We start from the raw sequence: 72,089 nt of genomic DNA on the forward strand, positions 1-72,089 counted from the left end.
GGTTCTGATGAGCAGCTGATGTTTATATGGACAGCCAATTGAGAGAAATAGGTCAGGCATGTGCAGTACATGACTCGTGTGCTTCCATTGAGAAAGCTGCGTGTGAAGCTCACACTCATAAACAAACTCATAAACTGTTGTTCATATTCAAGTGTGTAGCTAAAAAGCTTAAAAAAAATATCCGTGTTTCTTTGAGCAGATATCACGGTCCGACAGCTTGTTTACGCACACAGCAGACTGTTCAGCCACATTTACTGTACATGCTTATATTCACATCTGTGCTAGACCGAGGATTACACATGCATTTGTTGATTTAAAAAATATCAAATTGTTTTAAAACTATGTATATTTCTAGGTATCCCAGGTATGTGTGCTATAGCCATGCCCTGGAGCCATTGTATGATCATTGAAGATACATTATAACAATCATAAAAGGTGCCCTGTGGAGCTCAGACGTGGTTTTTAATACCCCACCGAATTGCATTGTCTGTATCCCTAATGTCTTGCCAACATACTGAATTCATTTGGTACCCTGTGAAACACTTGCAAAATTTGTATGTTTTTAAACTTGCGTTGCTCTTGCTTTTACTGGTGCACGGCACTGACTCTCATTGTGTATGATTATACTGTGACATCAGCGTCCTCATACTTGCGAGACTGAAATACAGGTGGAAACATAGACTGTATATAAAAGTGGACGAAAAATGAGATGCAGCTTAAACTGTATTGTCACCGCGTGCTACTAGGGGTTGGCTTCAAAAAGCCTCTGGCTCCATAGACTCCCATTCAACTTTTCTCATGAAATACACAGCCAATAAAATGTTTTCAAAATGTATTATGGTGTTGGCTAGCTAAAGTCACTCTTATTTATAAGTTTTACTAGTGGTACATCTGAAAATAATCCTGTCATTAATTAGAAAACAGACCTCAAAAAGCAAATTTTTTTTTTTTTTTTTTTTTGGGGGGGGGGGGGCTGGGGGGGGGCGTGTCTATTTGATTGACAGGAATGTGGTGCAGGCAGGATTCTGCTATCAGTGGGTGGGGCGTAATGTCATTGGGTTTCCCAATCAGATTGAGTCAGATCCACCACTTGTTACCCCCCCAGATCATCCAAATATGGTCACTTCTGGCAGCAAACTTGAGGAATCATAACGTCAGGTCACAAACCAATAGGTGACGTCACTGTTGTTTGCCACTTGGGTGAACTCCTTATAAAACATCGATCAACAGGGCAGTTTGTGGTGAAAGATGTCCACAACGTGCCTTGTCCTTAACCTTTTAAATGGCTTCACACTCAACCGTATGTGGCCGCCACTTGGTAAAATTACTTTCTGAGAGGAGACTCTGTGCATCCTCCAACAAAGCTGCTTTGTTTCATTTTCTGACAACACCGGGACAGTCAGCAGAATGGAGGGGCGAACGTCAGATTTTAGGGGACAAAGGAAAGAATTTAGTGCAGGGAGAAGGAGACGCGCACTGTGACGTGACACTAACCCATCCGTCTTTTGCTCTTGCTCTGCTGCGTTGTGCAATAAGTTAGTGTAACCTGTTTTCAATGAGTGCTGTAACAGTTTTTGTAAGAACGCAGAGACATGCCTAAATTTCCCTGCTGGGACAATAAAACATGGCTCTCCTCTCCTCTGTAACTTGATCTGAAAAGGTGCAGCTGCAGTACAACAGCCTCAAACATAAAAGCCTAATTTTACAGCTCATATGCAACGGTGACAGATTTTTGATCAAACTATTACTTTTATCCCAGTTTCTATTTCTATGTTTTAATTTCTTCCTGTGTGTGTGCGCGTGTGAAATTCACAAACACTTCAGCAGGCAAAAAGAAGGCTCAAGGCTAAGAGGACATAAAAAAAAAAAAAACAGTAACCGAGCTGAAATAATCATGGCATTTTAAGAGTGTGACTAATTAATGGATGGCCTTGTGTATGTGTGTAAGTAAATACATGAGCTTACGTGCTACATGTGAGTGTGGGTTAAGACAACAAATATCTTTGGGCACGTTGATATAACAGCACAAGCAACAAAAGATCATTTTTACACATTAACTCCACTCTTGACAGCCTTTACTCTCCAATCCCCCATTTAATATAAACTTTCCCCCTTTTTGCTTTAAAATCCTTATTTAACAGAAGGTTGCAAAATGCTCACCACCTCCTGAGGTTGTGTGTTTGAGAATGTGGTCTGCGGCATTGTCGCTGACTGCCTCCTGCAAAGATAATCTGGCGAAATAACGGAGCTTTAGACATGTGGTGCATCTGCAATTAGCCATGTTCCTCTGGGAGAGAGATTTATGAGTTTGAAGCTGCATTGTTTTATTCCTCGTCAGACACAAAGGATTGAAAGCTCCGTAGCTGAGAAAACAGGTCCTCTCATGCTGGCCTTTTCAAAAGCCCCCTTTGTTGTTATTTTTTCCATGAATCTTGCTGTAAAGGGCGTTTGAATGCTTAATTGAATATTAAACTACCCAGAAACCTTTGAGAAGAGCCTCCCAATAACACCGCATTGATGTACCTGTGCTGAGTCACCTGACACACACGCACAGAAGAACAAACAAGGGAAAGAGCTTGCACACCTTGCCCCCCAGCTTCACCGAGTTCAGTATGTATTGCGTACCCGACGTGTAACTTCTCACAGGGGTGTAATTACGAAGGTGGTGTAAACTGGGTAATTATCCGTGTCTCCTCTTAGTGCTCAGCTGGAAACATGGAGGAGAGCGGGAAAAGCAGCAGACAGAAACATCACCACATCTGCTGACTCCAATCCCACAGCAAGATGATACAATTCCTGAACAAATCATTAGAAACCGCATGCTCTCAATGAAAATTATCCATATGCTGCATATACAATCTCCACTGTTCCCGGTTATGTTTTGCCTTCCCCCCCTGGAGCACACTTTATGAGAGAACAAATGTACTGCACACTGATTACGAGTCTCCACATGTATATGCATGTGGAGATAGATAGTATCCTGGTATTTGAATTCTTTATTAACTTCATGACTCATGGCCTGAAGCTGCACTTATTTTGATGGTCTTAACAATTTAATAAAAACATTTTCATGTGACTGTAAATATATATTTGTTTTACTATCAGATGAAACCTGATTGAAGTTTAAAAAATGAAGCCTAGAAACACCCAGATCATTCATGAATTTATGATCAACTAAATGACAGCCATTTGTCAGAACTTCTCTGAAGAGGCCCCCCTCCTCTTTTCCTGTCTCCACCTAGTAATATACAAGTAGAGTAGCGCTATCCCACTGGGTTTATCTAATCCTTCAGATAAGCAAAACAAACAAGAGGGAATAATCACAGTCATGTCTCTGTGATCAGATTCAAGGTTACAGAGGCTTAAGACAGTTCTTTACTGGCTCATCCTAAAAAGACACTACAGGTGCACAGATATGGCATTGTATTGAATGACTGAACAACATTGAGCCACTATAGGGGCACAGCATTAAGAATTAATAGAAACACTTGTCCTCATATTCTGCAGAGTTGTCCCACTGCTTTTAGGATCAAATTTAGATTTCTTTTCCAAGTAAACACAGAAACAAGGTTGGAGTCTGAGGTACCGCAGCAAACTCTAAAGCCAAACTGACAGTAGAAACATACATGAAAAGGGCAGGTAGGATGTGGTGGATGGTTGGTCAAAAAATAGACAAGGTAGTGTGGACAATCACAAAAGCCAGCAGGTTGGCAAAATGTCAGCTATATATATACCCAGAGCTACTAATGGTGGAATGAGGTGCAGCTGGTGAGGCAGGCAGCTGGGGCTGATGAGGGAATGGGAAACAGGTGTACAGAGGTGGGGAGGCACAGACGCAGCCCCGTGGACAGGGCAGGAATTACATTAGGACCTCCGGTCACGTATGTTCCACCAAAAATATCACATAAAAAAAGGAAAAAGAAACATAAGCTGTGTTCTGAATCGCATGCCTTTTCTTTTTACTTTTAGTATGTACTGCAGCTACCCTTATAAAGTATGTACTGTTGCATGTAGTATGTATGCAATTGGGACATACTACTTCATCATAAAATTGCACCTTGAACTTTGACCTTCTTGCTTATCCATCGCAATCTGTAGCGTGACATTTAAAGTAAAAGGAAAGGATGCGATTTTGCCACGAACTATCTCAGAGGCTCAGTCGATGTGACGTGCAGGGAATTGTGGGTCAGAACAGCTCGAGTAGCATGCTGGCCTGACTACTGCAAAAATACTAACAGATGTAGAAGGACATCCTGGTATTTTTGGCATCCTACATTTCACATACTATGTATTGGGACACACTAAATCTTTTTCTGGCATACTATATAGTATGATAGTATTGGAATGCACAGATATCCTCACACTTAGCAGACATACAGATAGCTTTTGATTCATTTTTTGGGGGGGATTTGTTCCCCCCCACCAACTAAGTACAATTGAGGTGGGAGGATTTTCATTTCGCACTGGACAATGTGTATTATTTGTGACAGCTTTGGTATTCACCACATTACATCTGCTGAACATCAATGTGTTCACATTGTAATTGCGAGCATGTCCGCATATTGATGTTAGCATTAAGCTCAAAGCGACAATGTGCCAAAGTACAGACACAGAGCCCCCAGCAATTCTGTAGACTCTCACCCTCATTTACATTCACTTAGGTCCCTGTTGAAAATAAGGCCTCAGTTTCAGTGGGACTTACCTTATTAAATAAAGATGATTATTTGTGGTGTGTATGTGTATGTGTGTGCAACTTTAGAAAATTAAAGCCATTCTGAATAATTTGTTTTCAACGGGGCACTAGTTTCTCGTGAGGAAATAGTCCCTTACCTGTTGTTGATTATCCAGAGCGACAGGGACACTGTCTATGCATTTTGTAAATCACTGTATTAATTGGTATCTTTGTCTTTGTGGATTTACATTGCAGTCTATTACTGGACTGTACATCAATGAACAGTAGTCATTTAGCTTAGTTGAGGTGCAGTTTGTTTGTAGTTCAGGAAAACGGCACAAACGGCATTCTTAGAGGAAAAATCGATCCAAAAACAGTTTCAGTCATAACAGCATTTATATGTTTGAGTCGGTTTTGTTCTGTTTTCTAAAATATCAGTAAACAGCACATTTCTGTCTCTTCATCTGAATTAAACATATCAGCAGCATCCCAGACTGGCCATTCCTTATGCATATGTTCAACAAATACAGAGAGAAACATCCATCACAAAAAAGACAGCGTGTACTTTGTGCCAGTAAGGTAAGATTTTCTTCAGCGGCAGACAGGTTGTTTTCCCACCCACTGATAATTTGTCAAATTACTTTGAACTTGAGTGTGGCTTAAGCTGGGAGAGGTGGATGAATAGCCATTGCAGTGGCAATCATGAGAGACAGTGGAATTTGGATGCCATGGATAATTAGTACTTGTGCCACCTACCTGTCACAGACCAAAGGTATTTTTTGCGGTTTTACCAAGTAATATATGCAGATAGGTGATGAATTAAATAAACATTTAAGGGAAAAACCAACATACAACCACCAGGACAGTCTTCATCCCAACTCTTTAAAGTATTTAGAGGATATCTCTGCATTAGTGTTTTGATGGTGGTGGAGTGCAGTCTAACACCTGAGCGGCTGAGCCTCAAATCTCCCAGAGGTGTTCAGCCGGGTGGAGAGATTAAGATTCCCCTCATTTTCATATTCATCTGTTCCTATTCAGTTAGACAACCCAAGAGCCACTGACTTCAAACTTTTAGCCAAACTGCTAAAAGCCTCGGTGAGCATACTTCTGACAAACCAGGACCTATCAGAGGTGTAAGGTGTGGTCACGGGCGGGGTGTAGCCTATCACAGTTCGCTTTGGGCGAAGGCAGGGTACACCCTGGACAGGTCGCCAGTCTATCACAGGGCCAACACATATAGACAGATGGAAACAAAGACCATTCACACCGAAGGGCAATTTGTAGAATCACCAATTAACCTGAGATGCATGTTTTTGGATGGTGGGAGGAAGCCGGAGTACCCGGAGAGAACCAGTTGGAAGTGTACAGTTTCCTATGGCTATTTTCACATCAAACTTAAAAGTGGGAGCAGAATGTGGTATTCCATTCACAAAAGTGTGATGTGGAAACTTCACAGCCTACGTGCACTAATAACCAACTTTTCTGTAAAGTAGTAGAAATCTTCCATCGAACAGTTTTGAAACTAAATATTTGCATGTTCACTAATGGTAGATTTTATCAGAAAATATATTGATGTACGTATTAAATAAACATAAAGCAATTTGTTATTCAAAGAAAAAGTATTTGAATATGTCTTAAAACTAACCCTGAAGGGGATCTTTGATATTTCCAAAGAGAAACTCAATGGACTGACAAAAAGAACACATTTTCTGCTAGAGAGACATAACCTATTTGCTGAAGTAAATTGCTCTCTGGTAATATCGTGAAGAGAGCCAGTAAATTCCAGCATGGTACCAATGCTTTTACAGAAATGTCAAATGTCTTTTACAATGATACATTAAACATAGACTGTGGATTAGCCTGGTTTTGCCAGTAATACTGCGTTGATATATGGGTCTTGCTATACTTTATTGGGGATTGTTTCCAGTCGTTTCATCCTAATGAGTGTTCGGCTGTCACCACCTGGCTATTTTGGAGCCAGAAGTGACCACAATTTGGACGAGCTGGGGAGGAGCACGGGATATATCTGACTCGATCTGATTGGAAACCCGACAACACTGAACCCCACCCACCTATAACGGAAACCTGACTGCACAGGTCAGTTAATTAAACAGACCTGCTCCCAAAAAAGAACTTTTTCAGACCTATTATCGAATTAATGATGCGATTATTTTCAGATGGACCACCGGAAAACTCATAAGAAAGAGTGACTTTAGTGAATGACATCATAATGACTTGTGTAAAAAAAAAATGCATTGACTTTGTATTTCATTGAGAGGAGTTGAATGAAAGTCTATGGAGCCAGAACTTTTTTGGAGCCAACCTCTTGTGGTCCCCGGTGATATTGCAGTTGGTCAAAAGTGTCAACAGTTTGTTGTTGTCTGCCATGTGCTTTATGTTTCGGTCTGTGTCTGGAAGGTGTGGATTTCTCCACCGCCCCCCTCCAGACACCTCCCACTTCTACTCGCCTGATCGGCCGGCACAGCTGCTGTCAATCCAGTTAATCACCTCCCGGGAGTATTCTAATCCTGCACTCCAGCGTCGTCAGTTCGTTCCGTCTTCTCACCCGCAACCTGTCAGCGTGCCTGCAGCCTGCCTCACCTGTCCCTAACTAATTATATATTATCGCAATCAGTCTGGTGAATCGGTCACTCACTGCCCTTGTCTATTTGTTTGTTCCCAGGGAGAACAAAAGCACCAACCCAGTGTCCCAGACGTGCACATGGTTCCCAGCATCTACACCTTAACAATGAATACATTTAATAAAATTGCGTGCGTTCTCTATTTGGCAACTTTGTTATCACACCACATCCAATGAATACTGTCCGCAGCATAGGTAAAGGCGGTGCGTCGTTACATTGTCACTTGGCTGAAACTCCACCACCACCATTGTTTGAACTACTTCAACGTCGTCGCATTAGTGTCTTCCAACACTTTTCCAAGAACAGTACATTTATTTAATATCTAGGCTAATTTAATTTCATTAAAGTACCACATATTCACTCCCACACAAGCACACCATAGAGTAGCTTTTACAGGGAATCCTCTCCCAACTGTTCTCTGTATCACAGACTAAGCACCATGAAGCAGAGACTAATCCTCTAGAAATGAAGGGGAAAAAGAAAACGTGATTGATAATGATTTACACAAACACCCTACCACACCCTGATAATATATTTCTCATAATCGCACCCTGTTTCCAAATGCACTCCAATTGTGCCACATGCCTCGAGCAATGAAATATCTAAAAGTCAGCTGCCACGGCGTAAGCGCCCCACTCTGCACCACTGATTCTTTAGAACAGAGCCCAGAGACACCAATTTGTCTGTCAACAGCAGCCACAATAGACCAAAATTGAATATAGTGTTTTGAGTAATGCCTGCTATTCACACATTTTTCTTATTCTGTTGCACTTAAATTTAGGATTGCCATTGATCTTCATCAACACCACGAGTGCACCAAGTTCTCATCCTATCTCTGAGTGCAGCTGAAATTCCAGGAAATCATTAACCAAAAAGGAAGTCGTCTACACTGAGACAAATCAGTGATATAAATAAAATACTAATGCACTAATACAGTCCAGGATATTAGCAATTATTTGGGTATGAAAGATATTATTGCATTTGACCATGTACTACTCTGACTGTACCACTGTGCAAAACTGTGATGGTAAAGAGCACGACAAGTCCTCCAAATTGAATGACAAAACCTGTTGTTGGTCCGCCTGTCAGAACGGCACAAACGTGTTTTCTGACAAGAAGAAAGTGTTCACTGATATGACACATGGTTAAGGTTTGTTTAGCGTTAGACACTAAAACACTGTGGTTTGATTTAGAGAAAAAGTTTGGATAAAATGACTATGTTGTCAAGCTTTGGGAATCTTTGTGATCATGGTTACAATAACACTTAGTTACTGTGAGGCCCATTTTGGACCAAAGATTCGAGACGAGACGATTTGAAAGTTTGCAACTGCTAGAAAATCACCAGTCTGCCAGTTCACCCCAAACCGATGAAAAGAGATGGTGTAACCACAGATTGTATATTATAAATAAACATTAGCTTCTGGTTCTGAAAAGCGAAGCCTATGTAGAAGTGTACTGTCTAATTTCTTTGCAAAGAAAGTCAGAGAGATTCAAGTCACATAAAACATGCGCACAGAAATGCTTTAATGAATACTTGAATCAATTCATATTCCATTTCAATGTTCATATATGTGATAAATATTTCACCTGTTATACATCGACAAAATGCTGAATAAATGCATTATAAATGTGTAAACACGCTTGGTGTATCTAATAATGTCGGTGTAATGTCTCATTTCTAGTGAAGTCTGTGCCACTGTGATGTTTAATGTAAAGCTCCAACTCTGTCTGATGCCGCTCTGAGCCTTCTTTAAATTCATCCTTAATGTAATAGGTGTACATCGCATATAAACCTACCAGTTTAATTTCAATCTGCCTCTACCTGCTGGGATTGTCCACTGATGGGCAGCTAAAATTTGATGTCATTACTGCACCCAATAATCTGAGTTAGGATCCATCACGTGCCTCGTTTCATGTTGTTTACGGCGTTGTAAACTGGCTCACATTGGCAATTTTAAATCTTTCCGTCTCAAAGGAGTTACCATGTATAAGTGAGGGCATACAGCGTGCACAGTGCATGCTGGCCTTGGTGTTGGCATGGCCTCTGGCTCTCTGAGAGAAGCAAAAAAAATAATATACACAAATGCCCTCGGGCCAAATCTGTTTATGATGGAGCGAGCGGGAGAGAGAGGGCAGTAGGAGAGGTTTATTTAACTGGTGGTGGGTTGGAGAGAAACAAAGACAGGAGAAGATGAGAGGCTGCACAGAGTGGAAGAAGAAATCGATGAGGAGCTCAGAGAGAAATGATGATGATTCTGTGGAAACAGTATGAAAAAACAACAGATACTGGAGGTGGACAGGAAGACAGAGGAAAAGACAGATGAGGAGAATAATGGAGTGAGTGGGGAGCTGAAAGGGGATTGGGTAATTTATGCAAGGAGTGGAAGGAGGCGAGAGGGGAGGGCTGAACAAGAGAAAGAATGGCCTCCTACAGGAGAGGAAAGTTAAGAGCGTCAGAGAGAAATCTGCACATACAGTTCCCTGCCACGAACGCACAACATGAAAGAATGTTGCAGAGTACCTGCGCTTCTGCCTCCGGAGCTCCTCATGACTGGTTTAACTGAGATCATACATACATTCATGCACCAGCGCACACACACTCATACAGAAAATAACAGAGCCTATAAATACCCTCGTGAGCATCAAGTGTCCTTGATAACGCTGTGAAATCCTTGAACAGAAACAGGCAGTCAAACTGTCTATTAAAATGTTCTGTAAGATCAGCAGAGACTAAGTTGGCAAACCAGCGAGTTGCAGTCCTCGCTGAGCTTTGAGTGGTGGTGGTGGTGGTGGTGGGGGGCGGGGGGGACGTGTTCTTCCTGCCAGTGGATGCATGTTGCGGATTAAACAGGACTTTTTAAGTTATGCACATCAAAGCACAACATGTAGATAGTCGATGGGGCTCTGCGTGCTGGCTGAGTTCACTTTTTCTGTTTTACAACAAACTTGAAACTGACCCCCTGTAGCGCTTTTATGCTTACATATTTAATTGAGTCTTTTCAGATATAACAACAAAATATTCAGCGACTGACTGTGTGATATTTGAAGTTTGGTTCGATCCCCTCATCTTAATTCAGTCTTTTGTCTTTGCAGTGCCGTACTGCACCAGAACGGCCTTTAGGTTAGACTGCCCGGTCGATTTAAACTTTCAGTGTAGAGATATAAATGTGTTGATTATTAACTTGAAAACAACTTTTTTTTTTTTCTCATTTTGTTTCTATATTTTGCGAACGCACTTCAGAGTGTTTTGTCCCGACAATCACATTTTAGTCAAATAACAGTCATCCCCGCTCAGATCCGCAGCGCCCCTCAGCGTCCAGCCGCAGGCAGCTGTTTGCCACCGTTGGCGACGAGGTCGGACGCATCTCAGACCACCACGCTAAGTGGATAAAGTGAGGGATTGAAAAGGTGTAAATGCATCTACCATATCTCTCCAACTACGTTGACACCTCCCAAATGTTGTCTGTGGAAGTAGCCTCGACAGAGACTTTTACTGTGAGCACAGCAGCTGAAGTTACTTGAAATGACGCTAATTATCTTATTATTACGCTGTCTTATAATTGACATAATTATCTTCAGGACATCATTATAACAACCAGTTTGACAGTGCTAATGTACACTTTTGGTATTCAGAGATGTCCCTGGTGTCTCCCACCTCCTCCACCCTTTTCTCTCTCCTCTCACCCCATCCGGTCGCGGCGGCAGACGGCCTCACACCTCCGAGTCTGATTCTGTCGAAGCTTTCCCTCTGTTAAAAGGGAATTTGTCCTCCTTACTCTCACCAAGTGCTTGCTCAAGGGGGAATTGTTGGGTTTCTCTCTATTAGACGGCAAACTCTAAAGTGTCCTGAGATGATATGTGTTTTAGCACTATATAAATGAAATTGAATTAAAGTGAATAACCTAGCTGCGGAAGTCAGGAATTATTTTTTCGTTGGATGACATTGGCATGTAGCAAAGATTTTCAGGAGCATCAGGTCCACACATTAAAAGACAACTGTTAAAAAAAAAAAAAAAAAAAAAAAAAGCCACACCGAGTTTAAACATTTGTGACATTTGTAATACTCTAAAAAATAAAAAATAAAAAATCCAGACATCTTTTACATTTCAAACAAAACCTGAATGCCACATACACAAATGGAAGGCATGTTTTTCAGTGTTACACCTATAATAAGCCAACATGTGTCGGAGGTGGTATGTAGGTGTTGCATAAACTGGTTCTTGGAAACTTTGGTCCTTGCATAGTAAACTACACACACACACACGCACACACAGGCACACACACAGGAGGGCTTGACAGAACCACAGCGTGTTGTAAGATAGGGCTGCGGACAGATAGATAGACCGTGATCGGGGCTACGACCTCTGTGATAACCGCAGCTCATTTCCATTTACTGCCCTTGTAGCCTCGCACACATTCTGCAGATAGTGACAAACTGCATATTCACCAGACTGAAGCTCCCACGTTCCCAAAAAGAAGATATGCCAACCTCACCAGCAAATCAGTTCACTACTGTGCCACACGTCACATTCAGATAAAGTTCTTGAAGGATAATAATAAAAAAAAAAAAGAAAAAAAGAAAAATGAATTCTCCTAATCTCTTCACTGTGTCCTCCTCTGTCCCACAATGCCTCTGGGCTGGCTAGGGCTGCAGAATGATGTGTCTCCATCTTAAGTCTCAATCACCAGCAAGTCTTTAAGTTGGAAATGACTTTCTGATCTTATGGCCTCCTTTTTGGATTTGCTGAGCAGAATAGAGAGTTACACTCACAGCACCTACTTACTGCAGCAAATTACAAAAAAAAAAAAAAAAAAAAAAGTCCCGATTTGATTTCTGACCAAAGAGGTTTTGGAATAAAGTGAACCTTAAAGCTAGTGTCTTCACATGTAAGTGGTTTGAATTGCGTGGGACTATTGGCTCATCAAGTGGCACGTGTCAAAAGCAACCTCTAATCATTCACTTAATTCCTTTCACACTTTGGCTTTAAAATGCTTTCAATATCGGTAAATGTTAGGCCATTACATTTAATGCATTAATTTTGTTGTGTTTAAAAGGTGATAATTAAAGGGGGAAAAAAAAAAACAGGCAGACAGAGATAATGGAAGAAGTTGAGGGAAAGGTGATACAGGGATAAAAAGATAAGCGTGTGCATGTTTAATCTCTAAAAACCTCCACACACAGAACGGCAGGCAGCAGGCAAGAGATGGTACTGATGGTGCTCAGAGTGCGGGGAGCAGGCAGCTTGCTGCCAACATAAATCAGTGTCATGCCCTTGAGCCACACCTTAGTGGAGGCATCCCACTGAAGCACTGTGACATGTCTTATTTACCGGTGAAACATGGTGAAAGCATGATTTATTTATTTTTTTAAACACGGGGTTCAACAAGACTATTTAAGACCATACAAAATGCGACTTGGTACATTTTTCATGGTCGTACAAGTCAAAACATGAAAGTACAACAAAGAAAACACACGTCCTTATGACTATATCGGATTATTCCGAGTACGTTACAGCAGCGTATTGCAGTAATTCCTCGTGATGTATTTATTCAAATATATATGGCCCGCATCAGGATTCAGAAAATGTCTGCATGGACCAATGAAACATAATGTACCCATTTATGTTTTGCAAAAAAAAAGTCAAAAGCTGTCCTTCACAACTCCATGCAGTAATAAATGTTTGCTACAGGTCTGATGGAGGTGAAGGAAACGGCACATAAAGAACTGCCTTGTGTGCACACAATTCTGCACATCCTCCCACGGGTCTTATGGTTAAAAAAAAAGAAGTCTTAGGTGAAAATCAAGTGTATAGATAAATAAACTCTGCGGAGTGTTGGAACCAACATCTGAGGAAAGAAAGTAGTAAAGAAATGTAATCACTTTTCCTGTGAGTAGCATGTGTTGAGTATTTGATATCAGTTTTCAAATAACGATCTTAAAACTGTTTATCGGTGAAAACTGTCTCCCATTGGTCTTCAGTTGAATGCAAAAAATGTTTCTCAACCTGCTGATGCCTCATTAATACAACAGCAATAAAGACCGAGACACCGCTTTTATCTTAATGTCCTTTTAATCGCTTCTTTTGTTGTTTGACTTTTTTTTTTGACAACTTAGAGAGCAAACTAAGCAAATAAATAAAGTATTATTTAGAGAAGCAGACACCAAGTACAGTTTAAACTTGTGCATTTCCCATACACTTCTGCCACGCCCTCATTTAGAAATAAATGAAAACGAATCTACATCTCACCCAACTAACACTGAGCATCATCAACACACACTTAAAACCAAAGACATGAATCACTACCATAAAGAAAATCTTCATGTGTGCATGATAAACGAGACATGAAAACGCGAGCAGGTCTAAAACAGTTGTGTGAATCAACAGTCTAAAATGTCAAAATGTTAAAAATTAAAGCTGAAAGTCGTTCCTATCATGCGTCTAGTGTTTCACAGCTGGCCTACTGGTCTTTTGTTTGGCTGCCATTTAAGCAGCTGAATCACTGGACGCCCTTCTGCTGCCTCTGTCAGATATGCCGTTATCTCAGGTGGGAAAAGTCGGACACAAGTTAATTATCAAGCAGCCATTTGGACGCTTGGGACAATGTTCAGCTTGCCCATCTGTGGATGTTCCTGAGGAGTCTCCTGCTGTATTCCCTGTGGTCGACCGGTTGGATTTCCATTACAGTTACCTTCACTCGACTCTCGTCCTGAGGAGGGAAGGAAAACAAATCTGGAGTTAAGTGCAGAAACATCTGGTACAGAGACATCTCTAAACAGAGGTGGGTTTACAAACCTGTGTGATGTCTGTCCTTTGATAGTGGAAGCTGCTTTTGGTGGAGTACTGAACTACCTGTCTGCTATTGGCCACCATTTGGTGACAGCTGACATGACTTTCTGTAGATCAGTAGTCCCAAAATCTTTGGGACACCTTCATAGGTGAGAGCAAAACCAGGGCAAGTCCTAGTTTTGTTTTGTCACCTATAGCAACAACCATCTCCCCAAATCAGTGGGGAAAAAAAAAAAAAAAAAAAAAAAAAAAATCAGTAAACCGAGTAGATGTCACTGCTCAGTTTAATTTCATCTCTTAAGGTGAACATGAGCCTTCATATCATTGGCTCAAGAAGGGCAGCATGTTTAATATGTTGGTTTTGTTTTGAATAGTTCGTTCCTTTTGTTTAAGATAAATGTAGTTGATGGACGTGTGAAATGTTATTAGAAACATAATATGTTAACAATGGAATGGAGAGATCTTGGAAACACCCGTTGCTCGTCATAAAACACATTCTGGGAACCACAACAGGTTCCTCTGCAGGTAAAGATGATGAATTTAAGAATTTCTCATCAAACAGTGAAAAGCCAACTACAGGAGCGATAAGACCATGACACCACATGATCAGAGCTTTCAGCAAAACTTGATGGATTTCAGCATTATAAATATAGACATGTGATTACCCAAACCAAACAGACGGAATATGATTTGGAAGTAACCCATGTTCGGTCTAAGATGGTTTCAAACTCTTCAACTGTAAACTTCTATGATAAAATATTATTTGTAGCGGAAACATAACATCAAAGGTGAGATGTAGTAAAGAAAGATATATAAAAAAAAAAAAAATAAAAAAAAAGCAGAAATGATGTCTTGTGTTTTTCTCTTTAATACACCAGTCGTAAAAATAATTTCTAATTTGACTTATTACACATTATTCTGGGATTTTTAAGGATACAAAGTATAATACCACAAAGAAATTCTCGCACAATTCAGTGCCATTTAGTCTCAACAATTTGTATTAACAACCACCATCAGCGACATATTTCACATAACATAGTATCAAATAATGGAGAGGTTTTCTCACGAAGACATAAAGCCAGAAACTAATTTCCATTATAATCGCAGTCACTCTCAGGGAGGATTAAACCTGAGACAATTAATTAATCAATTAGCCATTCAGCCAGCATAACCTGCATCAAGGATTTTACGTTAGCCCATTATCATATGTGATTCCACACCTCCATTAGTATTTTCAATTTGCATCTACCTGAGGACTGCGGGCAAATTAAACAGTACGGGGGGCTTTCAGGAGGGAGGTTCCACTAGACAAAAGGTGACAACTTATTTAAAAATAACGGCCCTCCAAATGACGGGGGTACAGTGAGAAAGAGGGCTTGTTTATTTAATGTGTGTCGCCTCATATTCTGATCACATCTGGAGAAACAATTACTACAATTGCCGAACAGTCACCCTTCCTGAGCCTTCGTCCCTGTAGAAGTAAACAACAACTTCTGGATGCCAGCACACTGAAAAAACACGGAGAGGCTCACCTCCGCACAGATACAGCCGGCGACGAGCCAACACGCACCTCTGACTGCTGCCACGGCCTCAAAGAGAATTAATGAGATGCTGTACTGTACCGGACAGGAAGGCTACATTAAAATGAGGATCCCTGTGGAGAAATTTTGGATCATGAAACTGTAAATAATACTTCACAGCAATGGGTGAGAATTATATCAAATTTACAAATGTGCCTTTAGGCTCATAGCAAAGGCAGTGGTGCAGATGCTGCAAAAGAACTGGCGTTCACGTTTTCCAGAGGATGAACCCTAATGCCCACTGATCATAAAGGTTTAACAGTTCAATGCTGTGAGTCCACATGCCGAAGTGTCCCTGGGCAAGACAGTGAACAACAAGTTTCTCCTGATGGCAAGTGTGCACCTTGTATGGCATTGATGTTTGAAATGGGAGGCAAATGGTAAAGTGCTTTGAGGCTGCTTCAGTAAAAAAAGGTGCTCTAAAAGTGCAGAGCATTAACCTTCGGTGGTTCCTTTTTGATTTTATTTTCACTTATTCAGGAAAAAAAAAAAAATCTGCTGGATAGACTGCCTCAAAGTTTTGTACAAATATTCATGATTATGTGTCCCGATGATTTTGGTGACACCTTAACATGAAATTGACTTCTGTGGTTTTGCATGAAACATCTTGACAACTGCTGTACACCTATGACAACACAGCAGTCCTATTCACCTTATATGTACTTTTATAATCAAGTTGAATTAACTTCCCTGTCGCAATACTGCAGGGCTACTGCATTTGTTAAGTGTCTTTGTTAATTGTTCATCCGCCCCATCATAAGCCAGACAAACATTTAAGAAAGATGCATACGGGTAATGTGAATTACCCCTTGAGACTTTTGAATGGCTGGATTGGGATATTTCCATTGCGTCATCTACACAGGAAGTGAAGTTCGGCCATAGAAGAATACGAATATGCTCAAACACTGAGATGGAGAAAAGACTTGAAGGTGATGCTGCCACGGCCTGCTAAGAGTGTGATTTGTTAATGATGTAAAATGACTGTGCTAAGCGTGTACTTGGCTTTCAACGGCCTGTCTGTTAACAGAAGGGGAAAAAAGCAAGTCCCATTTGACGCTAATGCATTCAATGAGACAAAATCAATTAATTTACTTCAGACAGATGCACTTACACTCACACATGAGCACAGATACAGACATGCGGGGATTTGTTGGTACCCTTAACAGCTCATTGAAAAATGCTTTAATTCCTTCTGAAAAGGGATGGAATTAAAAGCAGTTGTCTCGTGTGTAGCTGCAGCTTTTAGTATGTCAAGTGTGGAAAAAAGATAAATTATTGCTTCTTTCCACAAAGATAATTTGAAATGGCTTAGACAGATTTGTTGTTATCCACAGAAAAGAAATTACACAAATAATCAGGTAATTGGGATATTTGTAACATATTTCTTTCACTGGTATCAAACAATTTTTCAGTCTTGTAATCAGTCGTTCAGCCTATTCAAACCGAAAAGTGGTCACTCTGCAGTTTGGTATCATCGTGTGCACCGGACTGAACATGGACCAGAGAAAGTGGAAAGTTGTCTGAATCGATTTGAAAGGACATTATAGACAAGCACGTCAAAGGTGAATGCTGTAAGACCATCTCCACGCAGCTTGTGTGACCACTGTTGCAATTATTATCAACAAAATGTATGGACTTTAGTTAAACTGCCTGGACGCGGCCGCAAGAGGAAAATCAACCTCAGACTGGACAGAAGAATGCTGGTAACCGTAGGCAAAGAACCAACGAAAACTTTCAAGAAAATAAAAGCTGAATTCAAAGATCTAAGTGTCGTCGTATCTGATCCCAGCACGAGTTGTTGTTTTTTTTTAGCGCAATGCGCTCCGTGGAAGATGACCCAGTAGGTCTCCACTGTTGAAAGAAAAACTGTACAAAACGGAGCCGCAATGCTTTTGGGAGAACGTCCTTTGGACAGATGAGACAAAACATCAACTCCGTGTTCACAGACAAGAAAACAATGAAGCTCTCCAAACAAAACAAAAAGAACAGCGTACCTGCTGTGAAACATGGAGGAGATCCAGTTCCGATTGAAATCTTAAGAATTTCAAGGTTTTCTGCAGCGAAACGTGCTTAGTCACAAAACTCCGTCTCAGTCACAGGTCAAGATATTTATTAAAAATGGAATAAACAATTATGGATGCCGATTACTTCGGTCAGTTACAAGTTATTTCAGTGAAAATTTTGGAGTTTGTATACGAGCACACATTTGAGTCCTCCTGCAGACCACAGGTGCACTAACACATCTGCTTATAACTCGTCATGCATAACCAATACAGCATCACAGATATATAAAACTCGGGTAGGCAGCTTTCTGAATTAAAAAAAAGAAAAGAACACAGACCGCAGAATAGGGCCCTGGGACTTATAACCATCGGCCCCCGGATTTAAAACGAACAGCCAGGCTGTAACAGATTCAAAGGCTGAGCAAGACTCGGAATCAATTATTGCATCCAGCGGTTAGAAATCAGAAACAATTTCCTTTGCATTGTCTGTCTAACAAATGCAAATTAGATGTGGAAACGGCACTAATCTGTGCTCAGTAAATCCAATTCGCCATCATCTCAATTCAGTTACCGCCACCTGTAGGAGAGGGAGAAGGCTCTCTACCACACCGGGGAGTGCATCACAAGTTCCTGATTCGCTGTAAATGCTGCTTCCACTGTGCAGCTCCACCTTAAATGAAACGTGACAAGACCGGATTTTTTATTCCAAATCAATATTTACATATTTGTTCATTTTGTACAGTTCTTCTGTTTCCTACCGCTTTAAACTGGGTTTTGTGTATTTGTACCATGAGTTTTCCCTTCGGTCCCCTCTGCATACAGGTATAGAGTAGAACAAAAAATGAACCCCTTCAGAGGAGGAAGAGTGACTGACCACTGAGAACACCAACGCTTGCGCGGTTCAATATTTATAGTTGGTGGCAGAAAAAAACAACTTTGAGGGATCTTGAGTGCATTGTGCTTTTTATGTCTGGAATCTAGTAGTTTGTCATCTGTTCTGCCCCAAAATAAAAAAAATAACGTCAGTTCATGTGCAAGAAAAGTTCAAACAGAAACTTTAAAATATGAACCTCAGCATGGTTCTTCTCTGTTTGTCCTTGTTATGAAAAATGACAAAGCGCAAATTTTGTAACTTCATTAATCTTGTTAAGCTCTGACATTTCATTAAATTGTTCTATTTTTTTTTTAAAATACCGTGGTAGATGACTGATCTTTTTGTCTTGTCACACTCACAAGTCTGTGGAAAAGAACTGAGGCTGAGGTAGAAAGGAAGAACTGAACAAGTGAATCACAGAGTCTTGCTCTCTATTCTTTGAATTACAAGCTTTGAAAGAAAAACAGAAACAAACCAGTAAACTTTGACTAACACCCACGCAAAACTAATTCTGAATACAGTAAAAAGCCTCATGGCGAACACACAACTGCTCTGAGCTCATTATCTCTACTTTATGGAATACTGAAATGATCAATTTGACATTGTTCCGAATTGGCTTTAGAAAATTCTCGCACTTCCGGAAATACAAAAAGATTTACGATTATTTATGTACGTAAAAAGTACAAGTGAAACCTGCAGTTGCGATTTGTAAAGTGTACTGTGTCGGTGATACTGACATTAATGTCTACAAATATCATCTGCAACTGTTCTGCGGCTCTGTTGGCCTTTATATTGGCACAGTTTTAGCTTTGATTTGAAATGAACAGATACGATTTTTCCCACACGGGGTGTTAACAGGAAGTAACATTGATTTATTACTGTTAAAATTACTTGGAAAACTAGGATACTAAATGAAATCAATACATCTGTATTACGTTACAAATAACTCAAATTCAGGCAGTCGGTGCAAAAACATACGCTTGAAATGTACACTGTGCCAGATTCGCCTGCGTAACATCTGCAGAATGGGAAGATATAACAGTTTTAACGTTATGTTAAAGACGTCTATGCACTGGCATGTAGAGATATCTCCCCAGGTTAGCAAGTGAACCAACTATCCCCGTCCAGTCTACTAAACCAACACGTCAAGACGGGATAGTGACAGTACAACGGTGGCTGAAACCCTTTGCAAAACACAAATAAAACAAGTTGATGCTGAACTCGATATTTCTTCTCGACTGGTAAGTAAACAGCTGTTGAAGCTAACGCAGGCTGTGTAGCAATAGCTGATGAAGGTTGCTAACTGGATGACGTAACTGACACTGCTAATATGTCAAGTTAGTTTTTTTTTTGTTGATGTCTGGTTCAGAAGAGTTAGAATCGCGAATAACCCAACTAGCAGTCGTCTCGCCATCTACCACACAGAGGCAATTTTAAAAACGGACTTACTGACCTTGTTTGGACAATTCAAAAGGATGTTTTCTGCAGCCGATGACAAAACAAACCGTACAGAAAAACATACTAAATAGTGTCAATATATGTTTTTGCGAAAACTGTCTTGCCCAAAAACAGAGCTAAGAAGCTATGACTTAAATAATAAGCTTAACTGACGGCCACTTTCCCACTACTGGGTCCATGAATTCAAACTTTACAATCATGAGTTATAGAAAAAAGACAACTCCTAAAGAATAGCAGGGCAAAAATAGGCAAACGTCAACCAAACTGCTAAAACTCAAGAGAGACATACCGGGGGTAGATTGGACACTACAGTGACTCACCGTCGCCTCTTAACATACAAAGTGGCATTACAACACGGGACTTATATATTGCATTATACTGTGGTTATTACATTGTCAAATATTTTCTAGTTTTCATTTCTGTTTTGAAAAATTTCTATCTGGACTCTGATGACTCTCTCTTTTTTTTTGTGTGTGTGTGTGTCTCACAATTTGAGCCCAGATAGCCATGAAATCGGCTCTGGATATTCATAATCCTCAGAGGATGAATTCCAGACAAAATTCCTGCTCCCCCGGTGAAGTATTTGTTTTGATTCACCGTGACTCTTCCTGTAACGCAGCCCTGAGGAGGATTGTATTTCAAGTTCCAACACCGGTACGGCAGTAAAATAAAAAATAAAAAAAATGAAGAAAAATCATCAGAAGGTTGTTTGTTCTGTCCGACACTTCTGCATTGTGCAATGTAATGGAAATTACAGCCTCCAGCATCTGCTAGTGGGGCCTCAGACATTTTCCTCCTTGATGGTAAGTAGCAGTGGTATGCTGACATTTACTGTGAACAGCCAGTCGGGCTCACTCCACTTCGAATGCGAACATCCCCCTTCATTGCAATAAACATCACTGTATGTCAAATTGGACCGCAGCTGCAGGAAATGAGCATTTCCGTGTGCCGACACTGAACGGCAGCATTTTCCCTCAACTCTGTAATTACTCACAGAAAAGGTTTCACGTAATTTTGTGGAACGGTTTATGAACCCGGCGCTGTGTTCCTGGTCGGTTTCCTTGAGGTCAGGACGCAAGGACTGTTCCGAGCTCATCCTACATCTCAATCATTCCACTCAGACTCTCAGCATGTGCCCCAAGTAGCAATTTAGACCCTGAATAATAAAGCTAATTAGGCTTAGACAGACAATAGATAAATGCTAATTAGCGCCTAATTAAGAGAAATGACTACACAGCTGTATTTGTTTTCTGTTACCCAAAGTGCATTGGCTATACAGTACAACAGCTCCCTTGTCACAGTCACACTAATTGAAATGATGCTGAATTTATGTTGTGTGACTGACAGTGTGCTGTCATTATGTTGCATTTGCGTTTTGTGGCTTTACAAGTTTGGGACTTGCTTGGTGGAAGATATTAAAAAAAAAAAAAAAAAAAAAAAAAAGTGACAATGAGTGTGGCTTTATAAATTTATGGAAGGCATGCAGCTCATTAATTAAAACAACACGCTGCAATGTATGAAGCTTTAACACCGAGGGATGCTTCGCACAAAACAACTGATGCTCACTTCATCTCTGCAGAATTGACTTCAGCATCCTGAACACATCTGCCCGTGACTAACTCATCATAAAGCTTGCTGCTCATTAGTAAATACTTTAATAAAGATGTTAAAACTGAAAGCTCATCATGTTGTTACTATTATACTTCATGTGTCAGTGGAAAACATGACAGAGGAAAACAAGGCAACCTGGTTCTGAGAGAAACAGAACGATGTGTGGCTGACAAGACATAATGGTGCAATTTCCAATTAAAATTTCATAATTTATAATGTAGTCACTATCCTATGAAAGAAACGGCTTGCACACGCGCACGCACACGCGCACGCACATGCACATGCACAGTAGCCAGTACTTTTGGTTTGAGTGTGTAATTCACCCTAAATGAGACCATTCACTGTTTTTCTGACAATGCAACTTGTTTGCAACGCTGGTAAATTTGAAAGCTTATTTTTCCAGAACCATTATTGGTGTATGGGAGAAATAAAATGCCTGCTGTTGTATTTGTTCAGAACGCCGATAAGACAGCTGTTTGTGACAGACAAGCACGAGTCAAACGGAGTTGAATATTTCTACAAGATCACTGAAAAAAAAATTATTGTAGGGCCCAAGATGAGCACCATTGTGCATCATCATATTTATCTCTTTTATTCCTGGGAAACTAAATTGCTTTGCTGTGTCAAATTCTATTGTGCTCCTGTTTATAGGTACTTACGTTGTACGTCTCCAGCTTGACTCGGTTTTTAAAGATGTGAGTTGTGAAGTTAGCTTTCTGGAAGACTTCATCGAATGCAGCTTCATCCTTTGGAACGCGCACACACACGCACACGCACACACGCGCACGCACGCACGCACGGACGCGCACACACACACACACACACACACACACACACACACACAAAGCAAGGTAAACACAAAGTCAGGGGCAAGCGGTTTACAAGAAGTCGTCTGTTACTGTTGGACCTCCAGGCAAAATTGTAAAGGCAATTTTCTTGTCAGATGTGACCGAACTAGTTTAAGGAGAGCTGTGTGTGGTCGCGTATGTGTGTCTCTTACTGTGTCTCTGAGCTGTCCCAGCGTTTCTGCACTGTGACCCAACAGGACCTCGGCTGTCTCCTGGAAGCATGTCACCCACTGGTTATCCCCGGAGTCCGCCAAGTTGGCCTGAAAGTCAGACGGACAGATAAGACAGAGATGATGAAGGGGGGGAGGGGGGGGGGGGGATTATTTATTTGTATGTGTGATTGCAGAGGTTACAATATTGCTCATCACCGCGTGTGTGACAGGCATTAATGATGCGGTGTGACAGACTTACAGAAAGTAGGAGTCTGTATTTGAAGTTGGGGAACTCTCGGTTACACTTCTCGCAGCGGTACTGTCCGTTCTGTTGGTCTATGACCTTTTTGTTGCAGTCTGCAGATGGACAGGCCTGATACAGACAATTCTCCCTCCGTATGTACAGCACTGTCGCCACGCAGCTGAAATAATCTGCCTGAAAAGAGACACCAAACCTTGATGAGGAAGAGATCTAATTGTGGGAAAGAGCTTCATCAACAAAACGACTAAATCACATCCAACTGCTGCAGTTTGAACGTCTCAAAGACTTCATGTAATTTGCAGGTGATGCCCTCTTACACAATGTTGTGCTGAGGAGTCATTTAAGATGCAAATGGAGTTACACACTAAAAAAAAAAAAAAAAAAGAAATCATTTTAAACCAACCAAACACTTTCATGTCATCACTAAAAACATTTGTACTGCGTGTTGTATATTTTATTTTTCACCCCGTTGCTCCTGCACAAGAAAAAAATTGAAAGAAGCAGTTTGTTCCAATGTCATGCCAACTTCACCAGTTCCACATTTAACGCAGTACTTCTGTTCCAGAAATACTGCGTTAAATGTGGAACTGCTCTACTCCTGCATGGAGCAGGGGGGTAAAGACAATGTAGAGGTTTGATTCACAGGATACTCATCACTGGCTGTCAAAAGCATAATTAAAGTCATGTGGTAGATTGACAGAAGGCAGGACAACAGAGAAGCAGTGTTATAGATCATCTCATTTCCCTGTTTATCTGGCAGCTTTCTCCTTTGAATGTGTTGGTGTTTGCTTGTAGCGCTGGCAGATGTTAAAACATCAATATTACTGTAGCTGTCCTTGTGACTGCCTGACAGTTCCCTCGTTTCATTAAAATTTCAGAACATACCCATCTGATTCCTTTTTTTGGAGTCTCAGATTTGAATAAAACTGTGTTACCAAGATGTTTTCGGGTGCATTTTCGATGGGGCAAAAATAAATACATGTTGTAGACGGAAAACAGCTTCTAGTTTCAGGCTGTTCGTGTGTGGTATGTACGCATGTAATCTAAATACAGCTGGGAAAATTACATATTTTGTTGATTGTTATTAAACAGTAAAGTAGTAAATACATCCACTGCAGTAGACAGACATTACAAGTGACCGTTCTTCAAATGTTAATGCAAAGTTTGGTCACCCTTTAACTTTCAAAGTTTTAGGACTTGTTGAACCTCAACAGACTCAAAATTGTCATCAGACATTGTCAGCTGATGACATTTCCAGAGCTGATCAATTTCGGGAGTCCTCAAAGCAGCTACCTGAGGATCTGAAAATGAAGTGATACCAACTAAAGATAAAACAAACCCCCAGTGATGCACTGTTCCATTGTACAAACAAGAGTCCCGTCTATTGATGGAGCCATCAGTACAAAATCTTATCAGAGACCTCATCAGAAAACTGAACATCTGACGTTTAGAGAGAAAAAAGGGAGTGCCATTTGATAAAAGTACACGTTGCCAACTGTTTGGGAGAGAGGGAAGAATATATAAATAAATATTGTTCAATTATGGATGCAAATGTCATGCAATCAGTCCAAAAAGTGCAAAGAGGCTGGCTTCTACAGCAGGACAATGATTTCAACAACTGCTGCTTAATCGCTTTTGATTTGATAAATTTATAGAATAAAACATAAGAGTGCATTCATGTTTCCATTTGAAGAAATGCTCATTATTTTTAAACGTCTGTTCGCTGCACGGGGTGTATTTCTTTCTTTCACTTCAACAATCAACCAAATATGTAATTTGCTCAAATGTTTGCACGCAACTCAAACACAGCCAGATACACGAGTGACCGCGACACTAATGCACTTGCAACAGATAACTGCGGACTTTTAAGCTCTAAAAGTCTCTTCTTGTGTCATCTAAACTGACATATTGTATATATGGCAGCTCCTTGACAGTTTACATTACACCAATCATTTTCTGTTGAGCACATCTACTAAGAACCAGGCACATTTAAAATGCAGTTTCCTGTTAACAATAGAGATTCAGTAGGTACCATCCTTATTTAATTTTGAGGCTGGATGATAAAAAAAAAAAAAAAAAAAGAAGGAAATCCTGTCCCTGTAGAAAAATTGGATCAACTCTTTCTATCTGTACTTTTCATTGCATTACCAGGATTTAAGTAAAAACGTCAAAGATCTCTGTTTCGTTCTCTTCGGCGTCACCTCTGTGACATCGGTCTACTGGCAGTCACGTTGCTTCACACGAGTTGAGGAGCGAGCCTGTTGCGTGAGCTCCACCCGCCCTCTGCTTGGTTATCTGCCGTGTGCAATTTGTGATTTTTCCCGGGAATGTCGTCACAAACAGCCAACATGTTCAGTTTGTAATCCTGCAACCGTAAGGGCTTCCATCAGTGGACTACAGGCTCAGTCATCATTGCGTTACCTAATTCAACAATAGGTGGTGACGTGCAAGATATTTATTTTTATGAAAATCGAGATTATGACTTTAAATGTCATCACAATTTTCACACTTCAGATCTTAGAAATCACATATTGGAACATCAGATGGGAATAACTTCAAACATGACTGGATAACGGGCTCATTCACCTTTATGTTACCTCATTTGGAGAAAGATAGTGATGTAACAGACTAAACTTTTCACAAGCAGCAATCCTAAAGACGATGAATGGGCCGGAACGAGATATCTCATCAAAGCATTTGTTATGTAGGAAGAAACATCTTGGGCGATGAAATAGATGCCAGGTGGCGCAGGCCGCAAGACCACAGTGAGTAATCACAATCCCACAGTACGAGAGTTTACATCACAAAAGAGTGGCACGGTACAACAACGATTTCAGAGCAATCACTACTTTAAACTCTTTTCTTGTTTGGCTCAACAGAAAATGACCACAAAAGGTTAGCTCTCCTATCTGCCGTTACCGCATTGGATGCATGATAGCAACTGTGAAGGCGAAGTTCATTCACTCATGACCATTAAAGGACTTCAGTTGAAGGGATATGGTGATAATTAAAATTGTACCATCTGCACAGAAAGTGTGCAGGAAAAGTTCATAACAATGGTCTGATAGAAGTTCCAGGAAACAGACAAACATGACAACATTAGAAAGACACTCATCAGCGCTCTGGATGAATGATCTTGGATGGTAGCTTTTCCACATCCAAATGCTCTGAATATTATTCTGGTATTTTCTTGTCTAAACTTATTATTTTCAAATCATTCCCCAAATGTTATGAAACTAAAGCACACGTGAGAAGGGGAAAAAAAAGGAAGATGAAGAGGAGCAAAAGTGCTGCTTCTCATCCAGGCAGTTTTAAGAAAAGGCAGCTCAGGGTGAGAAGGAGAAATATTTAATAAAAATAGAAATAAAAACTCAGATCAAACTTTGGCATCAACTGTAAAACTGGTGCCAACGAGTCAGTCCAGCTGGTAGATGCACGCTGTTTACACATCTCTATTTGACTTCCAAACAATCTTGGAACACTTTAAAAAGGGAGCAGAGGGAGTTTGAGAATTCTTTGCATAATAGATGCAAGATGAGACGAATCTCTCTCTCGTCCTCCCTCTAATACAGAAATTGTGCTAATGTACACACACAGACACACGCACACGCACGCACACACACATGTACACGCACACAGGAATACCGTGCAAGGTTGTAGGCAAAGATCCAAAACTTGCGCATTTGCAATACAGATACAATGAGCTAAACTTCTTTCTCTTATGAATTTAAATTAAAGTGTACACAGTCAAACAGAATTAAATTAAAATGCAGCGATGTTGCTGTAATTTAAACTGATATTAGCACCTTAGGCGGCAGAACTCACACTGGTAAAATCAACAACTAAAAAGGAAAGAAATGCTAATTCTGGGGGGAAAAGGCTATTCTCTCATCCTGTGGAGAAGCGCGGCATTCGATTTCCATAAATATAAATATAAAGAATGCACACAGCAGATGAACTAGGTCTCATTGGGAAGAGGCGCACACGTGTATGCGCATGCATGCAAGCAGACGCGCTCAAGCACAAGGTGATAAATGTGATATACATGTACATGTGAGGAAGCACAGGTTTTTCTTCTACCAGGAGAACGGGCCTTAAATAAGATGTTGGAATTACAGCCAGAATTTAAAATGAACTGCTTTAAAAATGCATTGTAAACCACAACTACAAGCTCTGGCTGGGCCAGACTCATTACTAATGTTGGCCTAAATGAGTCTATCAAAGGCTCTTTCTAGGATGCTGGCCAAATTCTTACACACTGACGGAGCAATGGTGCTCCTTTGTTATACAACCCACACTTTCTGTAAAGTGTTTAGTAAGAGCACTGAATGTGAAAAGGCCATTGTGTTCTCAGCAATCCTTAGGAGAGGGTAGATGCTGCCCTGTGTCCCCACGACCTCCACGGATGCTGTCAGTCAGACTTAGAGCCCTCTGACACTTTTGTCCCGCAAGCTACCACTGACTCACAGCCTCATAATCTGTCCATCCATCCATCTACCCAGTACCCATGCCAAACAGCAAGAACCCTTCTGAAACACTTAGTAAGAAGTTTTTTTTTTAATTAGGAGAATTTCTCCCGTTAGCAACAGCCCTTTCCCCCTCAACACTCCACTCCCATGTTTCCGCCCCGTGTGCCTGCCTCATCACATTTTGCAGACTTGGGCAGATTGGAGCGCTGGAAGGCTGAAGAGGTGGGAAGGCGATGGGTGGGGACGGTGGTAGGAGGGTGGATGTCGCAGAAAGAAGAGAGCAGGATGCTTTTTTTCTTCTTCTTTTTTTTAGATGGAAGGAGGGAGGGAGGGCTCGTTGAGGGTTTCTGATGTTGGCAGGTGCTATAGACAATCGGAGGCTAGAGGTCAGTGGGATCTGTACCATAGTGATTCCATCAAAACTGACCACTCAAAATAAATCCCAGCGCATTTCTCATCGTCTCTCCCCTTCTCCCTCTGCATTCTAGTATGTACACGGAAGCCTTGGGGCAAAGTCTTAACCTTAAGCGCCGAACAGAACCTAGAGGAGCAGCATAACTAACACCGCGCACAAACACAGTCGCAGACACAAAAATATGCAGGCAGACTCACCTAAAGATTCACACACTGAAAATAGTTTTCATTCTTATCACACCAAAACCCTGTGTCACCTCCTGGCACCTAAATGCAATTAAAATTTGTATGTGGAAGGGCAACCAAGTGAAAATCTACTTCACATAATTGACGTGACTGCACATGCCAACTTTAATGCTTGTCCCAAAACCCCAACACACACACACACACACACACACACACAAACATGTTGCTACATTAATTAGAAATGGCTTGTCCCCTTACATACACACACACAGATACACAAACAGTCAGTCATGCACATGCATGGAGGCAAACAGGTAGAACGTCAAATTAGATTCCTTCAAAGTACCAACTAATGATTTGGATTCCATTATTATAACCAAAGCTGCAGCCTCAGAGTGTGTGATGGACAACCTTCTTAAAGCCTTGCAATTACAGAAACAGTTGGGGGGTACACAGGGCAGAGAGAGAAGAAGCGAGACGAGAGGAAAAGACAAAGAGAATAAGAGAAAGGGAAAAAAGAGCCACAATCTTCACTCCTTTTTTTTTTTTTTTTTCCATTTTCACAGCCTTACTCCCTCCCTTTCCTCAACACCGGTTTGTAAGTGACATGAAGTTTAAGTGGCTCTGCCTGACTTTCCTACTCGTCTCTCACTCTCCCACATTTTCCGTCTGCACCACTTCCCTTCTGGTAATGTTATGCCTTATAGGCATCCTCCACCTCCAACACATAATTAGAAATCTTTATTAGAAACGACATTGATCTTGAAGCTACTCGTAAGTTGCTTCCAATTAAACGGGATGAAGGAGGGAGAGGAGGCTGATATAAACCTAATTAATTAGATAGCGAGTTTTAGGAGTGGCATATACCACTTAAATGCACTCCACTTTTAGTTGAAAGCATGATAATTCTGTGCAATGACACTTCTTAAAATGGCACGCAGTTTAGTTCGAGAGTTCTTACGTGCTCCTCCGATGGCGTCCGGCACTGCTGCTAATATGTGAGCGTCACTATCTCCCTCCCACAGCTAAAACAAGAGAAGCATGACTCTAATGTCTAATCCATGAAGTCATAGCAAGGCACAGCTGCTCTGTTTACAGTGAATTGAAGACTGACTGTGGATTTGTGTTCGTCTAAATGCTAACATTCAAAGGAGAATGAGCAGCAGTTAAAAATGACAAAATCCATGTCTGCTTACAGGAAATCTTCTTTGATAGTTGTTACTGAGACGCTGTGTGACAAGCACATTATGACCCTGTGACGTTTAGTGACAGGGGGGTGTTTTTGGCATGCCTGTTGTTAATTCAGTTCAATTCAAATGGTTTTTAGTGGCATGACCATATTCAGATAGAGAATTGCTCAAGCCTTGCATGAATTCTAACATGAATTTACAAGACATCCAGAACCTTTTAAAAAAAACACAAAAAAAACAGACAGGAAAACCGTGAAAAAATAAAAACACAGAACTTTCTGTTTGTACAATATAAAAAGTATGATTCAGGAACCTGAGCAGTGTGTTTGAAAGCTCACTTCAAAAGTAGCAGATTTAAGCCTGTTGACACTCCCGGCATAAAGAGGTGGGTAAGTTGTTTTCAGCTGTATGTATAACTCACAAAGCACTGGCCATAATGATAGGGTATTAAGAGCAAGCAAGTGAAGGAAGTCAAGACAATGCAAGAGTTGCACTCTTCATTGAAATTCAATCAACATGATGGATCTGTTTCTGTGTGACTGCAAACTTTGGTGCAGAACAGTGACGCTCTACCTCCTTGATTCCCTGCGACTGACACCAAAACCCGATGTTAACCGTGCCAGTCTTACAACGCCGAAAAGATTTTCTGCTAGAAAACGCCGCTGTACTGTCGCCATGCTGTTACATCATCTGCAAAGGGTTTCCTTCACTCCTCTTCAAACAGTAGTCAGCTGTCCGAGCGAGAGAAGGATTTTCTGATGCACATTTCAACCTGCTTCAAGCCAATGTTTTCACAAAGAACTGACTCAAGAGATTCAACTAAAACTGACACACAAATGACAAGATTTACTTTTTGCTCTCTCTCGTGATTTAGTTTTTCCTTCCGATCTGCTGTAGATTCCCAGTTGTGTGACTCAAGACACAGTAAATAAACCAATCTGCAACTAAAAAATAAATCTAAACTTGACTTACACAGTGTTATAGCAACATTTCAAATTAAATAATCAGTATCAGAGTTGCTTGTCGTTAACATAATGCTTCCTACATTCAGCCCTTTACAGTAGACTGCACTGGATCAAGTGATAAATCAATTTACAACCAAAGCCAATTAAACAGAAACATTTAAAGGACCACTTAACCCCAATTATTGTCCAGTAATGGTCCCTAGCCATGGCAATAACTGTAGTTTCATCTGTCTTTATCTTTAGATTTCTGTCTCTGATATTTATTGGAATTTGGGTGAACAAACCCTTTAAAAAGACACTTTTCTTTCGTTCTTTTAGAGTAATGCCCTCCTATGTGCATGAATGTGTGCACTGCACCTTCTCTCCTTGTCCCATGGCTTCATTCTTAATGTCGCTCAGCATTTTCCAGTTCATCTGTGATCTGCCGCCTGTTGCCCTGGTCTCTGTCAGCGATTGGCTGTCGACTGCGAAGCCTTCCCGGTCATACCTGTAATGTGGACATTAAGGCGCACGGCACGCATGCACAAATAAATGTATGCGCAATCACACTTGTACTCTGACGCAAACACACAGTACACATGTCAAATTGAATGTAGATTATCAAGGAAGTAGGGAAAAGAAAAGGAGGGTTTGATGAGTCAAATGAAAAATACAGTGTGGTTGAGAACAAACTAATGATCCCAGGATACTGAGGTGATTAGACTGAACTAGATGCACATTAGTCACGTAGTGGATCTATCAATCCCTTTGTGAAAGGATATTGTGGAAGGAAAGTGTGTGTGTAAGTGTGTGTAAGTGTGTGTGTGTGTGTGTGTGTGTGTGTGTGTGTGTGTGTGTGTGTGTGTGTGTGTGTGTGTGTGTGTTTACATGTTTGAATGCGTGTTACATTAACACACTTAGCTTTTCCCTGGAAAGGCGATACCATCGAATTACTTACTACACTGGATCAATTATTATCTACAGAAAGCATCTTCAGTCATGACTGAATTGCTCCCTTAATCCCTTAACTGATTTAAAACCGAGGCATCTGTATCTAGCAGTACATTTGAGCTGACATATGGACAGATGCACTCATGGATCAATCAGCGTTTAACATTTATAAACATCACAGCTCATATATTATTAGTTCACTGAGCAAAAAGAGAAACAAAAAAACGTGTCTATCTCTCATCTCATTGTCTATCCACTCCATCTATTTATTTATGTACCTTTTTAATATTCTCTTTAAAATCTTTTGCATCAGCGCGGCTCCTGCTCTGTATTCAAGCTGAGGGGAGCAATCTAATCAAGGCATCATCCAAATTCATCAGTTTTCCTTGAATTATGCAAGCAAGCGTGGTCCAAACAATCCCACATAGCACCTCATCGCCACAGGGACTCGAGTCAGACAGAAACTCTTTTGTCTTTGCAAAGTGCAGATCTAAATGTTAAAAAGAGGTGAAAAACCGTCTGTCTGCTCCTTAAATAACTTCATTGTCATTCATTCGCCGCTGTCAGCATGTAAACTGGAGAGAGGACCAAACAGCAGCAGAGATCAGGGGGATTAGAGGAGCATGGAAGGAGTGATGAAAGGAGGCAGGGCACCGTTTCTTAGTTATTTAGTCTTTTGAATACCAGGATGAAATGCTGTATTGACCAGAGACTAAGAAGACCAAGACTAAAGCTGGAGAAATGGAGCCTCAACCTCCTCTTTCTCCAACACATACAAGTTGCTGCTGTAACTAATACAACGCACAAAAACGGCCATACTTATGGTTCATAGTTGAATTACCAAAATTTATAAACCAGATATTAACAACTGAAAGTGTTAAGAGAACAATGCCCACAGGTACCACAGAAACACCTCCCCTCATTTACTGTACTCACACTTTGAAGCTGTGCGTTTGCAGTTTGATGTAATTTAACGCCGAAGAATAGCTTTCAAGCGCAACACACAGGCAATCATATGCACACTGAAGCATTGTTGTGTACACACATAGGGGTGGGGTGTGTGTGTGTGTGTGGGGGGGGACAACAGAAAATCCCATTTATATTTCAGCGGTGGCCAGACTCGGGAACAGCCTTAATGAGAGAATGAGTCATAATTCAAAATCCCTCCACAGGAGCTGCTAATAGGAATCCAGTTTGATGCGGTTTACCGTGTCACCATGTTTCTAGCACGTACAGTAGCAGTTCAGAGCTGGAATCCAGAAATATCTGTGTGCTGCTTCTCTGTTCCTCCCTCCATCCAGTACTGTCTACATCCTGTCTGGAGTCCCGCTGGGACTGAGGGGGCACATGCCACCAGTCTCCTGACATGTGCTCATCGGAGCTTCATCAGTGTGTGTGTGTGTGTGTGTGTGTGTGTGTGTGTGTGTGTGTGTGTGTGTGTGTGTGTGTGTGTGTGCGCGCACTGTTGCATTTATCATAGTTTATTTCATGTACACAAGCAATAAGAGTGACAACAATCTGTATTAGTACAGAGTGATTTATCTGTGGGTTTACACATGCTGTGTTGTGTGCTGTGTTTGTGATGAAGTGCCAGCATGACCACAACATGTGGACAATTCTGAATGTGATTATCGATGTTTGTGTGCATGTGCGTGTGTGTGTGTGTGATTGTTGATGACTCACCAGGCCCTCAGTCTAAAGGCCTCCGGTATGTCTGGGTTGACCATGACTGTTGAGCTGAACAAAGCAGAGAGAGATCTGCCCCCAAAATCAGACAAGCGAGCGCCTTTGATGGCAACCACAGGCTGCCCGGAGCCGTCAAACTTCTCCGCCTGAAGACGGAGAAAAAAAAAAAAATAGCGTCAAAGGCAATAACAGAGGAGAGAATATGAGACGGCAAAAGCAGTTGTGTTTTTGTCTCTTACATGTTTAGTCTGTGAGTGCAGCTTGGAGACAGCAGAAAGTAATATGTGGTATCGTCTGCTCTTATAATTGGACAACCTACAAGTTAATTTGAAAGTCATTTCTGGATTTGGGCAAAGAGGAGGGATTAGCTCTTGCAGATCGAATGGGCTTAGAGAAGAATAGTGCCATTCCATGCACATTCGAGAGTTATTTAGCCTTCTGTCTCAAATCAGAGACTCCGGTCCAAAACAGTCCTGAAGGTCACAGGAATGATTTGACTGATCCAAATTTTACAGCCCAGAAAACCCAATCAAAGTGTTCTGAACGCAAGAGCACCCTCAGAGATGTGATACGTGTGCTTGCACATGTGCGTTGACACGGATGCATACGCGCATACACGCATGGGCACCTTCATAAACACACTATTAATTACAGTCTGCTCACCATGTTTTTGTGAGAAACCACACATCCACCCTTGGATAGGGGGGGGAGGGAGAGAGAGAGAGAGAGATTATAGTTATTACCGCCTCTGCCCACAGTGTGACTGTGACCTCTTTGCCACTCGTGTCCATTAGGTGGAGGGCCCTCTTGGAGACTTCTCTGCTGGTCTTAGTGACGATACGGGTGACATCCTCTGCACTCTTACACACTCCAATCACATCTACAGGTAGAGAAAATCCATTCACGTCTCCATCCAAAGATGTCTCATGAACACAGGTAGACAAACATGCTCACAGTGTGGTAGGAAAAAGGGTGTTATGTGAAGAACCTTTTGAAATGTCTCCACACGGTGAAGAGTGTAAAAACGCCTCGTGCATATAATCTACATAATGCGAAGTGTTACCACATCATGAGCAGTGACGATCCAACACAGCAGTGAGCTGACACCCCTCTGATATTGCCAAGTCAGAGCAGACTAACATGAGTGTCATAACAGCTGGCTAACACCCAGGCCCCCCATTCCAAATAACAACAAACACACTCATTCCTCATTCATGTTTCCTGTCATGTTCGAGGCCTTAACACTTCCTTCAGGATTACTACACTGAAGAGCAGTCACTGCTGAGCTCTAAGAAGGTGGAGAGTCTGACCTACCATGACTAATATTAAAAAATAAATCAAAACGTGTCAAATTAATTTACAGTGAGCTTATTGTACAGCAAATAGGAATGTCACAAAAATAACAGATCTTAATGCTGTGATAAATTAAATCAAATAAATGCAACTTAAACAACGTAGAAAAAGAAATGGGCATCATTTGGTGGTGAGAGACTAAATAGTGTTAGAACCCATTTCTAATCATGAGACGAGGGAAAAAGACAACTTTCAGCAGCTGCGAGGATCAAAGATTTATTTTTCTTTGATTACTGACTTACTGAGACAGTGACGTTTTTTTTTTGTAAACAACAAAGTTTACATTCAGAAGTTACTTGCCAAAATTGTGTGAATCCTGTGTGAATTGTGTGAATCCTGTATATAGGAATAAGACAATGTATTCAACACCAATGTGTTGAATACATTGTCTTATTCCTATATACACTCACAAACTCAGTATTGGAAATTGTGCATTGTTTACATTCATGGTTTCAATCTTCTTCTTCGTATTTGTTCACATATTACTAAGCCTCTGCTTGTTACTACTGCTGTTTGCAATCACAAGAAATGTGTAAAACAGACAGCAGGCCTGCATTGCGTTGTGCGTCTTCTTGTCCGGAGGAAAGGGGAACAAAGCCCCATGGTGTTACTAGTAATGGTCGGGATCTCCACACGCCTGTGTTGGTTCATTTTCTGTCAGTCATGTCATGGTGTCAGAACTGGTGCCCCTGCATTAAACAAACTGACTGGACTGAATTATAACAGTGATTTTGCAAATCAGTCATTCTCTGAACTTCACCGCTCTGTCTGCTTGCTGTGCTAACCTTTTTCAAAAGTCTCCCCTTCCTCACTTGCTCTCTGTCAATGCTCTCTCAGCCCTCCTTAATTCCATTATGATTGAGACGATGTCATCCACCTCTGAACTCCATTATCACCACAGGAACAGACTGACAGTTCTCATTACCATGTTATAATCCCCCTATTTAACAAAGGAGAAGAGTGAGCGGGAGCGAGTCAACAGATGACTCACAGGACATGTCGCACTGCCCCTCTGTGACCAATGCAAAGACACTCCTCCAGCTAAGCCGCTCAGTGCACCTCTAAACTGTATAATGTGCTGCTGTGCTGGTTCGCAATGATGTAGTAATGCAATATTACTGCTCAGAATGTAAACCCGCACGGATCTTCAATCTTGAATTTTCAGGAATCAAAAACAGGGGAGGGGTCAAAAAGGTGAGAACATTGTGTTGCTTGAGAAAACCTGCAGAGGTACGAGGGGCAATCAAGAAGTTCTTAGACTGCTCCTGTAGCACGTGAATGGAGAGCAGCACCGTGACAATAGTACCCGTTTTACACGTGTTTTTATGACCACTGGTGGGTTCGCTTTGCATTGACCGAAGAACGTGTATCAGGTCAGGAGCACAACCAGGTGGGTTTTGTTGGCTCGTTTGTGCAACGTGAAGTCTTTCCCCACGGTCTGACCGTCAACACCCTTTTCTACTGCGATGTTCTGAAGCGACCCGAGATGTGGTGCGATGGCACTTCACCAACATGACAACACACCGACTCACAGCACATTGAAAACACACAAGTTTCACGCCTGTAACAACACAGTTATCGCTCCACACCACTTCGACTCACCAGATTCGGCTCCCTGCGACTCCTTTCTGTTCCACAAATTTTGACATAAACAGCTCAGGTTTCGGGTCTATCATGAAATCGCAGATGTACACGTACCACTGGTCACAAAAGGAAGGTGTAACTCGGGTGCTCATTTTGATCAAGCGATGAAATGCAATGAAAGCCATAGCTTCCGTCTGCTTCTTGCACGTCATGAAGAATTTAAGGTTTTTAAAAGGACACCTATGGGTTGGGTTCTGTTTAAGAGCATCAATTTATTCTCTATTATAGTGCGTCCAAAGAATGACTAGCCCTGCTTCTAAGTTGTGCTTATATCTAGCATTTTCCTTAAATACTCTGCTGAGACTGTGCAATACAGTGCTGTAATACTGAGCAATGCAAAATCACATCTCAGAGTGTGATAATAAGCACGCGACACTAGAGAGATCTGCGATAATGCATATGGTGAGAAATGCAATGTGCTTGAAGGTTTCAACCGAAAGTGGTCAGAATAATAGACTGTTACATTACATTACATTTCATTTAGCTGACGCTTTTATCCAAAGCGACTTACAATAAGTGCATTTCAACCATGAGGGTACAAAACCCAGAACAACAAGGATCAAGAAAATACAATTTCTTTATATATACTGTATATATGTTACATCCAAAAAGGATATAGTTTGAATTTCACTTCATTCCAGTCGAGCTATGCTGCATTGTTTTGAAAAGGTGTTCATTTTTTGGTACAAAAGTATCCAAGATAGAAATCATGAATAACAAAAGCAATTCCCCATCTGTGAGTGTGATGATCAGCTACAAAAGTAACTGTAAGATAAAAATGTGTTGAACAAACCCTATAACTAGCAGACAGTCTACAAACAGTCTTTAAATAACTAAATCCTCATTACCACACCACTGTCTCACCTGAGCATCATCTCACCAACATTACCGAGCACTGCCAAGCGCACCCTGATGAATCACTGATTTCAAATCTACATTTGGACCATAACAATGTACTTGTTGCAGAGACAAGACTCTCCAATCATGTACAGATTGCAGACACCGCAGCTAACCGTCATAAAAACAGTGGCATGAGCGTTATCCTATATTTTTTTTTTTTAATCTCTCATCTTTACTACGTGTCTGAATTAACCTTCATTCTGATCTCGTCGTATAATATATTCTTCCAAAACATCTGGCTCACAACTGACTGGCTAGTGCCTGAACATTAGATGATTTTGTTTTCTTCTTTCAACATATTTGATTGGCTGAGTTTGGGTCAGCAGTAACAGAGACAATAATCCACGTGTTCAAATATTGGTCCTACGGGTCCTTACATGACAACAACTACTGCTCAGTGTTTGTTTACTCAATGGGCTTCATGTAATGGCCAGATGTACAAGCACATTTGTTCTGAAGTGACATGTAGAAGCAATTTAAAAGGAATTTGTGGCATTAACACATTTTCTTGTACTTTTGTTTTAAAAAACTAAAAACACAGATTTTCTGTGATATTATAATGCCTTCCTCGACGAGAATATGGAGTTTAAAAAGGATGCTTTTCTACAAGTTTGTCATGTTAAGAGATTTCGGTAAATCCGACTTGGAATAAAAGGAAATGTCACAGAAGAAAGCAAGAGATGTTTCTGATTTTAAAAAAAATTAAAAAAACTGAAAATGTACTTGCATGAGGCCCAGTGTGTGTCTCAGTAATATGTACTGACAGTTCTCTTCTTCACACAGATGTCAGCATGCATCTCTTCCTCACCTTAATGGACTCGTGCGCCACACGCTGGCCCGCTTTTGGTCTTTACTTCAGATTCAGATAAAGCAGACATACCCGAACCGAAGTACCACAAAGCTGCTGAATCCCACTTAATTTTCTATCTTTGACAACTTGTTTCAGTGGTTGTTCACAAAGTTTGTAGAGGCAGTGAGTCACATCATTTTCAGAGCAGTCACCAAACATTTCTGATTGGTTTGACACCTACCTGTCTGGCTTATTTTATTATCAACATTTCTGAGTTTTGACTGCTAAAACTGAGCTCATCATTTTTGGTTTGGGTTTGTGAGGCTACAAAATACAAGCAGCAACATCTCCTGCCTTTCCCCTTTTTGCCAGCTGCCCTTCTCACTGCAGCGCTACCTGCTCTTTCATTGTTAAATTGTTCTTTTATCGGTTAAAATCTCATTGATGAGCTTTGTCTCTTACCAATGATGGCGTCTTTGTCTCGGTTTTCCAGCTCCGCGATGGGTACAAAGTCGCAGTGCGCTGTGGGGATACTCTCACTGTCATTACATGGCACAATGCTTGAGTGAGTGTTGAGGGTGATCTCGTAGTCGTTCTTCAGCGTGGTGTACTGTTTGTTGGCAACCTTCAGTGTAGCTTTGGAGATGTAGTACACCTACAGAGAACGGAAGGCATTACAAAATTAGATCTCATCAAACGAAGTTATTCCCTGTGAATTTGAGGCTGCAATGATTGAATTGTTGACCACCTTATTGATCCCGCAAAGGACATTATTATTACAATACAGTTTATGTTCAACCAAAACCTATTCATAAAAATAGACAAAGCTTCAAATCCAAGTAAGATGTCATATCAGCCTCATCACTTCTCTAATTCACCAGAAAATAAGAAGCAGCTGAGAGCGAGTCTGCTAAACAGCATAATTTAAACTCAATCTACGAGGCACACTTTTCCATTTACTCCCCCAGTCTCCGATATCCCCCCTCTCTCTCTCCACCTCTGAGTTTGTCTCTGAATCTTTCCTTTCCTTCCTTCCTCTGTCTCCGATTTACCCCACAGAGATAGGAGCATGAAATTAATGTGATAAGCATTCTGGCTGCTGAGATCCAGTCACAGCCACTCACTGTTCTGTCAATACTCAGATCACGAAGGGAGGACGGATTCATTCCTTTATCTATCTTCAGAGGGCAGAGGGCACAAATTGGATCTGCGCCCGTGTTGGGTGTCACTGCCAGTGGCTGATACCTGAGCCGGTGTGACTAGCAAAATGATGGCCAGGGTTAATTGAGTTATTAAGCTCTGAGGGCCGGACTAAGTTGAGGAAGAGCTTTAACATGTGTTGTACCTGTCTGTAATTGCACAGGTATACAGGGATGTATAAAGGATGCGAAAGGCATTATCTGGATGTTCAGACTGAGCACAACCCATTTCAGCACAAACACACATTAATAAGTTGCGAGTTTCATTTGAGGACAGAACTTACTCACTGTCCCCTCTAACATTAATATGGAATTTTTAAACATAAATTGGACACCTCTAAGGATATCGGATTTCAGTGCATCCTCAGTGCTTCTTGGCTGCATCCGCAGTTGTACTTAGAGCTGCCACTTGTGGCCTCATCACCCAAGACACATTCTAATGCCAGGTGTGAACAGAGCCACAGACGCCAGCATTTCTTCCAATCTGAACTACAGACACAGTAAGTAAATATGAACCTTCAGTAGTCTAAATAAAGTGGATATCTTCCAAAGGTATAGTCTTTCAGCTGAAAATTCTTACAATATAATAGTTACATTCCTGGGACACAACACTGACAAAACTTCATGCAATTACCACAAGACACTGACTTAATTAGACAAACTCTTACCGCTGAATCCTCTTATTAGCTTTCTTTAAACAAATTTTTGTGCACACAGTAAAGACTGCAGGTACTGTCAACCCCATTTCTTACGGTGTAGTATCGCTATGAAAGGATAGCTTGGGGGAGGAATCCAACCAATAACTCTATTAACGGCATATGAGAATTGTAGAAAGGATTGATAATAATCTAAAGCTATTCTTTTATAATACATACTTCCCTCAGGTTAATAATCTTAAATTACTTCAGCCCTGGAGCCTGAAATGTCAGGAGAGAAACTGTATAGATGCATCCTCAATTATGAAATTATGAACACAGACAGCAAGACCAGCAGTTATTTCTGATACCATTAGGATAACCAGAAACTTAAAAAAAAAAAAAAACAACAACAGCAAAACAATATAAAAATGGTCCATTTTAAGTGTTTTCTTAAAGCACAGTCAGTTATATATTCCCAGCCCCCCAAATACTACATTTTTCACAAATTGTCACAGTATTTCAGTAAAAAATAACTTCATAAATCTCTTCCACAAAATCCTCTAATACTTTGCCTCTGGCTCATTCAATGGCCACAAGTCCTGCAGGCATGGGAGGATTTAGTAGAAGGATTATATTAGGCACTATCTTACCAATGATACACTTGTTTGAGGTTGATGTGCATACAAAATAGGTACCCGAGACTAAAGCGTACTTTGCAAGTAGTTTGTGACGGTACTGGGGAAGGTTTCTACTGTTCTGTCTTCGTATTCTTTACCTTCCTTTTTAATGTCTTAACACGTCATGTTTTAATGCTATAGTCTTTAAATATTGTCTTTTTTTTTGTCAAAATGGGTCTTCAGTCAGCTTCTTCGAAGAAATGCTATGTCAACGACAACATTTGGAAGCTCCTTTTAAAAAGAACACAACTCCAGACATTTCTTGGCACAGTTCAGTTATCCTGGGCAATGGGCAACACATGCAAAAGTTCTCAATTTTGTCTAAAATTTCCAAGAAGCTCTTATCACTTCAAGAAGTGTGGCTGGACATGGATGAGTGGGATCTGCTCACCTTGCCTTGCTCCACTAGAGAGAAAAACTTGTCCACTTCATTGTTGAAGGCTGTGATCTTGATCTCTCCCTATTGACCAGCACATTTCAATTTAACAACATTTCATTGCAGGGATAGAGCAAGAAAAAAAAAAAACAGTCATGTGTGACATGTGCTGACATGTAGCAGAAAGATATTCAGGCCTCTCTACTCCTCTACTCACACTCTCATCCACTATCTCAAAGGAGAAGAGCTTGCCGCTTCCTCTGGAGTTACTCCAGGTACGGATACTAGCCTTGTTGGTCACTCTGGCTCTGATAGTCCACCTTGGGATATAAAAAGAAATGTGTGATTTTGGTTGAAAAACATCCAAATTGACCCCAAGATTTCTGAAAACTAACATGCTGATAACGAAAACATACCCAAATTCTAACTGACTGACATCTAAGGTTTACAAATACATCAATGAACTTTTCACCATGTTTTCATTTATTTCTATCAACAAATTTCCTTTATGTAAATACATACACAACATTTAATACACATCTCTTGTTAAAAAAATATCTCACAAAAGTTTTGTAAAGTTAAGTAAAGGAGTCGCCATCTAAAGGTCAGTACAAACAGTGAGGGATTCTACAGAGACACTTTAAAAAGCTTCCTTCTTTGTTAATGAGCATCCCAACTCAGCTCACATAAGTCACCAATGTGAAACACAACCGCACAAAAGAACAATTCCCAAGGAAATTGGATGAGTGTCTTTTCAGTCTTTTTAAAGTTCCATGAAAGAAGACACGGCAACATCCAGCAACTTTCTTTTCAAAGAGCGAACTAGGTGTTGTACATCTGCCAGCTCCAGGATGCATTTAAAATGTGCTTTTTGTTCTGTTTTTAACAACAGCCAGCCAAGCTCGACACTTTGTGCAGCAGTGAGCTTTTTGACTGCATTGATAATAGTGCAGTGGAGGATATTCATACCATAACTTTGCCTGCAATTAAATCCCCTATCATGAGAGCAGCTGTTGGCCCAGAGTGAACTCCATTGCCTGCTCAGTATGGATAAGACTGTTACACCAACGTTTATGGCAGTCAAAAGGCAATTAGATTCTGCTCTAGATGCTTTTACTTAATACTGGCAGAATGTGATGGAGAAGCCATGCAAACGGCCATAAAAGACCACGTGCAGATTCAATGCATTCCTATATGATGTACTGTGTCACACACGGATGCACACCTTCACTTTTCATTTCACCCAAACATTTGTAGAGGAGCCACAGCTGCTGAAGTCATCTGTTTTACTCACCGTAGGTACTCCTCAACTTCAAAGTTGGAACAGTCATCAGTTTATTTCAACACCTACAGGCACAGTTATCTTTACAGCTTGCAGTTTCAATAAAGACTACGTTATCAGAGCCCAAACATGAAGTGAGTTGACAAGGTACCTTTCTTCCAATCTGGACATGTATAACTTGCTATTCTGTGCTTTTGTCTTTTGGAAGCCAACTTTAAAAAGGTCAGAGACGGAGACTTAAGCCTAATGAAACAATAAGAAATGAGAGGGGAAAAACAGCAGCAATGTGGAGGTGAAGAAATTGTATGAGGGAAGAAAGGGTGGGAGAAACCGAGGTTGGCCAAATCCCCACCGGGCCAAATAACAGAATCAAAACCTCAGCAGCAGACCATAAAGACCCAGCAGTACCTGCCGTAAAAGTGTCCGTTGCTGAGACAAGATGAATCCATTTCATTTCATTTCCATGCAAATGGGGCTGACTAACATGCACACACTCAAATCCACAGAGCCTCACGCTGTCATATATATATATATATATTTTTTTTTAAAAAGAATGCCCGCATGCATGCACCAACACATACGCACAAGCATTTACAAAAGATGACCCAAAGTGCTACCCGGAAATTGAAGGAAACAGGCAGTCAGAGCATGAGAGAAAATGGTTTAGCCGATGAATAAGCAGTAGAGGAAAACATCCAAGTGAAATCAGAAATCGTATACAGTCGAGAGAGGGTTTGTAAATAAGGATGACATATGTTTAAGTCAGGCTCAGGGCTTTCGAACAATCCACTGCAGAATTTAGGTTACAGATAACGTGCATGTATATGGAAGTGGGCACATTCAGATCCCCCACACTTAAACTTACTTGCTTTGGTAGGGGTTGAGGTTTGCAATAGGCATTATATTTGTTGAAGAAGGACTGGAGGCCTTCATGGGTGAAGCCTTCATGGGTGAAGTCTTCATGGGTGAGGCCTTCATGGGTGAAGCCTTCATGGGTGAAGTCTTCATGGGTGAAGTCTTCATGGGTGAGGCCTTCATGGGTGAGGCCTTCATGGGTGAGGCTTTCATGGGTGAAGCCTTCATGGGTGAGGTCTTCATGGGTGAAGCCTTTCCCATAAAACCTCTTCCACAGGGAGCAGAAAGGACTGCTGGGAGACAAAGTGTGAAAATCAAAGGAGTGCTCCAGATTAACAAAAAGGTAATCTGATAGTGCAGAAAGACTTGAAAATGTATTGAATGTTTGACATAGATTGGCAACAGCTTTGGTAAGTGATTTACTAAAGACTTTTATCAAGTAAAAATGCCAAACATTTGATGGTTCCATCTCTTTAAATGTGAGGATTTGCTGATTTTCTCCATTTTATTTTATTGTATGTTGATCATGTCTGAGGTTTGGACTGTTTATTGAGCAAAACAAGCATTGGGAAGATGTTGCTTTAGAGTCTGGGACATTGTTAAGGACATTTTTAAGACAAAAATAACAACAACAAAACTGATTAATGGGTAACGATAATATTGAGTAGCAGCCCTATCAGCAAACCATTAATGTTAGTGTGTATATTAGTACAACAATATAATTTTCTGTGAGAACTGGTCAGAGTACTAAATACTAGTTTTCCTTTAAATGAATGCCTGGATCAATTATGTTTATTCTATGGCAAAAGTATCAATTTATTTTTTCCCCATTGACTGTACAGAACTTCAACACATTTTTTTAAATACTTATTATTTCAAACATGTAACTGGTAGAGCACCAAAACGGTTTTCCGTCAGCTAATACAGTCTCAAACATCCGGGAAAAATATTTAAACTGTTATAAAACATTAGTGGGAGCACTATTATCTGATCATTTGAGCAGCTGCCAACAAGTTAACTGCCTGAGAAAGTTGAACTCTCCCCACAGATCTCTGCACAGAGTTACTCAATTCTCTGTTAACATCAGTTTGTGCCAATTTTTAAAACTGTTTTTCTTCTTTGGATAACAATCAGTTATTAATTTCATAATTAACTGTACTTATGCTTATCAGTCATAGGAGAGAGACTAATTAGAGTTAGTTATCAGAATTTCTGTCTTGTGGCCAAGACACCAAACATATTAGTCTCTATTACATTCATGCAGCATGACCATTTTTAATGAGTCAAAGTACAATCAAGCTAGAACAGTGTAGATGTATAGCAACATGAAGGAATGACAAAGCCTAATGATTATATTTAACTCGTGTAATATGTCTCCGAGTTCCCTGAAAGGTACTCTTTAAATAAAATGGATTATTATTCATAGCATTATTACATATAAATCATAGTGTAATAATTAACAGAAAATAAATGTGATGTATTTCAAACACTAAATGCTAAATTAGTTTGAAAATATCAGATAAAGTTTGATGTGTAATCACTCAAGCTGAAAGTAATTCATTAACAAAGTATGCTGTCTTTTGTGGAATCGGATTTCTATCTTGGTTATGAGTGTACTTAACTCGGGCTATATTTAAATGTCTCGCATACCATTAAATCAGCACAACTACAAAAAAAAAAGTTAAGAAAAAGTTTCCTTTATTTCTAAAGCAATTGTGCAGCTTTTCTCTTCCTTTTTACAAATGAACTTGAACAGTTTGTACCAGCCTACAAACTCATAAGGTGCTATCTCACCTCCCACAATAAAATAGAATCGGCTCCATTGGTGATACTCAGGCTAAATAGTTTGCCGTCATCAAAATAGTCTTTATGTAATGCCTTGTTTTGGCATGAATGATCTGCCATATTGAGCAACAGCATTTAGGGGGAAGAACTGTCAGGAATAAAACGATTCAATTCCACAGAGACGACTACCCTGATTTAAGCTCCCGTTCTGAAGCACAACAAATACACACCTCTATGATACTCTGCTTTGTGTGTGTGTGTGTGTGCGCGCGCGCGCGCGTGTGTGTGTGTGTGTGTGTGTGTGTGTGTGTGCGTGCCATAAGCAAACTCCTAGGGGAAATCACAGATTGAACAGCTATTTTCAGGAGAGGGGTAATTAACATCAATATTCATACACACGCAACCGGATGGAGAGTTGGAGAGTTGGAGAGACAGAGCTGGTGGTGAAAGAAGAGATGCAGAGACGATAGATGGCGGTGGCGGTGAGGATGAGGGAGGTGGACAGAAGAACAGAGGAAACAGAGGGGCACAGAGCTTTATCCAGGATCCTCATTTTTTGTCATTAAGATCAGTGCAGGCTCCTAATATGTATGCCCATAATGTATTCAGCAGCTCCTGTTGTTGAAGAGTGGTCAGTGACGAGGGCAATGAAGGACGAGGGAGAGAGGGAAATGTATAGACAAGAAAGCAGTCATTAAAAGAGAAAAGCGAGTAAGAAGGAGAGTGTGTAAGAGTGTGTTTATGAGAAAGAGGGAAGAGTAGTAAGGACAAAGAAAACCTGCAGAGATCGGTTAGTGATGAATAATTAATATATTTTTTTCAAGCACACTTCAGCAAGTGCACATTTCTTTTAGGAATTTTAATATCATCTGCAAAGCAGTTTGAAGGTAGTCTATTTCAAGTGATCGCTGCTGATGAATACCTGAATGGAAACACTGTGACTACTGCGTCATGAACACTGACTTTACACCTACTGAAAGATTTGATTTTTTTTTTTAAAGACATTTCGGGAATATCAATATTGTGGCTCAAACATCATTGTTTGTTTGAATTGAGAGAGCACAAGGTTGCATATGACTGACAGAGCTTTAAAGGCATGTTTGATCAATGCTAAATGCTCTAAATATTTGAAATAATTTTCGTCAAAATCCTCACAATGGAAAGTCTTTGTGACCACATCCTTGCCCTCCGAGGATGTCAGACATCAGGTTTCTCTACAGAGCAGAATGCAGTACAGTAGTTTTCCTCCCGTCCGTGTCCAACTCCTGATTTTAAAACTGATTTAAGCTTTGCAAGGATGCTCCTGTCCTTAAACACACCTTTGTGTATATTGTATTAGTGTTTCGAGGCTCATTCAGGAATAAATTTTGTCAGCTGCACAGTTGCAGTTGCTATATAGTCTATAACATCCAGCCGGAGCCTGAATAGGACAAACCCAATGCGACTGCAGCCTTTCACAATCAAACCGGAGTAATTTGTCTGTTCTATTCTTTTATTCATTGGTGGTATTTGTATCATGCTCTGATGTAGTAATAAATCTAGAACTAGTACTGGAGCAGCTGTCATTAGGTATCAGAGGGTTTTTTTCAAACTCAAATTAACCATTTCTACATTTTATGAGACAGTTGAAATGCCGTGCGTCAAAAGTAGTGGCCGCCTGAGTGAGTAAGGGTGTCCCATTTGGTAAATACAGCTCCTGCATCTTTGCGTCTATTCCTTGCGTCTAAACTCTATCTGGCACAATCCCTGCTGGGAGGAGCAAAGGTACAAGAAAGAGATGTAAGTTAAGTAAGCAATGAGCCAGGTTAGCCAAATGGAAGCAACCCAGGGACTCAGTGTGTTGTTTGAGGACTGTGAAAGCTTCACAGAGGGTTGAACCCAGAATCCTGGAATAAACCGACGGCCTCCCAAGTCATTTCGTTGCCAGCAGCTCATTGGAAGCCCTTCATTTGTGGCATTAAGCAATCTTGTTAAAACACACAAATTTATCGACTTACTAAAAATGCAATTTGCAAAAAAACATTAGAACGTAATCAAGCACTTAGCCACATTCGGTAGGAGAAAACACTTTGAGTCTTTATGCATAAGGCTTGTTTTTGGCTGCAAAGAGGACTGCAGGGCCATTTCATCAACAGAACAAGAGCAGCAGGTTTTCTTTATCTGGTGGGATCTCTGAGGTAACGTGGATCAAAAGATGTAAAGCATGTTAGCGTTTGATGGAACTACTTAATGCACAGTCTCATCTTTGCCGAGTCAAATTAGTTGACTTTCTCTCTCTCCCTCAGTCTGTGCGTCGCTACAAGGGGAGTACACAACACAATATTCATAAAGCCATGAACTGGAGGAGCCATCAACCCACACAAGCTCCCTCCGTCACAACACGCACAAACAGACACACACCTACACATGCACACAACACACAATATACCAAGCACTCATTATCCACCCACATACCTACATCCTCCTCTGAGGATGACTATTGGGTATGTTTCTGCCACATAACAAAATCAATGTCAGCGCTGAGAGCAGTTGGTGGTATAAAACAAGCGAGTGAAACAAAGACTAAGCTAATAAAAGAAGATCCAATAAAATACAGGCTACTTTGGGCTTGATGCATGGCACCAGCCACTGTAGTAGGAAACCAACCATCATTTGGGGGTCCTATTCTGTTAGAAAAATCTGGTTGGTGATAAAACTGAGGAAGGGGTGAGTTATGGACTCCCGCAGTGGCCAGTGGGCAACAAGACAGTTTCCGGTTCTGATAGCTGAGCCATAAATGTGATTAAAGTGCTCAATGTGATATAAAAAAAAAAAAGGCACCCGAGGTGAAGGAACTGCAGTCTTCCATTCATTTTGCATTTCCCCTGGCTACCTTCAACTGGTTGAAAAACCACAGAGTGCCTAATGATCCCGCTCCATCTAGTTCTTAACCCACGTTCATACAACACTCTTTGAACACTAAAGTGCAATAAAAATCAAAGGGATAAAAACTAAGATTTATATTTTGGTCTTTGGTGCTGTTTAAAGTGTGGTAAGGTAAGTGAGATTGAAAATTAACAACAAAGTCTCTGATGGTGCCAAATTGTAGCTGCTGCAACAACAGTATTAGGGAGGAAAAAACAGTGAGAAGACTGCAAAACACTTGTCAGCACTCTTCACTCAAAGGGTACAGGGCTCCCTCTGTTGGTAACACGAGGGTTTGTAAAAACATTCAAATTATTTTTGAAATAAGTTACATTACATTACATTAACCCATGAACATTACATTACAAATAAGTGGGCCGAAACTCACAGAAAACCAACCATCTACTGAAATATTGTCTTATTTTCATTTCAACTTTAACAAACACAACTGAACTCTGAGAAACAGGGCAAAATTTGTTCAGCACTTATTTGAAGAGACTCTTTCGAGAAGCATGACATGATGTATAAAGTCTTCACATAACACTCACTGCTGTTGCTGTTGTTGTTCCCATAGGAAGGTCCTGGTGCTGCGGCAGATGGAGAGGATGCTGGTTCAGAGGTGCTTGATGACATCTTTTGTGGAGATAACGTCTTACCTGCAAGTTGAACAAACACCGTCAGGGACCTGCTGAGGCTGTTTATTCCTCTTTATGTCTTCATTCAAGCACACTTTAAAAGAACCATACCCTCCGTATTATATGGAGTGGGATTCCCAATCTTTCCTCCAGTTTCCTCTTCAGATTGCAATATCTCCATGTCCATCACAACCACCACATGCCTGGAACAAGCAAAAGTAAAAAAAAAAAAAAAAAAAAAAAAAAATAGGGCCAAATGGGTTCACATGCAGTTAACAAATAGAGGGAAGGGTGATGAGGGAAGAGAGGAACAAAGGAGATACACATACCTGCCATCTGCCAATGTGTTGGTGACGGTTCTCTTCAAAAGACACACGCAGTTTGGTACCAGGAGGTTCTCTTCTGGGAGATTGTTCAACTGGGTGGCCAGCAGGAAAGCTGCATACATAAATACATTTAGTCTTATCTACTGTATCCCTGCCACTTGATTATCTTCTAAGCTGCAAAATCTTTTTGAGCACTACTGTTACACAATGTAATGTGTGATAAATAAAATAACTTATGATATCACCCCTTTGACTTTAATAGTCTGATTTGTCCGTTTGCCACCGACACACAGAACAAGTCCCGAGTACGGTATCAGTACTTTTGCAAACCGCCTTAAAAACGTAAACATTTTTTGGCTACTTAAAAGATACTCACAAGTCAAAGAGTGCTGACCGTCACTCATCATAAGCCGAAACCTGGTTGGCCCTGAGGCATTACTGATCTTACGGATGTTCTGACAAACACAGAGGGAAAGAAGGAAGGACATGATTTCAAATGTGGATCAGTGTTTTCCAAAGCCCAAGTTGCAGCCTAAAATATTTTTTTGTTTCGTCACAACCAACACATATTGAGATTATTATCATGGACAGAAGGATTGATTGGACAAGTGGGTTCACGCAGATGCACTTACCAGCAGCTGCAGGACGGGATTGCTCACCGGTGAGCCTTTGAACAGGGCCTGGACAATAACAACACATGGGACTTGTTAGTACCTGCTGCCTGGCCTCATCCTGTCTCATCACATTACCATGCTGCTAATACAAAGTAACGGTGAAACATCAAGCGGATATTAACGAAGTGACGTGAATTAACTTTGTACCGCCCCTGAAGGTAAACTTTATTAGATCAGACTGCTGTTGTTTCTCTGGATGCAAACTATTTTGAGTTTCAGTAGCCGAACAGTTAGAATTTACTCTAACCTCATAATGCATTGTTCTCTATCCGTAATGAACGAAGTCTGTATATTTTTCATTACCACAGAAAAGTACTATATATGTTTTTTTTTTCTCCCCCAAACAAGAACAAAGGTTTGACAATTTCCTCTGTTGATACAGCTGACTATAAATATCGTTAGCACACAGTGCTAGCAGCTTCCAGAAAGGTAGCACTACACCGCTAAATATCAAGCTCGACACGTCGAGTAAAAACAGGAGAAACACTAATTCAGTCATCTGTGCTTACTTCAATCGCCCCCCGTGTGAGTGCTGCACTCATTTCCTCCGTAAAGTTTATTGTAAAAGACGGCAGACTTTAGCTTTTCTCGTTCGAAGCTCAAGGCAATGGGGTAGAAGTTATCGCGGGAGTAGCCAGGCGAACGATACTTCCGCAGTGATCGCGAGAAGCTGCGCCCAATACAAGATGACCTGAAACGGATATGGCACGTGTATACCTTCAAAATAAAGTAATACATTTCACCGGGTTAGCGAGGGGAAGACAAAAGTAAAAAAAAAAATTTAAAAAAATGAAGTGCATTTACCAGATTCGAATTTTGAGGAACTTTACTTGAGAACTTTTCACACTACTTTGCACAACACCAGTGCACTTTAGAGGGAAGTATAGTAGTACTTATAACTCTGTATCTATTTCATTGATGTAGCTACCAGTTAGTGAGTTTGTAAAATGTGATTGATATGATAATACAAAGACACCTGATACTAAAAGCCAAATGTGAAAAGTATAAGGTTAAACATTCAGGATTGGTTATTGATAACTAGAATACAGTCACAGAAATGTGTACAATAGCAAGCATTGTACCGATAAGATAATTTCACTTTTTCACAACTTTGGGGAAACACCCTTGTTTTAATCGTTGTAATAAAAGGAGAATACTTTGATTAACACTTTACTTTGGAGATGCTTGATTTTCCTTGAACAGCAATGGGTTTCGAGGTTGTGGATTATATTTTGAAATCTGTTCCCGGAAACGCTCTTTTAATCCGCGGCACACTGTCAGTGGTGTTGTGACCACTTGAGCTGGTGTGAAACTGTCCTCCGGCGCTTTGGATGTGTACGGAGAGCCATGCGGTTTCATTGTCGGTCATAATGGATCAACCGTGCGTCCAGTGGCAAGATCACGTTGCACAGAAATGGCTCGGACTGGACCCCGAGCTGAAGGAAACATTTACATCCCTGCATGAAATAGATGACGTTTTTAAATGCGCTTTGAGTCTGACAACGTGAGTAGCTAACTACTGCAGTACCAGTGGATTCCGAGCATGCAGGACATCTGATATATCTGACACCACAGTTTATTCGTTAACGAACCGGAAGTATTGTGGCCAAGCATCTATTAAAAACGAACTATGTTAATCAATCACGGATGGGGTTCATTCTTTTGCAGCAGACTAGGCCACATCAAGCAGTTGTTTTTTTTTTCCGAGTCCAAAGTGAATACATTAGTTTGTCAACAAATCTGAAGTTCCTGCCGGGGAACCTTTTGAAGAAGGCTCTGCTTTAGTTGTTGATCACAGACAAGTATTATTTAATGGCTTGTATGTGTTTTCCAGCCATGATGATCTGGACTACGTGGAGTCAGTCTGTGCAGCATACTCAGTACAGAAGGACGGAGAGCGAGCGGCCAAATGGAGAGAGAGGGGTAACTCCAGCTTCAAGACTAGAAACTACACTGCAGCTGCTCTGAATTATTCACAGGTGAAGTGAAAATAATATTGCACTGTTAGAGACTCTTCACATCCTAATGTAGTAATATTTCTGAAGCAATACAAAAGGTAGAAAAATGAAGTTGCGCATGGCTGATACAAGTTCACATTCAGATATACAGCAAGCATAAACCACTTATAATTTAAGAGCCACGGGGGTAAAAATGCACGTGGGATTACACAGTCGTACACCTTAAACATGGCATGCCTTCCACTGCTACTTAATATGCATCAAACATCCAGCTTCTCTTGTCTCCCGTCATGACAGGGCATCTGTTTTGCTCCCCAAAGTTCGGAGCAGCTGTCTCTGGGCTATGCCAACCGCTCCGCTGCGCTCTACCATCTGCAGCACTACCAGGTGAGATGGCACCGTCTTCAGCAGAGCTCATCATTGAAACCTGTTTTAACCAGCTCTGCTCAGTTATTGAGTGAAAATGGGCCTATAGATGTTCAACAGATGGTGTCATTATTGTGCGATCGATCTGAACTGCACGAATCCTGCAGGGAAACGAGCTTAACAAGTTCACACAATTAGATGACGATTTGCAAGCAGGGAGAGGTCATTTTTATGATAATGTCTCAGGATTTTTAACTTTTTACATCAATTCTCCACTATAAAACCATGGTAATATGATTGGAGGACATTTACCTCTCACTTTAGTCTGTCTGCAGACGTGCGCCCAAGAAGCAGCTTCACCCAGAGGACATCTGTGTCCCTCCTATTTAGCTCATTTCCACCTCAGGAACTTTTCTAGAACCCAATGAAATATTCCTTTTAGCTATGAAAGACTTCCGTCATGGCTCATTTAATTGAAGCCTATTGTCCCCATGATTGGCTAATCGACTCAACCTTGTTTCGCCTATTAACCTCATCGACTCTAAAGCGAGTTAGACACATTGTAGGTTTTTTTATGTGCTGTTTCTGCAATTTGTGGAAAGCGCAATGAGTTGATTATAAATCTGAAATGTGCGGGATGATTCCTCATCCAGTGGCCTTTGAAGCCATTAAACAACCCTGTTATGAAGCTCCTTCCACTGCTTGTGCTGCAATGTTCACTCCTCACTTGTCTCTTAGGTGAGAATCTTCTGGTTTAGGTTAAGAGCAGCCCAAACGCAGACTTTATAAGTTAGTAAAGATCAATCATCTTGATGTTTCTCTCACAATCTTTTACAGTGGCTCAAGCTCCAGTTTTTCTGTTTTCCTCAGGAATGCCTTGATGACATCGACAAGGCTTTGAAGAATGGCTATCCCTCTCATCTCTTACACAAACTACAGCACCGTCGTACACTGTGCCTCGACCACATCTTTGTACGTGAAAAGACCAGCGAGGAATATCACAATCCTGTATCAAAGAGTCCGAAAGGTCCAGATAAAGTAAAAGCACCTTCTGTTGGGCCTCTCACATTTGGGATTTGTCCTCGAGCTGTTGTAGGCTCCATCTTGGAGAAAGGTCGACACCTGGTGGCTGTCGAGAGAATAGCAGCTGGCGAGGTGATCCTCACCGACAGGCCATACAGCTGTGTCCTCATACCAGGGATGCAGGAGGTGACAGGGAAGGGAGGAAGGAAGGACACAGGGAGAGAAGTGTTGTTTGGAACGGAGCAGCGGCGCTGTCACCGGTGTTTGACTGAAACGCTCTGTCCTGTGCCGTGTGCCGGGTGTAGTTACAGCCGATACTGTTCGACAGGCTGTCAGCGGGAAGCCTGGGAGGAGCATCACCGCTGGGAGTGTCCACTGGGAGCAGATCTGATGGCGATGGGTGTGCTGTCACAGCTCGCTCTGAGGGTAACGCTAAAGGCGGGGTTAAAAAACATCCAAATGGCAAGGGAGCCAATCAGAGACAAGCACACAAAGTCAGAGCAAAGCTGTCTTAATAGTGACTTCAGTGATTCCAGTCTAAGTCATTTAGAACCACCCGATCCTTCTTCTTCATACCACGGTGACTCCTATATGAGCGTGTTTCACTTACTCCACCACATAAATCGCCACAGTCCCAGTCTGCGTTTCCTGTGTGCCGTTACCATAGCAACACTCTACCTGAAACTCAGCAAGGCAGCACCTCCACCTGTTTCTCAGAACCTTAGTGGAGCCTCAGCAGCATCCAGCCAATCAGCAGATGGACCAAACGAGGAGGGAGGTGATGCAGAGGTGAGCTCCGAGCTGTGGATGCTGGGAAGCGCAGTTCTGCGGCACATGCTGCAGCTGAGGTGCAACGCCCAGGCCATCACCACGCTGCAAGATACAGGTATCTGACATATTTCACACATGTTATTAGTGCGTCTCAACATGAAAGAGGCTTCTTCCCTCCTTTAATCTCGAGTGTTGCATCACTGCAGCATTTCAGTGAATCAGAGGGAAAAACACACAACTAAAGATGATTTCCCAGGCAGACAACTATTATTATTATTTTTTGCTCCAGGTGTGACAGCACAACAAAGATTTGCTTTGGTATGATGTTGCAAAGTTGTAATCATTTTCTTTTAGCTCTGTCATGTGACCATAGTTATACAATCATATGTTTGTAAAACTAGGACAATAAAGTTAAAAGAGGAAGTCAACCATTCTGTAATTGAGGCTCGCAACTAAATATTATTTCTATTTCTGTTATTGTACAGACAGTATTTTATTCATTCATTAATTGTTTAGTCCTATTACAGTAATGTCAGAACAAAAGGAAATAGGGCTGGAAAAAATGGCCCCCCTCAAATTCTCAGAGCCCAAACTGACATATTCAAGCTGTTTGTTGTGTCGAAGAGTCAAAAATTCACAGGTCTTCAGTTTATTATCATAGAAGAAAAAAACTAAAACTTTGAGAAGACTTTGGTTGGACTTTAATTCAATTTAAGGGTATGTAGGGTATTTTTTGCCTAAAAGGACTTTTACCCATTTGTCTAAAGGTTGACAATTTGAGCTCTACTGTAATTTTAACCATGTTTATACTGTGGTAAAGTCCACTATAGAAGAGGTTCATTTTTAATAATTGTATTCTGCTGTAAACTAGTTTGAGTCACACAATAACTTTTACTTGCTGGATTTTGCATCTCACAGGAGCAGCAAACTCACCAGTGCAGTCCAGCGTGGAGATCCGCATTGCTACAGCCATATTCCCGACTCTTAGTCTTCTCAATCACTCTTGCTGTCCCAACACCAGCCTGGTGTTCAGCACCGGAACCAGTGTGGATCCCTGCGCTTCGGATCTGTCTGCAGACTTCAGTGAGGCCCGTGGAGTCACTGTGACGGTCAGAGCAGCCAAAGCTATCACCCCTGGACAAGAGATCCTGCACTGCTATGGTAAGAGATAAGATGGTCACGTGAACATTTGTTTGGATCAGAATTAATCTGTTTTCAGAACAATTGGTGCAAGAGAAAACTATCACCACCCACATGCAGGCTGCAAAACAGAACTTTAAATGTACAAAAGAACAGCAGACTAAACGTTAACATTATTCAACCATACAAGCGTGACTTCTTTTATTATTTTCATAGTAAAGTCCACTATACAAGCATGACTTCTTTTATTCTTTTCATAGTGAAGTCCACTATAGAAGAGGTTCATTTTTAATAATTGTATTCTGCTGTAAACTAGTTTGAGTCACACAATAACTTTTACTTGCTGGATTTTGCATGGATTTCATGATTCATGAAATGTCTAAATATAACTGAGACTAGATATCTGAATTTTTTTTTAAACAACTTAAAACAGCTTGAATGTTATCACAGCAAAGTTAAACCTTTTTATGAACTATTTGCAAGATCTTATTTAGTATTTTTTTGTATTTGCACTGTTGATTTAAAGAATATTGCCCAGATATTTTTTTTCAAAGAACAAATAGTTATCCTTCAAATATGATTAAGATTATGCAGAATAAGATCACTCTGCTGAGATTGTGTCATTGCTTACAATTTGCAGTGTGGTTGTACATAAAACGTATGCTGCTGTCACCCATCATTTGCATCTTTCCTTCAGGTCCTCATAGCAGGAGGATGTTGACCCAAGAACGCCAGCATCTGCTGCATGAACAGTACTATTTCCTGTGTCAGTGTGAGGCCTGCTGCCTGCAGCAGCAGGAAGAGGAGGTTGAGGAGGGCAGACAGCAGTGGCCGGGTGCCGTCGGCCGTCCACAGGAGTCTGGACTCCTGTGCTGCAAGTGCAAAGGATCTCTCAAAGTATGTGATCATGAGAGTTGTTTTTTTACAATTATTCATGATTAATTCTACTATTTATTTGCAAAGTGCTCCCTTGAGATTAATCTTACTTATATTGATGTTTCCATGCTAATAGTTTGAGACATTTTGTATGATTTTCCAGAAAAGCAGTGAGAACAGTGAAGCAGGATTTGTATGTCCACTGTCATCCTGCGGTCATCGCATGTCTTCGTCTGAAGTGAGCCGCAGGCTGCAGGAAATCAGGGTCGATCTGGAGAAGGTGGCGGAACTTCTGGAGAGAGAAAGGCCAGGTGCTTATGAAAAACTACATTCAAATGCTGGTATAATACACAAATATAGTCATGCATCACTGCCATCTCTTTGCTATTTTTCTGCTCTACCCTCCTTCAGGTGAGGCTCTGCGACTGCTGAAAAGGACTCAGTCTGGACTGATCCTTGCAGAGAAACACCCGCTACAGGGGGAGCTGGCTGATGCCATGGCCAGAGCATATGCTACAATGGGTGAGAATCATAGTGCTTTAGTATTCATAAGAGCTGTATGATTAACACTGTGTAATGTGGTGAGCCCATACATTTTGGTACATTTCTCTTCACGGAGTTAAATGGGGTGTTTGTGCTCTGTTCGGTTTATCTATTAGCAGATAAATCATCATCTATCTTTCATAAAAACAAAGTCAATGTTTTAACAGTAAACAGTAAAAATGCTGCTCAGAGGTGAACATGCATTTCTACCAAACAATATGGAGGATTTTGTATCTCCATATTTGTGCAATAAAAGCTATTTTTCAGTTATAAAAATCGTTTAATGGACAAAAGGAATTTGTAGCAGAAAACACTGACTAGTAACAAATATAACATTATTGCCTGAACGAAATTATTTGAGCTGGCCATGATAATTTTGCATAATTGCTATCGATCATCTGTGTAAAAATAGTTTGATAAAACTAACAGAAATGTAATTTAGGAGTGAGGATTTAACAGTCTTTTTACTGGTTTCTTTCTTTTCTGCTCTTCCTGTAGGTGACTGGAACAATGCAGCATCCCACCTGGAGCAAAGTGCTGTAGCTATCTGCTGCCAGTATGGGGAAGACAGCATTGAACTGGGTCAACAACTCTTCAAATTAGCTCAGATACAATTCAACGGGTAAGTTGTACAGACAGTAAGGGACATTTTCAGGTTGTGCTATTCATCAGTGTCAGATCTTAAATGTGTCGTTATAACGCAGCTGTGAGAGTAATTACCTAAACTTAGGACGCTGCTTTTAATGAGATAAAGAACCATACCTGCATCAAAAACTTTACAATCTCATAACTTCCACCATTTTACTGACACCATGAGTAGAAATAGCGGCTCTGTGTCTTTTTCGCCTCCTTCTCCCAGTGGTGCCAGAGGCCCGGCCCTCTCTGTCATCGCCAAGGTCAGACGACTCCTCTGCCTTCACCGTGGTCCTCACTGCCATGAATTAGAGGAGCTAAAGGCCATGGAGGACTGTCTCCGAGGGTAGTCTTCAATAAACACAAGAGAGAATATTTTTTAAGTGGAATTAAGGTTTTGTATTCAGTGAAATTCTTTCAAAGATGTGACATTTTCTGGCTGTGGGTCCTGCATGTTTTGTATATATTAATAAACTGTTATTTTACTGTCTGTAAGTGCTGCAAAGTATATACGTGTGCTGTTTTAGAAGTGATGTGAGTCTACACAGCTACCAAATGGTCACAGGTATGGATGCAGTTCATTGTGGCTCTCTGACCTCTTGGTGTCAGAATGTATCCATCAATAATTTCAATTTCATGCTTCAGTGGTGGTCTTGCGGTGTGAGGCAACTCTTCCACCATGTAATTTGAGGTAACATTTACTTCTCTACACAGGTAAATGTTTGTTTCTTGGGATTGTGGACTTTTTGATTTTTCCGCAACAAAAAAAAACATGTACACATTAGCAAGTTAATCAGTCTGTAAAATTGCAAATACCCTCAGCTACTGCAGGCACATATAGATAGCCGTCTGACCTTTAGATGGCAGCAGTTATCCACTGACTAATTCAATTTCATGCTTGAATGGCTGGAAAGCAGGATCAAGCTTTTGACTCTTGAACCTACAGTATATGTCTTCCCAGACCTTCAACTTAAAGGTATTTTAAAAGTCTGTTCTATTACAGCATTAGAGGTTTCCTCCTCTCTCAAATTTCAATCAGTTAGTTACCTTGTGTGTGCGTCCTGAGAATGGATTAGTGCAAAGATTAGTGTGCTACTCAAACAGTGAAAAAAATACAGGGTCAGATCATTGCAAACGCTGCTGGAAAGGTTCATTGGTTTTTAGTGGGGAGGGAAATCTCATGATGGGCAAAGATAATAAAAATCTTGATCACAGCTGGAGGTCCTGCGGCATATGCCAGTTAAACATCACCAGTAACTGGAAGGCAGCCAATCCGACAGACGTGGACATGTGCCTACAAGTCAAGGTCAAAACAAAAACCTCAGAGGCAGCTGGTGAAAGCAGCTGAGGAGCAGTTTAACGGAGACCTCGAATGGCTCCACGGGGCAGACTTCTGTTGATTATTGAGGTGACAAGGCTGTCCCAGGTGCGAACAGAGTAAAACCAGGCGCTAACTGCCCAACTCCAAGTCAAAAGAGTAGAATATGACATGGTCACTGGGACTAAAGTGGGACGTTACTGTGAAAACTCCAGAGAAAACTGAGATTAGGGCTGCCAATGTGCAACTTTTTTTTTTTTTTTTTTTAATCATCGATTGATCTGCTGATTAGTCAAAAATTCTCAACACAGTATCCCATAATGAAAATGTCCATCATAATATAATGGACCCCCACATAGCATGAAAAATGTATATATCTGACCAGCTGACCTAAATATTGAATTTAATACAATGTCAGACCAAAAAAGCAGCAGACCCTTATATTTGGGATTGTGCAACCATGAAATACAATATTTAGCAACTGAATGTATCACTGAAACGCCAGCTCAGCAGCCAACGTTTGACAATACATACTTAATAATCCATATAATATAAAATGCAACTATATCCTTCAATAGAAAGTCAGTGCTGCAAACAGAAACCTGTATCTTCAAAATTAATTTTCTAAGACAACAGATTACTTTACTTTGTGTTATGAATAATATTTTGTCATTGATCAGGAGTCCGAACTGTCTGGCCTGACTATGTTAAACCACTTGTTAAAAGTAAAACCACATGTTCATTTATACGTTTGTTTTTCCAAACAAATCTACACAAACCCGACAAAACATACTTCAGAATGCCGTCTCATACAGACTAAGAAACTTGTGCTTTCTGTAACAAGAAACATTTTCAGGTAGCATCAATCAGAGAACTGGTGGATTGAATCAAACTAATGTACAGTCTGTAGTCACTCAACCAAAAATGTATTTGTCATTTTCAAATAAAACTGTCATGGTAGTTTCCCCCCACAATGTCTCACAGAAAACCCTGAAAACTTAACTTTTTGAAATTTGCGCTCTTATGAGCAACTGTGTATTAACGTAAAGTGAACATGACGTATTAGATCATGTTTTCTTGTAGCTGGAGAGTCACTGATTGCAGCTTAAAGTGTACAAATGTAGATGCAGAGATAACATAGCTCAAACAGAGAAAAAACAATACAGTAAACAGTAGCATATGTACGCTAAAGTTCCAACATACATCTAGTGACAACAGAGTTGTCATAGTAATCCTAGAGATGATATAGATACAGTATTTTAATGTTAAAATCCAGCAAAAAAGGCCACATTTCTTATCTTAGCTCAGGTTGCCACTGTTTTAATGTGTTTACATTCTCCATGTCTCTGGCAATTTCTGCAGAGCTCTGCTTGTTCTATGTCTTCTGAGTTATTTTTGTTTGTTTGTTTGCTTCTTCCTGTATTTGTGAGTTAAGCCATGTGTGCCTCTATAGCAGTCAGGAGCTAAGGAAGAAATGTGAGCTCATCTTCAAAAGGAATTACACGAGCTAACCAAATATTGTGAGGTTGGGACGGAAAAGGGAGGCTGACAAAGAGAAACACAACCGGCATAAATAAGTCTGCAGACATCCCCTTGCTGCTGAAGTATCAGATCACAGATTCCTTATTTGACTGTCCGGCGCCAAATGAGGCCATTTCCACTGGCTGTAATCTCGGGCTCATCAGATGTCTTGCTATACATAATGCAATCAAAAATGACCAGACCTCAAACAAAAAGCTGCCGCCTGTGTATTTTGTAACAAGGCCTGCGTCAATATCTGTAACACAGACCGACAGAGTTTCTACAAGCTGAGCCGGCTTGACTCAACTAGTCTCCTGTAAGCTGCTGCTCGTTAACCTTGTAACCACCCCTGCATGAATTATACACACAGCTGTAACCATAACAATGACCTCTGACTTCCAGTCTAAAGGTGTCGCTTGAAAAGTAAAGTGAAAGAAAAGACCAACATGCTGACTGTGTGTTGAAAACATATCACCTGCTGCTTTTTCCCAACAGGCCAACTCTTTGACACACTTATAGCCTGAATGGCATTTACATTTTAAGCTCATTTTATACACATTTTCTATTGCATCTCTCCTCAATGTGCAAAAAGTATGATCGCAAGCAAAACTATCATAACAGCGACCTGAAACAAATATCCCTGCAAAAAAGCCACGAGGGCCCCGTGTGGGTTTAGTGTGGGCACTGCGGGCAGTGGCAGTCCACACATTTTCCCCATTTGGGACCACAGTGGGTTTTCTGTGGGCGCCTACGCTGACCACCCCCATGGGCTGTTTGCAGTTCAGCCCTTAGAGGACCCATAGCCATTGGCCCAATGGATGAGACTGGCACATACGGGAACTGCGGGATTGTTTTCCTCAGAAAGTGGTGTGGTTGTGAGAGCTCGCCCTGGATGACGAAATGCCAGTCCGATCTATAGCTTGGGGCCCACATGTAACCAGCATTTTACAACAAATGTGGGTCCCATCTGGGCCCCAAGCTTTGGGGCTCTAGTGAGCAACCTACACCTGTTTGCAACGTCAAGTTTTGTTAGACAGCGAACATCAGTAGATATCTTTGTAACACAAGAGACTCTTTGACTAAACATCAACAGCGCTACTTCTTCACACTCTGGACAATTACAGTCTTAAATATCGCACCTTTAAACCAAAGGGAATCTTTTTAAATGGTCAAAAAAGTTTTTAATATTTCAATTTGTCCAATACTTTTTTTTTTATTGTATTATTTACCTGCACAACTAATGATGTTCCCATTGGCCTCAACTCTACTTTGTCTTTGGTGCTAGCTAACCCAAGCTGAGATAACCTCTGATGGCATCACAAAGGTTATATTCAGAGACTTCAAAAAGGTCCTTCAGATCTCAGCAACTGTTGTAGTTTAAATGTTGTTATTTTAGTTTTGCAAGCATTTGTCCTAAAGACAAAGAAGTCAAACTGAGAAACACAGTACAAAAGTTAGAAACTTAAACCAGACGTAAGCAAAGCACTCAAGTTGAAACAGTTCAGCTTTAAGCTGTTTGGCATTTAAATGCTGCTTTAACAATACTGAGCGTCTGTTATTACTGTTCAGTTTGTGATCATAATATCTTTGGATTTTGCTGCTTACACAGGAACAATCCCATCAACTTCCATTTCACCACTCATTCTCAGTTTAAAGTCTACCATGCTGACCCCTTTGGAGGGTCTCATGTTCACCTTTATCGGTCAGAATATGCCCTCTCCCAGCCTTCCTCCCTTCCTGATAGCTATATGAGCCCATCACTCCTCACTCTGAGAGCTCTATCCCCCTCAAACTCTCCAGTGTCTCCATTTGCTTTTAAGTGGATCATTTCGTTTAGTCAGTCTCCTCGATGCTCTGTCTTTCAGCCCCTCTCTCCGTAGCAGAGGAAATCTGATACATGATGCAGATGATGGAAATGTGGCTGTGCTCATGTAAAAATAAAATCCCCATCCCTCTCTCACATAGGCAATGTTATTACCAGCTATTATATAAATGGCTGGTGGTAAATCATAGTCTGAATCATGACTGAATTTTAAGTACGATGATGATGACGATGATGATGTACTTAAAACAGCTCTCAGTTTCTGTTGGAGCAAAAATAGAAACATTCATTGGTTAGTATTTCAGCATCCAACTCATTGTTAGAAACAGAGTTAGGAATGAGTATCACCATCTCTGTATTTGAGGGCTGTTGAGAGAGGGGCTAAATTTGGCACTTGTGCACTGGTGGACGAGGTGAGGGTGAGCTTGGCCGGCAGACCCGCCGGCAATCACTCTCCGAAACAGCCTGTTCACCTTGCTGGAGCACGGTCTCCTATGAGTAAGCAGCTCGAAACATACAAGGTTGGGGTTTCATTGGCACGTCAATCTGCAGGTGGTGTGACTCTGGGGATGGCAGTATTTGTCTGTCAGTCATCCACTTTGGTCCTGCTTTAGCATCAGCATTGTTAGCACTGTTATTGTGAGTGTGAAAGGATCTTAGCTCAAAACACAACAGCCCAGTCTCACAGAGCTGCCCGCATGGCTAAAGGCTCTTGTTTGAGAAGAATGATTTTGCCGTCCAGGTGGTTCTTGTCACCTAAATCCTCAATTTAATTAAGTTATATATTTAAATGAGTGGAGTATTTACTTACATCATTTTGGTTTCACTGTCATCACATCACCTTAATGAGAGGAGCTGTTGTTGATAAACTCTACAGAGCAACGCTTTCTTCCATCCCCTGACTGCTGTCTGCTCTCTAGTTATGATGTTCCCAGACATAACAGCTGAATATTGCTGACATTATTCATCCAACTCCAGGGAACAATAACCCAGGTGACATACTTCGAACCTCCAAAAAGCAAATAAAAAATATTGAGGAGAGTGTCGCCCTTGGGGAAATTTATTTATTTACTTAGTTTATATTCTGTGGTGTCAGCGTACCCCTCTGCTGCCCTGGGGTCCCAAATATATTAACTGAAAAATAAAGGGCCATCAACTCTTTTTTTCCTTTATTTAATAACTGCCATAAAAATGTATTTATCTGACAAACCAATACTAATATGACAAGAAGGTAATGTTTACTTCATTTTTTGTGTGTCTTTGATAAAAGACAGTGTCGAGATCTGAGCTTCCAAAACTTTCTCACATAAAACTGTAGATCTATCTTGTCGTCGGGGTAAAAGCTAAGAATAGGTCCCCCTCTCTCTCTACTTTCCAGATAAAAATAATGACCTTTCCTTTTTAATTTGCTCCACTATAATAAATGTACGATAATCTGCTCCTCCTCCTTGTCCATCAGCTCCTTTTCTCTTGCAAATGTCCCACTCTGTTCTCGGCTGTAATGGCATGGGTATTTTCAGCACTGTGGATGGATGATGAAGCCATTTACCTCAATGACTGCTCCTTGCTTCTCGTTCATCAGTTTCCCCTCCCTGTAATGTAATATGATCCTTTATTGCTCTTCACAGGGAAATTTCCTTTTCACTTTCTGCCTTCACCCGAAGAGCATGGGATCAGCTGCAGAGAAGGCTGGGTGTCGTGTTCAAGAACACTTAATTCAAGGAGGAATGAAGGGTCATAACTGGTCTCCTTACGAGAATTATTTTCATAAAGCCACATGTCAACAACACAAAAGACACACAGGTATGATCGCTTGAGTTGGTGACTGTTTTTACCTACCAAAATTCTAATATATCTTTACTGCAGTAATAATTTGTACAAGTATAGCACGGACTTAATAGTATCAGTGGTGCAAGAAGCACTCCGATCCATTACATAAATATCAATTCAACAGCATACACCATTACACCAGGCAACATAAACTCAAAGTATCAAATTGAGAGAATTATGATAGAATATGGCCTTGAAAGATTGTTCACAGTGATGCAACAGTGTGTGAGCAGCCAGTCGAGGTGCTTTCAACTGCTTTATATACAATTAGTTCAATGCAGTGGTTTCCAACCTTGGAGGGAAGTCGACCTCCAACTGGTCACAAGAAAAATCCGTGTTGTGAGACGATGAAGGAAAAGAATAAAAGAAAGATTTTAGCCATACATTTTTTTTTTTTACTCATTCTTGGAACTTCTAATCTTTTCTTTGTTTTTTTATTATTCAAAATCAAACCACAGCTATCTAATAAATCCGTAAACAAGTGCAGTACCACCTTTGCAGTGGAGTACAAGTATTAAATTGGAGAAAATAGAAATACTCCAACAAGATACCTGAAAAAATGGACTTTATCTATTTCCCACTACTTTTTGCTGGCTACTCAATTTTGATAACTATCGTCTTTCACCACACCGTTCAGGAGATTTCACATCACACGTGTCAGCAGCTACATAAACAGTAATTATTGAATACATGAGAGGCGGGAGCGCTGGATGCTGCACGTCCGTCCCACAGTGCCCCGCTGCTCTGACTGCAGAACTGAACCGCAGCAGTTCATTCTGACTGGGTAAGAGTGATGAGCGGTCTAGTGGCAGATGGATGGACGGAACTACAAATCTTATTGCCGCCCAGAATAAATAGCGTCTCTTACTTTGCCCCTTCAGGAAAGCGTGATGACAGGAGTCGATTTATTGAGAGATGTTGAGGGAGCGACGCCAGGCTGGCAAGGTCACAATCAGCATTAAAAGCGTATAAAAAACGATTTTGTTCAAAAACTTTGTTTGTCCTTCTCATTCATTTATCATACTTTATTTGGATAAGCCAGTGTTAAGGTAACCCACGCTTTAACAAATAGCCACTTGATTATCTGATAACCGCTACAAACTCTGGAAAAACAAACTCTTAACTTTAACTAAACCCAAATCCAAACTCTGACCCTGACCCCATGTAAATCCTGACCCCAGTCTTAAACTTAAAGTAGACATCAAATACCTCTTGGACTCTTATCACACTATTGTGTCATCTCATATTACACTGACTTTTGTTTTGACACCTCATGGCCATGTGGTTACAAGTTGAGTATTGGCATTGTATTTTTGGCATCTGAATATAAGTGTGACCAAAACTACAAAGAGGAAAGAGACAAAAACCCATAGTATAGTTCAGTCTAGCTCTGAAACAGGATCAGCACGCACTCTGACTGATTAACCCCTTCTAACAGGACTGGCACCTGGCCAGTGTCTTGCCCCGACTCAGGCAGCTGATTCACTTTCCAAGGGTGTCACCGATACACTTCACCCTTCAGCAGGAGTGTCTTAACTGCCATGGGGGCATCACTATCGCCAGTCAATGATAGCCAGAAGGACAAACAGCGGTCAACGTAACATCAGATATCAACTGTTTTGTAATTCAATCTAAATTGAGACATTGCGAGCCAAGTATCCATAACATTTCTCTGTTATGTGATCGTTATAAACTCAATGTTCATTCTGGAACAAGTGGAGACGTAAACTAATCCCTGCGGCGGGTGGAAGAGTCCTTATTGTGTAATACTAACCATTTAAAGTCATCAGGACTTTTGAGGGTTAATAATATAATTAATAGCACAGTAATTTAAATATGTGTTTCCATATGCATCACCTCAAATGATACTCGATTCCACGATTTTTATTTGTATGCAGATCCTCAGATTCTAATATACTTCTACATTTTGGACCAATGCAATGTCACAATAACCGTGGGTGTCTCTTAAGCTCTTTGTAATTCAACCTTAATATCTTCTTGAGCGGTAAAGTATCCACGTCGATTGATTGTTACATGATCGTTACAAAACCAGTGATCTTCAACTTCAAAAGAATCTGATCCTCGGCACTGCTTGAACTATTAATTTCCAGATCATATTGCGTTCAGACGCCAAATCTTACAGAGTTTGAGGACTATGGGTTACCAGTCGGTGAACATGATACATCAAATGGAAGTACACTCCCCCAGTCGAGACGGTAATGTGAAAAATGGAGGAATTTATGCATCACTGTGACTATGAGGCCTGAAAACATCCTTAATCTGCAATAATAATTTTTCACTATGCAGTTTATTTGGTGGATCAGTAGGATGGTTAACATGATATCATATATATTGCTATATTATTTAAATAAATATTTTTACATTAATGCATTTAGCTATATTCCATATTTTAACTTTATTACATTTGATCTTTTCTTATGCATTTTATTTATTTTTCTTCTTTTTAAATGGCATTTTAACGTGTTTTTATGTTCCTTTTTATCTGATTTTATGTGAAGCATTGTGTGTAATTATCTTACTGTAAAGCACTTTGAGCTATATTTCTTGTATGAAAGGTACAATATAAATTAAGTTATTATTATTACTTCTATATATCATTAAATAAACTGAAATTATACACCCAATAGCCAACTTTTTAAGGCTTTTACTCTATTATCAGAAACCTCATATGGAGTGTTTTCTTGTCCTTTTCATAAATTATTCTCATTTACTGCTGTTGTTTTTATAGTATAGTATATCTTGTTTTTAATGCACACAAGAAAAAATCCACTTAAATAACTTTATTCTCATATTGTAAAATTATCCTACAGATGATCCTTCATATGTCAATAGAATATATAGCTCGCTTGTGTCTTTATGTGTTTAGTATCTTCGACTCAGTGATCACAATAGTTTTCCACTTAGGGCACACAGAGTGATTAGCAGCCACAGCTAACTCCTCTGACTGAGTGATTTGGCTTTGTTTGGCCGGTTGTGTTTGTCTGGCGACGGCTCACTCTATTACAAGTCTAAATGACTAATTAATGGTCCTGGGACAGGTGACACCAGCTCCTCAAGATCCATTTACACCCCCATCCCCACAGGGTTCTGACTGGACTCTTCTGCACTTCTTCACTTCTGCCTCACCTCCATCCTTCTCCTATCCTCCCCTATCCCCTCATCTCTTATTCATCCGCTGGTGGAGTACTGTTTAAGGAGCAGGTCTGCGAATAGACGGGTGGACAGCTTGAGAGACAGGTGGAGAAGACTAATAGTGCTGCAGAGCTGCAATTGGTATGGGAGGGAGAGCCAGATAGAAAGAGTGAGGTGGGTGATATGTTTCTATCTTCACTGAACCCCTGATCTCCAACTGCTTATGGGCACAGCACACCCGCACTGCAGGAGTTTTGTATTGGGTTGCTTTTTGAAGGGATGGACACTATCAAACATCCACAGTACAGAAAGATAAAGAGGAAACTACTGTACACTCATAAGCACTCTGATGTACAGTGGCACAGTACATCCCCTGGCACCCACCTTAGGGGACAGCAGCAGTGGAAGAGTGTGTGTGATTCCAGCCGTTGATGATCCAGTGTACAAAGCTCCTTGAGTCATTTTCATGGCCAAGAGAGTTATTAGTCTTTGAGTCTCTACATAGAATGAAAGAAGATTGTCTCTTTTATGAAAGTTAGTCCTCAGCTTTAAGTCCTTTTCACGGCAACCTTAAAGGAACATTGCTAATCCGTCAAATGTAAGAATAGGAGCAGAATCCATAAAAGAGGCAATGCCACAAACTGTGAGAAGGAGAAAGCAGTTTAAAGAGACCAATATGTTACTTAAAGATTATCATTTGAGAATGCAGCATGAAAATGGGAGAAGTTGGAGAAGGGAACTGGACGGACAACATTGGTTGTACAATATTATGAAATATAAGAAACCACAGCCTCAAACATGAGTTGAATAATCGGAACATGCCTTTGACACTATCACAACAAAAAAAATTGCATATTTACATGTTGACCATAATATTTTTTTACATGAATTGACATGAATTTCAACATAATGTTTAGGCTACAGTACAGCATTAAATGCAGCATTACATCAGTACTCTTTTAATACTACAATACACAACAAGCATCTTCACACACTTTTCTCTCTGTTGTTATAGTTACCAGAGAGATGATTAAGGTGCAAGTATTGTCCTGATGAGAGATTGTGTTGAGCCGTGATAGGATATCTAAGCACCTAACGCCTACTGATACCCTCAGGTCTGGACCACTGTTTGTGAGGTTACTCGTGTACACATGTGTGCTTGTGTTCCTTACTTGGGTTATATTGGATGCTATTTAACAAAGAGTAAGTCCAACATGTGTCAGTCATGTGCCAGCTGGAGGGAGGATGAAGGAAAGAGCCATCTGCCTGTTAAAACAAGGTTAATGAATGACGAATGACACAGAGGGGATGAAGGAGAAAACCAAAATGTGAGAGTGGAATACAGAAGCAGTTTGCGGTGGATATATAACTTTACGCACATCATAAATGAAATGCAATTGTGCGTGGATGTAATCAAATGTAGTCAATGCATACATGCTGTAGTGCACTAATACATACATGCAAAATTAGGATGCTTCTGTTCTAGTAATTTAGCATGTGCACCAGATCTGTCAGAAATAATGACACACCTAAGAGCAAAAACATAAAAAAGCATAAGAGCAAAAACTTAACTGCCAAGGTCAGCGGCAACTGCTCACTGACCCTTAAACTCACGCACATTTTCACTGTAGTCAGGAAATAGGGATGGGCAGCTTTGGGTAAATCAATTATGAGGTTCAGTGTCAAATTGAAGGCCATGAAGAGGGCACCATAATAATATCCCAGCCGTAGCCTGTGAATAGCAGGCACCACTAAATCAGCTCTCTGCGCCGTCAGATAGAGCGGACACCCGTGGAGCAGGCAGAGGAGAAGAGAGAGGGGACGCAGAGGACTGAGCAGATATCCTTGTTTGTTTGGAGGAAGAAATAGCGTCCCGCGCACCTTAATGGGCAAAACAACCTGGCGTTAATATGGCCCCCTTATCAGGAGCTCCAGCAGTATGGCCATTCTCCATCATTCACTATCTCTTTCTGTCTTGCTGTCTCTCTGTCCCAGTTTCTCTACTCTCCCTCTCCCAGCATCTATATTTACATCTCCACCATAACCATTGAAGTCCATCCTCTCCTGATGGAGTGCTCTTGGGCATGACAGCAAACTGCAATCAGCTCCAGACTCCCCTGCTCCTACTGTCCTTTAAACTAACAGTTTGTGATATTGAGAAATACATGTATTTGATTGACAAGATCTAGTTGAAAAGATCAATGCCACGTCCATACCGCTTGCTATTCCTTCAATTAGTTTTATTTAGTCAGTTGTAATGATAGTGTCTTAAGTCTTTGTTTACTCTTGCCCAGGTAATTCAGTGTAGTCTGGTTGTTTATCATGATTTGGTTCCCTACCTTCCAGCTAAGGTCAATTTCCATTCAACAATACATATTGTTAACTCTGTGACAGCTTGGGGAAAGTCCTTGAGAGTTTCAACATGAAAATGCTAAGCCCCAGGCCCACATAGAAATGGTTTTCCCAGATTGGTGTAAAAGAGCTCGACTTGCCTGCATAGTGCCCTGACCTCAACCCCACCAAACAGTTTAAGATGAATGGAGACCTATAAGGTTCAAATCAATGTCAGTTCCCAACCTCACCAGTGCTGCTGTTGCTTAATGGGCACAAATCCCTGCAGCCACTGTCCAAGGACAGAACATACACACACCATGGTTTGATGCTTTTTTCCTATGCGTGTGGTCTCACTTACTCAGAACACACACACGTAGAGCGAATGCAGAAAAAAAGTCCAAATGATTTTAACTTAATTTGTTGATCGGCCATTGAAGTCAGGTCATCCTGAAAGTTATTTTTGGATTCGGTTACCATTAATTATGGGAACACATAAACTAACTTAAACTTAAAATAAACTAACCATATCTCTATCTCTTTTTTTATTCTTTAATTTTTAGGCTACTTCTTTCCTTAGTGTGGAATCTATTACGTATTATTTGGCCTGTCTGTCTTGCTTTACTCTTCTGTGCAATCTGTGGACCTGAGTCTCCCTTTTTTTCTCTTAAAAAGTCTGTTTTGCTTCTTCTCTTTTACTGTTTTCCCTTTCCTTCTTTCTTTCTGCTCTCAGAATGAACTGCACTGCTGTGCCATCCAGAGCTATCCATGGTAGCGACCCTTGGGCTGCCTCTGACTGCTTCCCATGTCCCCATCTTTTAGATCGTTTTTTCTTTCCCATTGCATTTTGAATTTCTTCTCAGTTAAAATAAACTAACCATATCTCTATCTCTTTTTGTATTCTTTAATTTTTAGGCTACTTCTTTCCTTTTTACCTTTTGAACACAGAATAATAAAAGTTCCATTAGTGAACTATTCTTCTGTGGAGCTGTCCATTGTGCTGAACCTCTCTGTTTTATAATGAGCAGACTTTCTTCCTTTCTGTCTCTCTTTCTCTTTTGCTAACATGCTTTATTCTTCTCCATGCTGCTAGTTTATTAATCTAACCATTTTGTCCAGCAGATAATTATGTTGGTGCAAGAATACTTACACCAAATTATTTCACTGTTTCCACTTGCAATAGAAGATGTGTTGAACTTTTGCAGTGTACTATGCCAGTGTGACCTCATAGCAAAACTGCAAGCCACCTAATTACCTAATTAGAGTATAATCCTCTTCAATTTCATTACTCCCAGGCTTAGATGTAAATCTCAGTTGTTTCATCTCCTATTTTCAGCGCAAATAATGACACAAAATGACAGATTAGTCCCAGCACCACTCACCAATGCAAAACTCTAGCTTATTTATTCAGGCCTATTGATTTGTTTACCAACTCCTGACTGTAGATATGGAGAGAGTGATCAACTCTCCAAAAGTGAGCTTTCTTTCTTTGGAAAATGGATCAACAGGAAAGAATTGACTGAGTGACCAGTTAAACAGGCTCACTGCCCGCTCATAATTACAGCAACACATTTTCAACGAATATAAGAAGCTGTAAATGAAGACTGTAATAATGGAAACATGTAGAGGGAAATAAACAACAGCCTTGGAATAAAATTATCATATCCATCCAGTCCTAATAAATAATGCTTACTTGTTGTTCAAATTGGGTGAATTCATTTTTGTGATTACATTTCTAACGAATCCTTTTGAATATTGAAAGTAGCATTGTGATTTAGTTTATGGCGTTTTTCCAATGGCAGATATTTAGGAGAGTATTTCTTCAGCCAACACAACATTAAAATAATTTACTCTGAATAACTTTCAAAGGCTGTTATATGCATATTAAGTTATTCTGCAAGTCCTCTTTTAAATAATAAACAATAAATTACACATTAGGATGACTTGGAAGTTCCCCGTGTTCCGCTCACTCCCTCTCTCTCCCTCTCTCTCCCGCTCTGCCCCCCTCTCTCTCACTCTGCCCCCCCCCCTCTCTCTCTCTCTCTCTCTGACAGGCGTCAAAAAATACCACCAAGGGAGCGCTGATCAGCAGCTCTCCACGAAGCTACAGTCGGCTGCTGTCCATCGCTCTGATGCGTAAATATCCCAAAGAAAACTCCTCTTTTCTCCAAACAGATAAACCGAGACTGAGGTGACAATGGATAGAGCGGGTTTTTTTTTATTCTGATTGTTCAAAGTAAAGCCATGCCGGACTGATTCGACTTTATACCTGTGAGAGGATTGTAGTCGGTCACCTTCTTTCCAACACCAATCGTAATATTCCTGTTATTTAACAAAAAAAAACAACCCAAAAAAATGAGAGAGAAGATGTGGATATTTTACTGTGGCGACGATTCAAAGTGTATTTTTCCTATTTGGAATCACTGGTGTTTGTATTACGCAGCAGTGGTGTGTTTGTTATTTACACCAGTCAGGACGGACGATGCTTGCCCGCCGTCCTGCATCTGTGCCAGAGACTCGGGGACGGTGACGTGCCTGGACGGGGAGGACACCGAGGTACCGAGAGACATCCCGGAGTGGACGTCCACCTTAATACTTAAGGGGAGAAACATCTCAACTTTACAGCATGGTGCGTTCATGACCAACGGCACGGAGTTGGAAATGACGACACTCTCGCTGTCCTATAATGGAATACAGTCTATTGAACCTTATGCTTTCCTGGGACTCCCCCAGTTGCATTTGCTGGATCTGAGCCACAATCAGTTGGAGTTTATCTCATCTCGGGCTTTCCACGGATTGCCAGAGCTGCGCTCTCTTTACCTGAATTATTCTGTATTGCCTTCGGCCACGGCGCAGCTCTCAAATGCGCTCAGCACACAAACTTTGCGCAACCTCCATAGACTGGAGTTGGCGGGAAACAAACTCCAGTTTATACCCATGCTGAGATTAGATATCTATAACCTGCATGCGTTAGTGCTGATAAATAACTCAATAGAGAGCATCGGGGGGGAAAACGTAACCAGTTTGTACCATCAAAGGCGCATACGCGTCTACTTGTCTTCAAATCCGTTTCGGTGCAACTGTGAACTGGAGGCGTTTTACTACTGGTTGAAGAACTCATCCCAGTGCCCGGATTCAGGGCGTCTCCTGTGCAGTGAACCGGAGGCCAAAAGGGGGATTCCCGTGGAAAAGCTACGGGGAGAGGACGTGGATTGTATGAACGAGAACCTGGAGGCGGTCTCATACGTGTTCCTCGGTATAGTGCTGGCTCTGATCGGGGTGGTGTTTCTAATGGTGCTCTATCTCAACCGGGGAGGTATCAAGCGCTGGCTCAACAACATCAGAGAGGCGTGCCGAGACCACATGGAGGTCTACCATTACCGCTACGAGCAGGACTCGGACCCAAGACTGGCCAATGTAGCTGTTTAACACAGCAGCACCAGAAACGACGTTTCAGGGGGGAGTAATGCGAGCTGGAGGACTATTTTATCAAGCAGACTGGCAGTGGCACTGTCACAATCAAAAGCTATGGTTTTTAAAATCAGTTTTATCATTTTTAGCAACTGGCCTAAACTGCAAGTTTCTCTGGGATATGAACAGAGCCATAGACAGTTTAGTGACTATACGAGACTATTAAGTGTTCATCTTGCACAACTTGAACTTCTAAGCAGTTATTGTACATATTGTATATAAGTATCTCCTGAAGACAGGTATGCTTTTCATGCATCATGTTAACTTATGCAGTCAGCAGCTTGTCAGCGAGCATTATTTATCTTATTAGCTATGTGACAAATGTATAGTGGAGGTATATAGGATTTGTCATTTGAAAAGATGAAAGGAAATCATGAATCAATGTTATTACTGCAGCCCCTGAAAACTGTTCAACAGTCCAGACACAGGAAACTCTGCTTTTAATGTACTGAGGGAGCACGTATTGCAAATATTAAGAGGAAAAAGTGGAGAAGGATGGTGGTGTGTTTGTTGGAATGCCATGTTTTGTCCAAGCAGATGGTGCTGAAGTAAGCTGTTGTATTTC

The 72,089-nt window shown here is 40.9% G+C and overlaps 3 protein-coding genes across 5 annotated transcripts in view; 2 read left to right on the forward strand and 1 right to left on the reverse strand.

The window, feature by feature from the left end:
• Nucleotides 1-12,657: 12,657 nt before the first annotated feature.
• On the reverse strand, nucleotides 12,658-49,411 carry LOC138196311 (replication protein A 70 kDa DNA-binding subunit-like). Of its 3 annotated transcripts, none has more exons than XM_069146213.1 (17): nucleotides 49,278-49,411; nucleotides 48,727-48,774; nucleotides 48,471-48,549; nucleotides 48,098-48,206; nucleotides 47,880-47,971; nucleotides 47,682-47,789; nucleotides 42,455-42,734; nucleotides 40,525-40,627; nucleotides 40,323-40,391; nucleotides 37,880-38,072; nucleotides 33,474-33,610; nucleotides 32,728-32,876; nucleotides 30,472-30,601; nucleotides 22,888-23,064; nucleotides 22,629-22,736; nucleotides 22,288-22,374; nucleotides 12,658-14,022 (listed from the first exon to the last, which is right to left on the reverse strand). In XM_069146213.1, exons 1-17 carry the CDS (start codon nucleotides 49,308-49,310, stop codon nucleotides 13,921-13,923), a joined length of 2,004 nt encoding a protein of 667 aa, XP_069002314.1. In that variant the 5' UTR covers nucleotides 49,311-49,411; the 3' UTR covers nucleotides 12,658-13,920. The 3 variants fall into 3 exon arrangements, with proteins under 3 accessions (XP_069002314.1, XP_069002313.1, XP_069002315.1); XM_069146212.1 differs by having other exon boundaries at nucleotides 42,455-42,737; XM_069146214.1 differs by lacking the exons at nucleotides 47,880-47,971; nucleotides 48,471-48,549; nucleotides 48,727-48,774; nucleotides 49,278-49,411 and having other exon boundaries at nucleotides 42,455-42,737; nucleotides 48,098-48,191.
• A 664-nt stretch (nucleotides 49,412-50,075) lies between these two features.
• On the forward strand, nucleotides 50,076-56,568 carry smyd4 (SET and MYND domain containing 4). The gene is made up of 10 exons (XM_069146215.1): nucleotides 50,076-50,272; nucleotides 50,603-50,747; nucleotides 51,024-51,113; nucleotides 51,963-53,001; nucleotides 53,805-54,047; nucleotides 54,724-54,923; nucleotides 55,066-55,213; nucleotides 55,314-55,424; nucleotides 55,944-56,067; nucleotides 56,305-56,568. The coding sequence occupies exons 1-10, from the start codon at nucleotides 50,100-50,102 to the stop codon at nucleotides 56,426-56,428; spliced, it is 2,397 nt and encodes a 798-aa protein (XP_069002316.1). The 5' UTR covers nucleotides 50,076-50,099; the 3' UTR covers nucleotides 56,429-56,568.
• Nucleotides 56,569-70,205: 13,637 nt separating this feature from the next.
• tpbgl (trophoblast glycoprotein like) overlaps nucleotides 70,206-72,089 on the forward strand; it is a 2,053-nt gene continuing 169 nt past the window's right edge. Inside the window, exon 1 of the mRNA XM_069145569.1 lies at nucleotides 70,206-72,089. This exon is cut by the window's right edge and continues 169 nt beyond it. Coding sequence (XP_069001670.1) covers nucleotides 70,409-71,482 — 1,074 coding nt within the window. The 5' untranslated portion in view covers nucleotides 70,206-70,408 and the 3' untranslated portion in view covers nucleotides 71,483-72,089.

This window comes from Embiotoca jacksoni, unplaced genomic scaffold, assembly GCF_022577435.1.
Source record: "Embiotoca jacksoni isolate LCO1_2020_lvr unplaced genomic scaffold, fEmbJac1.0.p SCAF_13, whole genome shotgun sequence".
Lineage (NCBI taxonomy): Eukaryota > Metazoa > Chordata > Actinopteri > Embiotocidae > Embiotoca > Embiotoca jacksoni.

Coding starts and splice junctions, on each gene's coding strand:
- LOC138196311 (XM_069146212.1), bottom strand. CDS start 49,310: ATGAGTGCAGCACTCACACGGGGGGCGATTGAA. Junction 42,738..47,681: donor GAACAACAACAGCAACAGCA/GTGAGTGTTATG, acceptor TTTGTCTCCCAG/CAGTCCTTTCTGCTCCCTGT. Junction 32,877..33,473: donor TCACACTGTGGGCAGAGGCG/GTAATAACTATA, acceptor CTCCGTCTTCAG/GCGGAGAAGTTTGACGGCTC.
- smyd4 (XM_069146215.1), top strand. CDS start 50,100: ATGTGTACGGAGAGCCATGCGGTTTCATTGTCGGTCATAATGGATCAA. Junction 53,002..53,804: donor CACCACGCTGCAAGATACAG/GTATCTGACATA, acceptor TGCATCTCACAG/GAGCAGCAAACTCACCAGTG. Junction 55,214..55,313: donor TCTGGAGAGAGAAAGGCCAG/GTGCTTATGAAA, acceptor ACCCTCCTTCAG/GTGAGGCTCTGCGACTGCTG.